Genomic DNA, 68,351 nt, shown 5'->3' with positions numbered 1-68,351 from the left:
AGCATCAGTCTCCACAACAAATTGCTTCCCCGGTGTTGGTAATGCTAGGACAGGTGCACTAGTCAAAGCTTGTTTAAGAAAGTCAAATGCCTTAGTGGCCTGTTCACTCCACACAAACCCATCTTTTTTTAGTAAATCTGTCAGGGGCTTACTCTTAACCCCATATTGTCTAATAAACCTTCTATAATACCCTGCTAACCCCAAGAAACCCCTTAACTGTCTCAGATTAGCTGGAATTGGCCAATTAGCCACTGCCTCAATCTTCTTAGGGTCAGTACATACTCCTCCCTTGTGAATAATATGCCCCAAATATTCCACAGTTGAGCTACCAAAAGAACACTTACTCTTCTTAGCCAATAGTTGGTGTTCTTGCAATTTGTCAAACACAGCTCTCAAGTGAGAGAGGTGGGTAGTCATATCAGGGCTATACACTAATATATCATCAAAAAACACTAGTACAAATTTCCTTAGATAGGGCTTAAAAACTTCATTCATTAAACTCTGAAATGTGGAGGGGGCATTTGTCAATCCAAACGGCATAACAATAAACTCATAGTGGCCCTCATGAGTTCTAAAAGCTGTTTTATGTATGTCTGCGGGATGCATCCTAATTTGGTAATACCCCGTGGTTAAATCTATTTTGGTGAAGACAGATGCACTATGTAACTCATCAAATAACTCTTCAATTACAGGGATAGGAAATCTGTCCTTAATGGTTTTTCTGTTGAGCTCCCTATAATCTATACACATTCTCCAAGTGTTATCCTTCTTCTTGACTAACACTACGGGTGAAGAGTAAGGGCTCACACTGTTTTGTATTGTTCCATTATCCAACAGTTCCTGCACCATCTTTTCTATGGCATCTTTTTGTAGGGTTGAATGTTTATATGGTCGAATGTTTACGGGTTCTACCTCATCAATCAAAGGAATTATGTGGTCATGAGTTCTTTGTGGAGGTAAGGTAGTGATTTTGTTGAAAAGAAAATTGTATTCCTCGATCAAGGGTAGCAATTGCGCTGGTATGACATCAGAAACAGGGCTAGGTAGGCTAAGAGATTGTATTTGAGCTAAGAAAGCAGTGTGACCATGACTGAGCATTCTGAGAATGTTTTGTTCAGAGACAAATTTAACTGAGGTTTGTGTTATGCCCTGCAATTTATGGTTTTCCCCACCCAAGGTAAAGGACATGGATAAGGCATTAAAGTTCCACACTATATCTCCTAATGTATTTAACCATTGAATGCCTAACACCACTTCACAACCTCCTAAAGACATCACCAAAAAATCAGCAACATAATGCTGCCCCTGCATTTCCCAAACAAACTTCTCACACATATAGCCACATTTCACAATTTGTCCATTTGCTACTGTTATATAGTGGGTATACGAGATAAGGCACATCCCATTCCTTTTGCAACAGTGAGGTCTATAACATTGAAGGAACTACCTGTATCCACCAATATGTGAAGGACCTGCTTCTTGTGAACTCCTGTCAGCCTCATGGTGTGTGGTGCCAGCTCCAAAATGCTTCCCATGGCACATAAGGAAATTATAGGCATTTCAGCTTGGCCTTCCTCTGCTTCTGGCCAACTTCCTTCACCCTCCTCTTCAGGGCATTCCTGCACCATGATCATGTGCATATACCTCTTCTTGCATTGGTGCCCTGGTGAAAACTTCTCATCACACCAGAAACACAAATTTTTGGCTCGTTTATCAGCCAATTCAGCTTCAGACAAACGTCGAGTTTTTGGTTGTGGGTGTGGAATAGTTTTGTAATGTTGAGCTGGGGTAGGCACATTGCTAGGGAGTAATTTGGGAATATTTGGAGTGGGTAATAGTGGGGGTCGAACTGGGGTCGAGTTGGTAGTGGAGTAATTACTGGTATGAGTTATGGCTGGGTAGGAAGGTTTGTTGGTAATAGACCTTCCTGGTTTAATGGCTGTAAGATAATAATCTTGTATTCGAGCTAGTGCATATGCTTGCTGGAGTGTTTTGGGGCCTTGCATCAACAGAGGATACCCGATTTCATCCTTCAATCCGCTAATAAAGCAACTGAGAGTATGTTCATCCGCCAATGAGACCTTGTGGGAACATATGTCAAAAGCTTCAATATACTCCATGAGAGTACCTGTTTGGGTTAATCGTTTCAGATCCGCCATCGGATCTTCGTAGACCCGCTCTCCGAATCTGTTCTTAATCACCACGATGTACTCCTCCCATGGTGGTTCTCCCATTCTTCCTCGACTCTTCAAGTAAGTCTGATGCCATTCCAAAGCTCAACCGGAAAGATGCAAGGAAGCAAGTTTAACTTTGGTATTTTCAGGGGTAAGGTCGATTTGAAAAAATCGTTCACAACGGAACAGCCACCCATCTAAATCGATGCCTTCAAATCGAGGAAAATCAACCTTGGCAAAACGAGTGGATAACTGGTAAGGTTGATCGGAGGTGTTTCCAGAGGAGAGGTTGATGGTTGGGTGGGTAATGAGAGTAGATGGTTGTTTGGGAGGAATCAACTGCCTCAGTTCTTCAATGAAGGTGCTCTGAGTTTTTGAAATTAGATCTTCCAGAACTTGTTCCTGTTTTTTGCTGTGCTCTGCCAACATGGATTTCACCATATTCTTCAAGTTTTCCTCAATTTTTTTGAGATCCTGAGATCGTATTGCCTCAGCCATGGCGATTTGGATGTGGTGGGAGTTTCAGGGGAGAATCGATGCTCTGATACCAAATGATGCCTGGTAAATTAAGCTAAGAAAAAGGGAGAAAGAAACAGAGAGAAATCTAAGGAGGAAGAACATGAACTTTCTATTAATCAGCATAACTAACCCTGACAACTTAAACGCTACAGACAAAATTACCAAAACGCAGAGTTCAAAGAGTAAAACGCAAACATCAATTTAAAGATAACTAGGTGAAATTAACACATAACACATTTGGAAATAGATTTTTATTTTGTTCGTGGAAAAGTCTGATCCAAACAGTTGGCTTGTTTAGTATATTTCCACTGCCGATCAAACAATCAATATTTTCACCAAATGTTGTACCATAGTTTATTCAAGTAATAATACTGAGAAAATTATTATTTGCTATACTAAATAATTCAATGTATGGGAATTTGATTTGACTCTTAGTTTTCCAGTTGCTAAATCTCATTGTAGAAATGGTAGAATTTAAAAACTATGTAACCGTTTATGAGATCCAATTTTAAATATTGTGTAGTTAGAGAAAATTGATAGCAATGATAATTAAAAAAATATCCAAGACATTCATAAATCTCGTTAAAAGATACTCCCTCCATTCTCAAATAAATGTTGTTTTAGAGTTTGTCACACAAATTAAGAAACACAATTAATATGCACTTAAATTAATGAATTTATATGGATTAACTAAATAAAAATTCTCTCTCCTATAATGGTTGGAGAAAAAACTTTGAAAGCTTAAAAAACACATAAATCAAGACAAAATTTAAATGCTTAGACCAAAAAACTATACTAAATTTTATTTAAAAACGAAAACGACACTTAAAAAAGAACAAAAACAATTATCTAAAACGACACTTATTTGAGAACGGATGGAGTAATTTTTAAAACCTTTTAATTCTTTCTTTACGTGTTTTTTATTTGTTAATGATTATTGATAATAACAGGTGGGGTTGTAATCGAGCCGAGCCGAGTTTTGGCCTGTTCAAGCTCGGCTCGCTATAAAATTAACGAGCTCGAGCTCGAGCCGAGCTTTGGCTTGCTCAACGAGCTTGAGCCGAGCTTCGAGCTTGTTTCGAGCCCAAAATCCTCTTTTGGACTTGGTTCATTAAGAAAATTATCTAACTATGAATTCTTTGTGAGTAAATTGCTAATTATATTTGTGAATTTTGCTCGCAAATGACTCTTTAATTGTGTACATAAACAAGCTTACAAGCAAAATTCGTGAATAAATAAACAAGATGCTTACAAATAGTTCGTCTATTAACCATTTATTATGTTTGTGAATGAATTCATCTAATAACAAATGAAATAATATTAAATTTAAATATTTATGAACTAACACAAAACTATATAGTTTTGTACAAGACTAAAATTTAATTTGTACTTCTACTCATTTTTTTTAGGAATTAGCTAAATTTTAGATATTAAAATTGATTATATTTGTAGTAATTTACGAATATTGTAAATTTTAAAATTGAGTTTATATCTAAAATTTGATTTGTATTAAATTGATCATTCCGGCCAACATTAGGGACCATTTTAACGCTTTTAGTCCAAATAAAAGTGTCAAATTAATCCTTTGCTTGAGAAATAATGGAAAGTGGAAGAAAAGGGGAAGATAGTTTTAGGAGAAAGCATGGGCTTGAAATGGTATTCGCAGGTGAGGCACGAGATCCATGAAAGTAATTAGGAGAAAACCATTCTTGTTCTTCCATTAAACCATCCCATCGGTACAATCACATAATCAAGGCAGGTAAAACCCTAACTCCAATTCTACTCTTCTTTTTCTCGTCTTTTTCCTTTTATTTTGGGGGAAATATGAAAAATGCCCTCATCTTCACAAATCTAGTTATTCTGTTCTATTTTGGACGAATTACTTGTCTTCTTTTTCTTAATTAAAGCTTTCATTCTTGATAAATGATGCCTGCTTGTGTAATTTTGTGATGATTGAAGCCAGAGGCAGTAGAACTGTAATTGAATTGAATTAGAATGCTTAAATGTAATCCATGTTTCTCTTTGAATTTCATGCCTCTATTTCCATTAGAATCATCATCCACAAACATGCGCACAAGTTCTCATAATACTAATGGCATTCAAGTCTATGTTTTATTCTCTTTTTAGTTTTCCTGATGATGTTGGTGTTTGTTCTGTCCATTTGCAGAAATTATGGATATGAACTTGCCGGTGGCTAAAGATGGGAGGTATTTTGAATGTGTTGATATTATAGATAGGATCAGCAAGTTGCCTGATGAAGTTCTCGGTAAAATACTTTCCTATCTCCCAACAAAGCAAGCTGTGTCCACCACTATTTTGTCCAAAAGATGGGAACATCTTTGGACATTAACATCTGATCTTGATTTTTCCGATACTTGGCTACTTTTTTATAGATATAAAAATGCAAATGAAAATGATTGCACAATTAAGATGAGGTCCTTCCAGGACTACGTGGATAGGGTCCTTTTTTACCATGGTGGATCAAATATACGAACATGTGATATGTCATTTCGCAGCAAATATGTTGCCTCTAGTCTCTATACTTGGATTTTCGCTGTGTTAACTTGCAACGTCCAACAATTAACTCTTCACTGCGGCTTTCTGAGCTGCTGGTATTATCAACTACCTTGGAGGTTGTTTTCCAACAATACTTTAGTGGATCTGTCACTTTCTGGAAATTTTGTCATTGACCTACCTACATATGTTTGTTTTCCATGCCTTAAACTCCTTCGAATTGAAATGACCATGTTTGTGGATGATGATTCCTTCGAAAGACTCCTTTCTAGTTGCCCGGTCCTTGAAGATTTATTTAGTCAAAATTTGGATGGTTGTTTGCAAATTTTGAATATTTCTGTGCCTTCATTAAAAAGATTGTGCACTTACACTAACATTTTCCAGACTAAGATTAATACTCCATGCCTGGAGTACCTTGAGATAGGTAATGATGATGCACCAAGTTATTTGGTCAACTTCACATCCTCTTTAGTTCATGCAAATGTTGGAGCTGTTGATATTTACCTACTCAATGCAATCTCTCAAGTTGAATGTTTAATTCTGACAGCAAATGATATGGTATATTTTGGAAATAAGTTTCATTGCATCAAGTGATTCATTTTTTCCTATGCAATGTCATAATAGATAATCTTGGAATTTATGTTTCTCAACTTATAGAGTCTCCAAGATATTATTGATGATCCAGCGATACCTATATTCAAAAATCTCAAGACATTAAAGCTTCTTGTTCACTGGTCATCACCACCCGATTGGAAAGTGTCGCCTAACTTACTCGACTCATCGCCAAATCTACAAGTTCTTATCTTTTCTGAAGTAAGTTGTGATATAGATTATTTTTGTTTTCTTTCACATTTATAGTCTCTTTGACTTTGTAATAAATGAAATTTTGATCATTGTGCTGCTTAGGGACTTGTAACGCTTACCTTTGATGATGATGATTTCCACCACTTCAATTGGCAACGGCCAGAATCTGTGCCTGGAAGTTTGAGCATCCATCTTAAGACAATTGAAATTTTTGAATTTGTGGGTTTCCCAGAGGAACTAGATGTTGTGGAGTATTTTCTAGAGTGTGGGGAAGTATTGGAGAAAATGATAATCCACAGATTTGTTCTTAGTAAGCATCCAGCAATGAATACAGCAATGGAGGCGAAAGTGAAACGGGATAAGGTTATATCTGAAGTGTTGAGCATGAGAAGAAATTGTAGCACTGGTGAAGTTATGAGCTTTAAAAGAAGTTCTAGCTCATGTGAAGTTATTTTCACCGATTGAAGTTGTGTGCAAAGAAAGGCCTAATTTTGATAAATCTGCTGCCTTAAGAAGAAGTGATCTGCCTTAATAAGAAGTGATCTTTAGCAGCTCTGTTTTAGATATTGTGTGATATTACTGTCTGTTGTTTTATTTTGTGTGCCTATAATATGTTTATCATCTCTATCAGTTTTACTGATTACATTATTATGATTCTGTAATTACTAATTCTGGTTCCACAATGGATCAGCCCCATCTAAATGAAATGTCAACCAAGGAAGCTTGGAACTTCATAGAAATCCATGTCCATCGAAATAGTCTTTAAATGCATCCATCACGCTCCGATAAGCAGCTTGAGTGAGATGAGTTAAGAATGTCTCCGAATCTATAATGCGCGTGCCACTTCCATCTGCAGTAGCAGGAATTGCAATCAATTTCCTGCAAGACTTATATCTAGTAAGGAGATAATAGTTCATACTGCATGTACATGTAAATGGAGTACACAGCTTGTACGGATTTCATTGCCGGGCTCGTTTAATGTTTATTCCTCTATTGTTATACATTGTTTTTGCAGAAATGATCCGTGCATGTAATCTTTGTATATTTATGTGGGCAAGGTTCGCACTGTACACATAAATAGGGATTTGAATCTTTGGATACACGAAAATTTTAAAGCCAAGTTGTGATTGAAACTTGAGAAGCTAAGTAATTATCCCTAATTTTTTTTAGAACTCTACAAGTCTATTTATAAAATGAAATGGCGTTATAAACCCTAACTGCTAAATCATCATCTTTGAAGATTAAAATAAGTATAAGTTGCTTCATATCTAGATTTGCTAATTGTTCTTTGTAAGTTGTAAACCTCCTCATTTTGTTGATAATTCCAAATTTAAACATGGTTTTATATGTATTCCATCTCATAAAATTTCTTATTCTAGAGGTATTCGTAATTAATTTTCTTTTCATTAAGATTGTATTCAGTACGATGTAGTACAATGTAATGTAAATTAAGTTGTAATGTAATGGAATAGAATAGTGATTCTATTACAATGTTTGGTTGGTAAATTTTTAAAAATATGGAATGTGACGATATGTGGAATGTGACTGTAACCTAAATCAAAGAGTAAAGCAGTGACGATAAAAGAGTGACGGCTTTAATTTGTAGTTTTATCCCAATAGTAAATAAAGATATATATTATTCGATACGTTCCTATGCTACTTCTTTTATTAATTATTCGATTCATGTATTTATTAGATGTAGTCTAAATAAAAGTCTAATTTTCCTTTAAAAAAATAAAAGTAAAATAAAGGTATAACATATTATATGTTTTTTTATTTTATTGTATGGACCAAATTGAATTGCAGGGTGAGTGAGAAGAAGCAATAGAGTACAGTAATAGTGTATGAAGTGACTGGATTTTCATTTTTGATATCTTCTCCACATTCCATCGATTCTTCTTGCTCTTTCCTCAATCTCAATCCGCGACGCCTCTGTATTACTCCCTCCGTTAAGGGTGGTTCAACAACGTTATTCAATCTCAATCCCTTTACCATTGTCGCTACTTATAGGTTGGTAAAACCCTAACCCTATTCTGATTTCATTCTCCCAAACATTTAACCTCCTAATCCTCGCTCACTCCTTCACCCGACCTTTCAATTTTCCTCTTCTCGTGTTGATCACCGATAACTTTAGCTATTCTATTCCATTTCAGAGAAATTACTTATGATTCTTTCCCCTAATTAATGCTTTAGATCTTGATAAATGATATCTACTTGTGTAATTTAGCGCGATGATCGAAATTAGAGTAGTAACCAAAGATTAATTGACAGGACTCTATTTCTCTTTCAATTTCATGCCTCCATTTCAATTGCTTTTTTAACTGGTTGTTTCTGACTGATGCCATTAAAGTGCCTGTTTTCTTCTTTTTTAATTTAGCACACTTTTTAATCTAACCTTAGATACATCTATCTCTCAATTAATCTGACCCTTTAGATAGATCATCTCTCAATTCAAACTTATGTACACTAGAACTCAAACTCAAAATTTAGCTTAAATGACTTAAACCCTTAAAGCACCCAAGCCAACCTTAATCAGTAATTTAGCACATTTTTATTTTGCTATAACACAAGTCTAATTTATTTAACATATAATATTTCATTTTTCACCAATAAATGCAGGAATTTAGTAAATCAATTATCAAGGACAAGTTTAACTATTTTACCATAGAAGAGGAAGATAAGATAATTAGACTTGCATAAGCATAAAAACCTTTTATTGTAAATTGATTCTGACAAATATATTGATAGAGAAGAGCTTAAAACGACCAAGTTTTGGACATTAATCCAATGTTTTATTGAAACATTTTCTACTTAAACTGATTAAATAGTAACATGCGTGTATATAATAATAAAAAGCGATTTCCACACTTATCATTTATTTAATTTTATTATCTACAACGAGACATTGTTGCTGGCTGATCCAACCAAAAACCAGCACTTGTGGATTTACCTTGTTAAACACGAAAACTACGGAACCCTAAGCCGAAATTGAACCCGAACCAGAACGATCCTTCATTCATTCCTCTACCATCATTTTATGTTACATCATTTCATGATGAAAATCTTCATTTTTCATTCCATTACTGTTTTGCCTGCAATTCCCAAAGCAACATTATTAATTATAAAATATACAATTAAACCATGTTTATTACCTAATCTTTTTTTTTTTTTTAATACTATTAAGTATTTATTTATATAAAGCATATTCCAAACATGTAGTCAACAGGAGGAATAAACTTTGAGAATCTATTGAGATCCTCTGGAAGTTAGGTAGTAGGCATAAAATAATAAAATAATGCCATTCGTAGACAATTATGCCTGATTTTCGGTCAAGAATAAGATTTGATGAAAAATTGAAGCAGAAAAGTTCAGATGTGTCAAAATTGAAACTACGGGGACCAAAATGATAAATCATGCAGAGTACATAGGCAAAATTTTAACTTTTCCTCTTCCGCAGCTCAAACTATCAACAGCAAATCATTCATGATAAGGAGGTGTTTGTTTAGGTAAAAAGACACCATGGAATGGGAATGAAAAAGAAATACTCCAATTGGTTATGTTTGGTTACTCATAATTAGTTATGGAATGGGAATAAAATTCCCATTAACCCATTCCCCTCTCCAACCCTGTTAATGAAGTTTGATTCCAATGAAAAAAATTAAAATTTATTTACCTCACATTATTTTACTAAAAAACAAAAATTCCCACGTTTTTCAAGTCAAGCAGCAGTTACTATATAAAATGAAAATGGTAGTTACCTCACCATGATTCTTATTTATTATTATAATGCAAATAATTTAATTTTTTATTTTATTTTTAGTAATCTAAAATCAATTGTATTCCGATTCCGGATTAAACCAAACAAAATAAATAAATATTCATTCCGATTCTGATTCCGTAGCATTCCGATTCCGATTCCAATTCCGATTCCGAAGTTTGAACCAAACGCCCCCTAAGACTGATCTATGGTTCTACTCAACCTACATCAAAAATCAGCCTTCTCCAATTTTCACCATTCAAAGTAAAACTAGAATTTGCCAAAACCGTTCCGGGAATAATATTTTCCTAAGCTACAGGTTTATTGATATATTCAATATAAATTATCTCATGTACTAAAGCTACAGGTTTATTGATATATTCAATATAAATTATCTCATGTACGTATACTACGTTTTTGGATCATAGTAATTAATAATAACATATTACCTGGGAATACAAGAAGGTTCCAAGGATAGCAATGGCAGCTCCGAGAGCATTGACTGGCCGGACAGGTGTGTGGAAAATAATAATGGAGGACACAATGACGGAGATACGTTTCATGGTGTTACCGATGCTAAATGTTAAGGGAGAGATCTCATCCAACGACATGTATGACACCTGGTTGTACAGATGATAGAACACACTTTGAGCCACCACCCACCTGTAAAACACAATAATAACCACCCGTAATAATTAGTTAAACATCATTACGAAACCAAAGAAGAATTGGAACATGCAATGCGGATACAATTCTAACACCGCATTGATTCAAAGGAAATCAGAGACTTGTGGGTTATTGCTCAATATCTAGGAAGCACCGGCACAGGTACACGTAAGAGTGCGGGTGCAGATGCGGCAAACAACAGTTTTAAAAAATATGAGGCGTGGGTATGGCAGGGACACTTATGTTAGAGTGTCAGGTGCTGTCTCTGGAGTGTCCAACACTAGTACGTTAACCTCCTAGAAGTGTGGTGCTTCTTAGCTAAATATTGAAAAAGATTATGAATTTAAGACTGCATTTTGTGACACGGACTTCAGATGTGTAAACTACAATTATGGACTTCTGAGAATAGGCCTTAACTTTAATTCATAAAGGGTAAAGAGAAAAGCATCTGAGTCTTCTTAATTTTGATCAATCAGACAAACTCTGGTAAATATAATCAAGATGCTGAATTCACTCCTCTACCATGTAAAAACCCATGCATAGAGAAAAAAATTGGGAACCGTAAATTACGACAAAGAACCAAGTTACAATTAAAACATAATTACCATATGAAATTGGGTCCAATCTGCGAGACGGCAGTTTTCCATCCTACTGCCCACATCTGTGGTCCCTCCACAGCAATAGCAAAAGGTGTAAGAATCAATAGAGACAACATAGAGAGGCAAGCGTAGTAGTTCATTCCGCTAACAGATTTCCCCTTCATCCCCTTCTTTGAAAATATGTTACGGAAAACAAATGCCAGGTTTGAGATCATCGCCCCCATAAAACCTGATACAAACAACTCACCGAGTTCATTACTCTGAACAAAATCCATTATGACATTTCAAAACCAACAACTTTCTCTTGCAACATAATAAATGCAGATATGCCAAACCAATGTCACATGACTTGCTAGAAACAAACAAATTGCTCAACGGACAAAGATATATAGAAGCAAACAAACTATTTGCAAAATTAAGTACAGTCTTTAAGCTTAATTACTGAAATAACAAAGGCTATGAAAGCTAATTGCCTGCATCACTTAATATAATCTTACCAATCATGTTGAAGTTGAGTTCGGTAACAGCAGCAAGCGCACAACCACCAATAATGGGAAGAAGGGATAGGTAAACCCCGGCAGGAAAGCTCTCACCCAAGAGGAACCTCGAAACCAAGACACTGAAAGCGGGTTCACCACTCTTAATGATGTGGGTAAATGACACAGCAACCTTTGACATGCTTACTGTTGCAGCCACATGTCCAATTGTATGTGCCACAGCAACCTTCAGAGAAAAACACTCATTTAAGAAATGACAAGAATAGCCCACAAATTGAAACACATCACGTTAAATTACCAAAAAACCAAGGCCTAATTTTTTGTTCAGATGACTAGGAAGAGTTTGGTTTGGGGAAAATCAGTTTATCCCTAACATTCCATGGACAAGTCTAATAGTAATTATCAACAGATTTCAATTTATTTGTAATTTTCATCTGTATTTACATCAAAAGGGCAAAGTTGAGCTAGGCAAAAACGGCAAGTGAGACATTGGAAAAGAAAAAGGTCATGGGTAAATCGAATTAAGGGTCAAAATGACCCTTAAACTTGACGGCCAGGATCAATTTAGCTCAAATTGAAGTTTAGGTATCAATTCAAACCCTCAAGTTGGCCAATTTCAACAAATTGACCCAATTTTTATAAATTTTTGGTGTTAAAACTAATTGTATTCAGGTCAATTTGTAAAAAATTGCTAACTTCAAGGCTGAGTTGATACCCAAACTTCAATTTGGCCTAAATTGATCCTGACTGCCAACTTTACGGACAATTTTGACCCTTAATTTGGGGTAAATTTGTGCTCAATTCTTTAAGAAAATAAAGATTCCAGACCAACTTCATGATTTGAAACAATAAATCTAAAACCAACAGATTAAGTTAAACAATTCACTATAATTCACTCAATTCACCATGAATTTTAGTTGCAGGGCAATTCATTAAATACCTATGGTGGCAGTATAATTAGAACAAACTAATTACCCTCCTTTTCTAACGCTTTTTCACAAACAACTAGTGTGCAATTTCAGAAATTAGCATAAGATATAAACTAAAAGATTATGAAATATCCCCCTCCACTCATTTTTTCTAGTTCTTATCAGCAACCAAACAAAAGGGCAATTTTCTGAAAATAATAGTAAGAAATATAAAACAATCAATTATGCAAACCCATACAAAAACATCACTATCCCATTATTTCCCTCACGGTTTATATCACAACAGAACAAAACCCCCAAATCAACTTACAGGAAACAGTGTCTTCCAAAATTCAAAATCAGTATTCGGTGTCTCTGCAATCCTCGTAGCCCACGAAACAAGCATGATAAGAGATCCACAAGCGAGAGAGAGCGTAGAAGTCAGCCATGGATACGGAAACGCATTCAACACCTTCTTGTTGTAAATATTGAAAACCACATTCAAAGCCCACCATGTAGCGAAGTAAATCCCAATTTTGACCTTCCTGGCAGCCTCTACTTTGGCCTCGGGACCATCGATCGGCTGCGATCGGTCTGCCTCGTATGCTTTGCATAGAATCAACGACTCCTTTTGCGGTTTCGAGAGAGTCAGAGACTCAATTGAGGAAACATGCAAGGGTTTTGAAAGTGAGAGAAGTGATTTTGAGCTCTTCTGGACTGGAAGAGACGGTAAAAACAAGGATCTCGCATTTGAAATTGGGGTTTTTCTGCGGAAAGTTATATCAGATCCATTGATCGTCGGAGTTAAAAGAGATTGCTTAATAGTGCAAATCATGATGCAAAAATTTGAACTAAATTCCAAAATCGAAATAAACAACCAATTATCAATTGAGATCAAAAGGAAAGAGAGCTCCAGAAGAAATATAAACAACAAAAAGCTAGTCTTTTTACGACTTTTCTATCTCCGAAAAGGTGAAAAAACCAAGATCTCAAGGAATTTTAAATAAAAACTAACAACCACAAAACTAAAAAAACACGAAGATCACCACCACGACTTCCTTCGGTTGATCCGAAGGACTCAAGTACTAAATATTAATATTTTCTCAAATTATTGTTAGGTGGCAAGAAAGAGAGGAGAGAGAAAGAGAGAGAGATGGCTTCGAAATCAAAGAGCTTTTCTTTTTATTTAAGTTCTCCTGCTCTGAAATCTCAGTCCAAAATATAAATCGATGCCACCAAAATCGTCATGTGAATTTATTTTCTTTTTTTTTTTATTATACTTTCCGAAGTAGACAGAAAGTAAAGTTTCTATAAGAAAGCTGGTTTTACGTGAGTTTATTGTTGCATCTTCTACGGCCGCGCCCACCGAAAGTTATTAGACCAGCCATTCAAGTCATGTAAAACTGATTACCATTTTATGCTTGTGGTCAAAGTCTTAAATTTTTTAGGATTAAGATGCAAAAATACCCCTAACGTTTTGAGTCAGGAGCAATTTTACCCCTAACATCTAAAATGGTACAATTTTGTCCCTAACGTTTGTAGCCAAGAGCAATTTTACCCCTAACGTTGGTAATTTGGGTCAATTTCAGACACAATTATAAAACACAGATATTTTTGTTCATTATTTTGCACCAATTGCATATCAATTCATTCTAAAAAAATGATTTCATGTTTTTTTGTAATTTAATAATAGAATTAGAGATTAATATTTATAAATTCGGTGAATTTTTTGAATTTTTTGAATTTTTTTTGTCTAATTCGTACAAAAGACAATATATTTTTTATTTAGTTTTTAGTTTTTTTCACATCCCAACATATGTTTATGATTTGTTACTGATAAAATGACGCACATGTGAAGTGTAGATGATAAGATTCATAACCGAGAAGACAGTTTTATGAATTATTTCTAAAATTGACCTAATTTATCAACGTTAGAGGTAAAATTGCTCTTGGCTACAAACGTTGGGGGTAAAATTGCACCATTTTACATGTTAGGGGTAAAATTGCTCCTGACCCAAAACGTTAGGGGTATTTTTGCACCTTAACCCTTTTATTGGTTTAATACCTCCTAACGCCCTCAACTTGTCCTTTTTTGGGTAAATTACACCCATGGCCACTAAACTTTATCCATTTTCACATTATGGTCACTCAACTTCATTTCTTTCTGGTATGGCCGCTGAACTTTATACTTTTTAACATCGGTGGCCACTCAATTTTAACCAACTTCTCAAAATGACATTTAACGACTGTTAACGACCTCAAAATGAAAATATTCAAGAATTAAAGTTGTTCAGAACGATACTTACCTTGAAACCACATTTTTTATTTTCGAAAATCACATTTTTTGGAGCTTTCTCTCTCTAAAAATTCACTTTCTCTTTCCTAACCAAACAACACCTAAATGACCTCAAAACGAAAATTTTCAAGAATTAAAGTTCCTTAAAATATTATTAACGCTTTGGATTTTTTATTTTTAGCCATCAATGGTCGTTTTGAGGCGTTAAGTGGCCACCGGTGTTAAAAAGTGTAAAGTTTAGTGGCCATACTGGGAAGAAATGAAGTTCAGTGGCTATAATGTGAAAATGGGTAAAGTTTAGTGGCCATGGGTGTAATTTACCCTCCTTTTTTACCACTTTGTGATTAATCTTTTAACCTCATAAACTCAACAATTATAATACATTTACCTCAAATTTTTTTTTACATAGCACTATTAGTGCGTTCTAAAATTACTTTGTTTTTGACAAAATAAAACTTAATTTGTCTTTTTTACTATGGATGATGGTAGACTTTAACAAAGTAAGTTCATCCAATGATAGTAAAAACAAAGTAAGACTTACTTTGTAAAAACAAAGTAAATATAATCTAACCCCACATATGTTAGTATTGCCAATATTATAAGGCATATATGTATCATATCATTGTAATGTAAATAAAAAGAGCTAAATATATTACTAGGGCCGATCTTAGATTTTGTTGGCCTAAGGCCGAGGTCCGTATTAATAATATAAATAAATAAATGAAATAAAAAAATCAATTATATAAAAAAATTATTTAAAATGATATATTTTTTATTACATTTAATAAGTGATTTAATAAAAACATACTATTTCATATAAAAAAAATTTATTTTATTTCGTTTGAACACCTTATTTTTCATACAAAACATTATTTACGAATATTTTTAGATGTAGAATCATTAAAAATAATGTGTACATCAATATATTCTAATATATTTCTCTCAATATATAAAATTGTTAAATTATTTAATCTTTCTTTTGATGTTGATTACCTCGAATAATTTGAGCTTAAAAAAATATATTTTAGTAGATAATATTTAAATAACAATATACTATTTTAATAAACTCAAAGTCATTTGTACCAATTTTATTTCTGGAAAAATAATCACATACATTAACATGCAAAAAATTAAAAATTATGTTTTGCGAGAGCTTATGAATTGTAATTATTGTTGGTGTAATTTTTGTGATTTTAGTTTATTTTAAATTTTTTTTATTTCTATCGTCTTTATCTTGTACCCAGTGTGATGTAATCTTTTTAGATGTAGAATTATTATTTATGTAATAGTTGCATTTTTAAAAATTTAGTTTCTTTATTTTTTCTAAATAAGTTACTCACCTTTTGGAACCATTGGATTATGGATTTCCACGAGAAAGCTACCATCATTTTCTCACATATTTATAGAGAAACAAACAAGTGTGTGGACTGGCTAGCAAAATCTGTCATACACAAAGATTGAGGGTTATATGTCTGACCGAACCCTCAGAAGATATTTGTCGCCTCCTATACACAGATTATATGTGTACTGTTGACTCGAGAATGATCTCTGAGATTCCTGATTAGTGTTCTTTTCTTTTTGCTGTGTGTTTTTTATAGTCATCTTTTGAATAATAATAAAAAACAATATCGTATATTATAATTATTAAATTGAGGAAATTGAAAAGTTGACCACTAAATATATAGGCTAAATGAAAAAAAAAAAATCAGAAAAATGAAAATGTAGTAATTTTTTTTTATTTAATTTGTTTTAGTATTTTGTAGTGAAGTGCAAAACAAACTCTTCAATTTGGTCAATAGTGAAGTTGTGGGGGCCCACGGCCATGGGGTTAGGTCATGTTAGGTTTAACCTAAAATTTCACTCTTGTTTTTCTTGTTTTCAGATAAATTTTTTGCGCATTTTATTGTAATAAAAAAATTACTTTAAAAAACATTGTAATCAACCCACCCCGAATCCTCTATAGGCGTCTTTTTTACTAATAATTTTAATTAAATTATAATATTAACCCCTTCATTATATCATTTATAAAAGGCTTAATATATTATTTGGCCCTCTAAACTTTCAAAGTGTCTCAATAGCTTCCTGAAATTGCATAAAATAGTCAGGGATGTAAGTAAGAAAATCTTTTTTCACATGTTTTAATCTATTTTGTGAAGTGTATAATAACATTTTAAGACACGGGCAACCTATCTTCCGCAATTGACTTACTTTTTTACAACCGAATGATTAATTGATTATATATTACTCAAGTTCAAGGGGCTAATTGAACATTTTATGTAAGTTCAGAAGGTCAATCAACCATTTTGGACAAGTTCAGAGGCAGATGATGTATTAAGCCTTTATAAAATTATTTTTAAAAGGTGTTGCTATATACCACCCCTATTTGCCTACTTACCGCCCTATTTTTACCATTTTGCCCCCACCCCTTTTTTCAAAATAAAACGAAAAAAAATTTTAACTTATTTTTTTGTCTTGGCGGGTCAGAGGCCCACCATTCCATAGGGAGTGGCGGGTCCGTGACCCGCCATTGTTGAAGAAGAAGCGGGCCGAAAGGCCCGCCCTTTATGTTTTAGCGGCGGGCCACGGACCCGCCACGACCAAAATACCATGGATTTCAAAATCCATGGTATTTTGGTCGTGGCGGGTCGAAAGGCCCGCCCCTTATAGTGGGGATGGTGGGTGCCAGACCCGCCATCCCGAGATCAGGGGTGGGCGTTTCGGCCCGCCAAGGGGATATCAGAGACTGGCGGGTCACGGACCCGCCTGTGTATAAGACATGGCGGGTCCGTCACCCGCTAGTCTCTATATAATGGCGGGTCCAAGACCTGCCGATACGATGTTGATGGCAGGATCCGGACCCGCCATCAATAAAAAAATTCAAAAATTTTTTATTTAACATAGGGGTGGAGGCAAAAATGATAAAAATGGGACGGTAAGTAGGAAAACAGGGTGGTATATTGCAACCCACTTTTTAAATGAGGTACTTTTCGAGCCTTGTTGCTATTTTAAATTAAAAAGTTTTAAATCATCATTTTCATATTGCTTGACTACTGCACCTATTTGAGTGTTTTTAAAAGCATCATTAAAACTCTGATGTTTTATTTTTTGGTTTATTAATTTATTAATTTTGTATTTGGATATATTAAGTCTCTCATCATTTATCTTTTATCTTATTAAACCTTTGATGACTAATAAAAGTAATTTTGAATATAAAATTCAGTTAACAGACTGTTATTCATTATACATACATTTGAAATTTGTATTTTTTTTCACTGTTTTAAAGCAGTTTTCGGATGTGTGATGTGGCTATAGGAAAACTGTACAAATTTTAATTCAAACTGTAATTTTTTTTAATAATTTCAAATACAGATAAAGTTAACAACGTATTTTTAACAGAATTAGATGTTCATAACTTACTAATTTGGTCATCAAGGGTTTAATGAGACCAAAAATAAAAGATCAGGGGCTTAATATATCTAAATAAAATATCAAGTAATTAATAAACCAAAAAATGAAAGATTTAGAGTCTAATGATGCTTTTTGCCTTTTTATTTTTGTAAAATTTATTATCTTATTTTTTTATAATTTATTCTATTATTTAATTCGAGCTCGTAATGTATTTTTAAATGAATCATTTTTCAATTAATTTTTTTTTACATATGCATATGTTTAGTTTAATTGTTAGTTGATAGTTATTATTAAATTATTATAGTTTGTTGTTAGCCGATTAATTATTGGTATTTGATAAAATTGTGATAAATTATTTTTTATTTGTATATAAAATGTTGAATATATACCTATTTTAAATTAATCAATAAAAAATTATAAAAAAATGTAATATATAAAATAATTAGAAAAAAGTTAAAAGTTAAAAATTAAAAATTTATTGAATAGAATAATTTTTTATTCTTTGACACTAATATTATAAAGATAAAAATGACCAGAATAAAGAGGTTCAACTCGTTGGGTGGTGTAGGCCGAAGGATGGAGTGGTTAAGTTGAACACGGATGGCTCCTGTCTCAACAATGGAAAGATCGCGACTGGAGACGTGCTCAGGGACGCGGGAGGTGTCTGGTTATCTGGATTCACCCATAACCTGGGTTTGGGCTCATCCTTTTCAGCGGAACTTTGGGGTATTCTTTCTGGAGTCAAGCTTGCCAGAAATCTGGGTATTAAAAGGCTTGCTGTGGAGTCTGATAATATGGAGGCTATTAGTATGATCTCTAATAATCATGCTTTTTGTCTTAGTAGCCAGAACCTTATCAAAGCAATAAGAAGTCTTGGCTCCTCCTTTGAGTCCTTAGAGTACAGCCACATCTACAGAGAACAAAATCGAATTGCGGATCGCTTGGCGGCGGCTGGACACGAGGGGATGTTAGATGTTTCCACCCTTTCTGATCCTTCTATCTATCTTTCTTCTCTCCTTTTAGAGCACAGAGTTGGGGTTAGCTTTCCTAGGCTGATCCCATGTTAGCTTTTGTCTCGGTGTTGGTTTGTTTTCTTTCCTGTTTCTACCAAAAAAAAAAAGATAAAAATGACGTTATAAAAAATTTGATTTGTGAAAATAAAAATGATATTTTTATCAAAATTAAATAAATACACCAGCATAGCTGGGATGTCCGCCGCATACCCTTCCTCGCTAACCAATCTTTAATAAAAATAAATAAATAAATACAAACAGTTTTTAATGAAAAGTTCTAGAATGAATTTTCGTAAAAGCTTCAAAGCACGGTTTTTACTTTAAAAAATTAATATTTTATAAATCTAATAAATACTATATTTTTTTTTTTATGGTTAGTAGTGAACATCAAAAAATGCTCCAAGAAGCTAAAATAAATATCCTTCAAATTCAAATTCCAAATCTCTAATTTAAACGGCAATAACCAATTAAATAACCTTAATTAGTTTTCTTGAAAGTATTTTTTTAACGTAAACTAATGTATAAATATCAACATCCATTAACTTATTCCTTAAAATTATTGTCACTGCAGCAAGTTGTAAGTTGTGAGAATGTACTGGAGATATTCGTTTATTCCATCCTAGTCCAAAAGCAGAGTTGGTGAATTCGAGAAATTCATTTTCTGTTTTTAATGGATCCACAATTTTCATTGGGAAAATATACATTTGGGTCACTGAATGTAACACAATTTAATAGTTAGGCTCATATCTTTTAATTTTAACTCATTTAACTTTTGTACTTTGTTGTTTATGTAAAAATATTTGAGAACTGTCAATTAACGGTAGAATTTCAGTACGGGGATTAAATATATATTAAAACTGAAGTAAGAATAAGATGGCTTACATAATAAATTATACCAAATATTCCAAATGAAGGTACATAGGTTAATTTCGCAAATTTAATAAACTGTAAGGACCATATATTAATTTTTCTATAATAATAAGGGTTAAGGTGTAAAAATACTCCTAAGGTTTTGGGTGAGGAGCAATTTTACCCCTAACGTCTAAAATGGTACAATTTTACCCCTAACGTTGATAAATTGGGTCAATTTCAGGAATAATTCATCAAACTGTCTCCTCGGTCATTAATTTTATCATCTAAACTTCACACATATGTCATTTTATCAGTAACAAATCACAAACATATGTTGGGATGTGAAAATAAAATAAAATATACCGTCTTTTTGCACGAATTAGACAAAAAAAATTTCAAAAAAATCACCGAATTTATAAATATTAATCTCCAATTCTATTATTAAATTATAAAAACATGAAATCCTTTTTTTAGAATGAATTGTTATGCAATTAGTGCAGAATAAAGAACAAAAATGTCGGTGTTTTATAATAGTGTCTGAAATTGACCCAATTTATCAACGTTAGGGGTAAAATTGCTCTTGGCTTCCATCGTTAGGGGTAAAATTGTACCATTTTAGACGTTAGGGGTAAAATTGCTCCTGACCCAAAACGTTAGGGGTATTTTTGCACCTTAACCCTAATAATAATAATAATAGAAAAATATGTACACAATAATGCAGATAATCTGACTAAATAGTAATAGAATAATTGTAATACTTATAATAAACATGTTTTAGACATGAATAAGGAAGAGCTTTTCATGCAATCTCTCACCAGTTTGAATGAGGGATATTAGCATATGATTAACCAGATAGATCCTCTCCCTACCGTAAACAAAGCTTTTTCCATGATTCTTAAAATTGAGAAGCAAAAAGAGATAGGTGAACGTGCGGCTAGATATCGAAGCCTAAATTCTCTTAAACGAACCCATTTGGTCCGTGATTTGCGGGATCAGACGTGATTACTGAAACGGGTGGATCATTAACCGTGTATTTTGAGACTTCATGAGCCAAGAACTTCAATATGGAGTCGTATTGACTAGTTTGGCTATAGTGGCGCCACATATTCTCTATTACCTGATGATGGTTCAAGTTTCGTAATTGCTACGTGATGAATTTATAAATCATGTGATAACTTAATTGTTTTGATATTCTGTACCGGACATGGTTTTTGCAAACAAACAAAAAGTAACCAATTCCATTTTGTATAAAATATAACACAAGTCCTGGAATGTATGGAAGATGTAGCTACCTAATTCCACATATGGACTGCTCAATTGATGATGAAGTTTGGTCATCAACATTTGAAATGCAGTTACCCTCTAAATATACCTATAATAATTAATTGGAATAATGTTATAAAAATTACAATACTTGCAGTTCCACAAAACCATGTGCCAGATCATAGCATTATCAAACTCCAGCTTAACTGGAAAATACTCAAAATAAAAAAACAAAAAAGGGAGGTGATTCCAAGTTCAAACTTTATGCAGTGAAAACAACTTCACAGTTGGTAGAAGCTCTTTCATAATTCAACATCTCTAACATAATCTTGTCGTCTTCCACCATCTTCTTTATTCTTGGTGTTTTACTAAAATCAAATCTCCGGATTATCAATTTGTCCATCACTTTCCCACACTCCAACAGATACTTCATAAAATATAACTCCTCTTCAAATCCAACAAAATTGCAAACTTCAACTGTCTTAACATTCATACTCAAACATTCTGGAACCAACTCCGGCCAATGCCAATCGAAGCGAAAGAAATCTAGTCCATCTGTTCTAAGCCCCAAAAGTCCCTAACAAGATATACATCTAAAACTTTAAGCATTCAAAACAGCTAATAAGATTTAGATATAAAATAAACCATATTATAACTTACAATAGGAAAGACAAGAACTTGCAGATTTGGAGTCCACTTAAGGAACTTCAGTACCGATTTCCAATCAAAGTCCCAACCAACATGAAGCTTCATTTCTTTAAGATTATTGAATGTAGGTATGGTACTATCCAGATCAATGATGCTCAGTTGCTATAAATTGATAAAACAAAATTCCAGGATTATACATAAAATCAGATCAGAATATAATTAAAACTGATCGATATTTATAATATAAACCATAAATACCTTCATAAAATGTTTGTTCAACTCTAAACTCCAAACATGGGAGATGGCATTAAAAAGGTTAATACTGAACCTACCATCTAATTCTGCCCAGATTAAGGAGGATAACAAATTCGCGGAGGAATTACCGAACACAACTGTATGTCGGAGGAACTCAAGACATGGAGTATTAATCTCAATCCTACAATCCTGTAGTTCAGAATAAATGCCCAATGTTTTCAATGAAGGGAAAGAAATATTCAAAACTCGAACAAAATCAACTTTTCCTAAAACAATAAGTAATTCTTCCAGGACTGGACAGCTAGACAAGAGCTTGTGCATTGAGGCATCATCCACAAGCAAAACGTGAACAAGATTGAGGACCCTAAGGGATGGAAAACAAACATAAGCGGGCAAGTTAAGGACAAAAGATCCATGAATTTTCAAGACCACTAATGATTTGCAAGTAAAAAGTCTCCATGGCAGTTGTTGAGCTGTTAAGGAATAATCAAATAGTTGCAGTTCTTTGATATTGCAAGTTATCAAAGCACAAATCCATGTATAGATGTTAGCAGAAAAATATTTTGTGTGGAAAATCATTGTACATTTTTGTAATATTGACCTTCCATGATAAAACATAGCTCTATCCACATAACTCTTGAAAATCAACGACTTTTGCTTGCGAAAGGCTAAATTGTCATAAGCAGTTAGGAACTCATCAGAAAAGTCAAGGTTTGAGGTTGATGTCCAAAGGTATTCCCATCTTTTTGAGAGAATGCTGGTTGCAATTGCTTCTTTTGTAGGCAGATGTGAAAGAATTCGAACTAGAATTTCATCAGGCAACTTGCTTATCCCATCTACACAGATATGATCACAATGCCGTTGATTTCTGGTCACTGGCAATGACAAAATTACATCCATTTAATCTGCGAAGAACAGAGCAGAGCAATTTCAAAAAGGAGAACACAGAAATTTGCAAACAAGGGGAAAAGGAGTTCATATATATAATTTTTGGGACTTAATAAGGAAATGAAAAGTAATTTGTTAATATTCCAGGATAAAGAGCTAATAAAGGGAGAAAAACAAAGATAATTTGCATGAAAAGCTTTGAAATTTAAAGAAAAAAACGCAAAGATGATGAACCTGGTAAAATGCACATCTTTGAGCAGAGTAGAATTAGGGTTTGCTAACGAATTGAAGTGGATTGATAACCATTGACAAGGAATTCAGGACCTTCACTTAACCAGCTCAAATCAAATGATGATAAGTTGGTCGTTTCAGACGGATCATGCTGTAATCGTTGGATATTCACTTAATTTACATGTCCGAAGCCCAAAAAAAAAAAAAAAAAAAAGAAGTCTAAACGAACTCTCCTCTTTCTTCCGAGGACTCTATGTACGTACAAAAAGAAGACCCTTAGGGACGTTTGGTCTGCCGGTTTTAGGAAAAGGCAAGAAAAATAAGAGGTTTCATTCTCTCTTTAGGGTTTGTTTTGCTAATTTACTTTTGGCAAAATTATAAAATTAGGTTAAATTGACATATTTAATCTATTTACTCAATCTATTACATATTTAGACTGTTTTTATGTAACTTTTTCAAAATACCCTCAATATGTTTGTAATTTTACGGCGCAGCTGTCTCCCTCCCGTCTGACTTCGTAGATTCTAGCATATGCGAAGCCTGCGAAACTAATATGCGAAGTCTGCGAAACTAATATTTGGTTTAGTTGATGATTTTAATTAGCATATGCGAAGCCTGCGAATCGAATGTTTGGTTTAGTTGATAATTTTAATTAGCATATGCGAAGTCTGGATTTGTTTTTAACAAAATTCGCTAAGTGGTATATAACAAAAAATGGCAAACAACAACAAATTCTAAGATTAAAATCATAATATTATCACAACATTATCAAAATATGCTAATTAGCAGACTTCGCATATTGCACAATATGCGAAGTGAGATGTAACGTTCAAATCATAACAATCGATCGTAAACGCCTTAATCCGCGGTGTTGCACGCTAGCTTTCATTTTCTATATCGCTCAACCTATTTCCCCTGATTCTTCTTCCGTATATAAATATCACTCAAAGCCAAAATTAACATTAATCAGAAATTGATACTCTCTATTTAAAAACATGGATTCATGGTATTGCTCTGCCGATCTCCGTCGGTGGCACTGCATTCCTAACCGAGTTATAGGGTCTTTATTTCGGGAAGTGGTTTAAAAAAGTGGTCATAGAAGTGGACTCCATTTCGGTGCTGAGTTTTATGACAGGACAGATTGCTTCTCATCATCCGCAGGCTTGGTTGATTGGAAGGTGTCAAGAGATGAGGATGTGGAATTGGGAGCTTCGTTTTGTTCATATTTACCGTGAAGGAAAAAAAGCAGCTGACTGGATAGCGAATTTCACAGGATCGTTCTCTTTGGGTCGTCACGAGTGTGATGTGCCTCCTGTAGGCCTCCAGGATATCCTCGAAGCTGATCGATTGGGTCGATCAACTCGCACAATGGATTCTCTTTAATTTTTGCTTTTGCTTTGTTGTTTTCTCTGGGCTAGGCCCTCCTTTCTTACCAAAAAAAAAAAAAAGTAAAAAGGGATTCAATGAATTACAACCACCAAATTAAGTCTATTAGCAACTATTAATGACCTTAATAGCTTAGGATGAAGACGAATGATAAATTAAGCTAGCAAGTAAGGAAATGAACACCATTGATAGCCGAGAAGGCCATGAAGCGGCAACGGGATTAGTCGGTCCGATAATGGAATTAAGGAAAAGTTAATATTTATTGATTTGCTCTTTAGTTTATGGAAATATAGAAATCAATTTGGATCCCATAGTTTCGTTTAGAAATGCAAATTACAGGAGAAAATGGCTGAAAATCATAAGAAAGAAGACAATGGAAGAAGAGGAGAGATGGAAGAAAATGACTGAATCGTGAAAAAGAAGACAATGGAATATGATGTAATAATTTAGGGTATTTTAGCCATTATATATATGAAAGGTTAATTTTTGACTTTTTGACCGGTCAAACTGATGAGGTGGCGTATTGACCGGTCATTTTTACCTACTATATACTATATTGGGAGGTCACATATAAGGTCGTACATTTTAGTGTGGCAAAATGAAGGTTGTACACCAAAGTATGGAATGAGACAAATGTTGTACATCATCGATAAAATTTATCCGAAGTTTGGGTGTTGAACAAAATTTGGCATGGCGAAAAATGTTCAGATGAACTGTCTTTCTATTTAATTAATTTATTTAATGGAAAATTAATCTTACTAAATTAAAATATGTTAATTACATTTAAAATCACTGTAATCACTTAAACGTTTTATAAAATTAATAATGAAAACTAATTTTATTTAATTATTAGTGAGATTTACTTCTCTAGTAACCACTATGAGATTTGTGAAGATTAAATCATATGCAAGCTGACATGTCAACTTTTCTATATAGTTGTTCTTCAAGAACCATTACCTTCACACGTCAGAAGATACTGCTAACGCGCCAAAGCATAATTAGAGGTTTTCAGAGTTCAGCTATTATATATATACTAGTCATGGATCCATGCGTTACACGAGATATGAAATTTTCTTATATTTTAAATAAAATAACCAATAATTATAAAATTAAATAAATTAAATTAATAATAATTTGATTTCTTTTAAAAAATTAATAAAATGAATTATCACTATTTAATATTTTTTTATATTGTTTATGATATGTTCTCAAATTGTTTATTTGGATATTTTTTTAAATAATAATATTTTAAAGAGTTTAATTAACAATAATTAAAATACAATGAAAGGTAAAAAAAAAAACTTATCTTTTATAATCAATTGTTTTTGGAAGAGATAGTTAAATTTATTTAATGGCTAGATTAATTTGAAAATATTAAAAAAAAAATACTTGAAAATAAATAGAGTTTTTTATTATTATTTTGAGTCAACTTCAAAATTGATAAAAAAAAAAGTATAATAATAGATGAATTAATTTTAAAAAAATTAAATCTACACTATAAAAATAGTGAAATCTAAAATTAGTTAATTTCTAACTTCAAAATATATTATGGATACCATGATACAATTTGTGTTTGGTCAAGATACAAACATTTTAAATTGACTTGTATTGTTTTATGATAATAATGAAAGATAGAATAAGCAAACGAATAAAATTTTAAAAAAACATGAATATTATATTTTTTAATAATAAGTTGGTTGTATTTCCTTTATATGATTTAAAATTTATTATATTAGTTTTATATAAATTTAAATATTTTTATAAGTTAAAATAAGTGGATGTTATTCTAATATTTTTATATTACATTGACCAAATTTCTTGAGAGATTAATAAAAAAAATTATCTTAACAATATTGTTTCAAGTTATATACTTTTATATTTCTTTAATGTTGGCATTACAAACGAATGTTTGATAAAATTAAAACCATCTAAATAGATAATGAAATATATACTTGTACTATTCCTCAATTCTATTTACATATTTTAAACTTGATTTTAGACGCATAACAACATAAAATGTATCTTTTATTTCAAAATAAAATAGGTAGCATCAGCAATAGTTATATAACGCACAAAATCCAACTTTCAATTAGATCTAGAAAAAACAAACATGTAGAAACGCCAAAAGGACAACAAAGTGACATTCTACCTATTTTTTTTTTTTTTACTACTTTGTTTGTTTTCCATCACAAAGTCTAACATGATGACCTATTAAACACCGATTTTATCTTATTGTCCTCTTCAAGTCAAATCATACCCAAAAGTGATAGATACTCAACAGTGGCGGAACTGGACCCGGGACTCAAAATTCACTCAGCCATATTGATTTATTATATTCATCTTTTTTTAACCTTATTAGCATTTATTATTATCTACTCATTTTCAATTTCTTTTCTCCTGAAAATGTTATCAAGACAGTAAGACAAAAAAAATTGTATGAAAAAAATCCATTTTAGGATTCACATGGATGAACAATCCAATTGATAAATCGAAAATCACTTTTCTTACCTATGTAGCAATTTTAACATATGATAACATCCATATATTATTCCAAGACCAATCCATAAAACTCCATAGAATTAAAGGACCGGGAAGGATATTTAGCCGTCGGCGCTGCCCAGAAGAAGCGTCTGATGGATGGCGTATGTGTCAAGTTATATGCCAAGTAGGATCCTAGGATTCAACGATATGACTTGAGAAGATCAGACATTAAGGATGGCAACAGGTAGGATACCTGCGGGTAGTGCCAATCCCAAACCCTTGACCGTTTATTTTTTAATTGCCCGTACTCTTCCCATTACCCTAACGGGAACCCTTACCCGTTAAGAATCAATAAATAAAAGAAAAAATATTACAAATTTAACAAAGTATAAATTTAATAAATCATCCATCTAAAAATTGAACAAATTGAACCTTAATCAATCAAAATAAAGTAGTTTAGTGGTATCACTTAATGCTTGAAGAATAAAATGTTGGTGTTCAAATTTCACATCTTACATCTATAACACAATAATATTTTTTAAGGTTAAATACAAATAATGGTTTGGCCGATTTGCGATGTAGTACCTGTTGCATTTTTTTTTTTTGCAAACACAACCTTGTGGTTGTCACCGTTAGCAAAATCAAGGCAAATGTATGGAAACTGTTAAGATGATGACGTGGCAAAGGGGTAATTTGGAAAAAACGAATTTTATTTTATGTTTTATTATTTTTCTTTCTCCCTCTCCTCTCTCCTTCTTCTTCCATCTTCTTCTTCTTCTTCTTCCATTGTTCTTCATCATCATCTTCTTCTTCCTCCTCATCCTCCTCCTCTTTTCTTCTTCTTCTTCTTCTTCTTCTTCTTCTTCTTCCTCCTCCATCTCTTCTTTTTCCTTTTTTTTCTTTTTTCTTTTTCTTTTTTTTAATTCTGGAAATTTTCAGACATTCACGTCTGGAATTTCCAGACATGATGATGAATCACGTTTGGGAATTTTAGAATTTTTAAAAAAAAAAAAGAAGAACAAGAAGAAAGGAGAAGAGAGGAGGAGGAAGAACAACAATGGAAGAAGAATGGAAAAAGGAGAGAGGAGGAGAGAGAGAAGGAAGAAGAAGAAGGTCAACTAAAAAAGTAAAAAAAACAAGTCAATTTTTTCCCCCGAAAATGCCCCTTTGATTTAACAGAATTTTGCCGTTGCCTTGATTTTGCTAACGGTGACAACCACATGGTTGTGTTTGCAAAAAAAAATACCACAGGTACCACATCGCAAATCGGCCAAACCATATGGTAGTTATTTATAATTAACCCTATTTTTTAATATATAAAAAAGTTATGACGGGTCACGGATACCCTAGAGTATCTTTCCATACCCGTCTCATTACCCTAACGGGTAATGGTTTTGATATCATACCCATCCAAACCCTTTTATACAGGGTACGGGTAGTCCCATTAGGGTTGGATAGTGCCAGATACCCGCGAGTAGAGTACCCGTTGCCATCCCCATTAGACATCTTAAATAGGCTCAAACTCGCCATATCTTGGGAGACCTGCCATCTAGCATCGATATGCCCAAAAGATGTCGGCGTCGTCTTCATGTATGAAAACCGAAGCCATTAATAACAAGTAATATCTCTATAAATGTGCTAACGATCATACTTGAATGAACATAGTAACCATCATTTATGTGACATTAACGGAGACTCTCTAGTTACCAAATTGATAGTTCCAACTATCCTAGTATAAATACCTTAGCCTGCCAAGCTATTGAGGTACACTTTCCAATACTATTCTTCGTGCTTTCAATTTATCATTTTTCTACACTTCACTGACTTTGGCATCAGAGTCCCCACGGCCGAACCCAACGTCATCCCCCCCACAGGTGGTGCTCCGATGTAAATTCAACCGAATGATATCAACATACAAAACCAAGAAATAATATGCAATACTCAATTTAGATTCCGTAGACTTCATGGGTTCCTGATCTCAACATTAAGATCTCTACATCCAATTCAATCAAACGAAAAGAAAAAATTTATTAAAACCTTAATTAAAATAAAGCATCATCAACCAGAGCTAATTAATTAAGAAATTAGAATCCTTATAGTACATTATATATATATATATATATATATGAAAAATAGATGAGGGAGAAATTTCCAAACTAATTAATAAGCAATTAAACTCAGAAGTTGATGCCCTTCTCACTGAGTTGCTGAAGACAAACAAGACTTGACATTGGTCCGAAGAATGCCAAAAAGCTTTCAAACAGCTCAAGCAAGCTATTTTGGAAGAACCGGTCATGGCGTTGGCCGACTATTCCAAACCGTTCGAAGTTCACACCGATGCCTCAGACTTTGCCATCGGAGGTGTCCTTATGCAGAATCATCAGTCGATTGCTTACGAAAGCCGTAAGCTAAACGACACCGAACGGAGATACACGGTGCAAGAAAAGTAGACCTGTCCACGGGCCCGGGTACCCGCCCGGCCCGTGTCCTTTGGGCCGGGTTTGGACAATGAAATTTACTCTTAGGCCCAGCCCGGCCCAGGCTCGCTAAAGCCCACCTATTTTTTGGGCGGGCTTGGGACATATGAAAATATCACGGACCGGCCCAGCCCGGCCCGCCTTATTAATATTAATTAAAAAAATTATATATTTATAATTAAATATTTATTTTAAGTATAAATTTGATTTTTTATAATTAAAAATTATGTATATTTTTTAGGTGGGCTTATATGGGTTGGGCTTGAGATTTGATTTTTAAGCCCGAGCCCAGCCCGGTCCGAGCCCGTCTAAATTAATACTGGGCTGGGTTGGGCTTGGGACGAGCACTTTTACACAAAAGCCCGTCTAGCCCGGCCTGAACCCAGCCCAGCCGGCCTATGGACAGGTCTAAAGAAAAGGAGATGACAACTATAATCCATTCTTTCGGGCCTTGGTATTACTATCTCATAGGAGTAGATTTGTGGTAATGACCAACAATATTGCCACCAACTATTTTCAAACTCAGAAGAAGCTTAGTCCAAAACAAGCACGTTGGCAAGACTTTTTGGCCGAGTTTGACTATAGGCTGAAGTACAAGCTAGGGAAAGCAAATGTAGTTCCTGATGCCTCAAGCCGAAAAGCTGAACTTGCATCAATTTCAGCAAGCCAACTGTAGAGTAACTTCCTTAGAAAAAACAAGGAATGGATGAAGTAGGACTTTGTCACAAGCAACCTGTTAAAGCTAACTAACTAAGGAAAGAAGTGGAGATTTTAGGGGGTCGATGGCATTCGTCAGCAACCAAATCTACGTGCCTAAATGACAAACCTTGAGGCAAGAGATTCTCAAGGAATGCCACGACTCGATGTGGGTACCCAGGTATGGCCAGAACTCTTACACTCGTCCAAAATTCATACTATCGGACGAAAATGCAAGATGATGTAAGGCATTTATGAGAATGTGCCTCATATGCCAACAAGACAAGGTCGAATAGTAGCATCCATGTGGACTGTTTTAGCTGTTGCCCATTGTCGAACGTCCATGGGAAAACATGTTGAAACACCTTTCCACATAATTTTGATTTGACAAAATTGTTTAAGTATAATATTCTAAACACACTAAGTTTAAATGCTTTGATTTATTTTACTAATGTGTTTGTTCAATGTTGAGTTAAAATTGTTTATAAGTCACAAGAATTAAAATGCACAAGTCCAATACGGAAGTCAAGGCCCAAGTCAAACAATTCAAGACAACTCGGCCCGCGTTTGTCAAAACGATGTCGCTGTGTACTAAACGCAACTCAGCAAGAGAAGGATCTAGAAGACCTTCGGGGAACAACTTCGGGACGAAGCTGCTGAGTAGATTCGACCAAGCGTACAAGACAGCAGCTGTCTAGGAAAAACTTCCAGACAAAGTTTTTCCACTTTGGGTAAAGTTCAGACGACACAGTATGCTGTCCAGTTGACTTTACCATAAAAGGAGAGACATTCTGCCGAGCTGACTAAAAGCTGACCGAGGACAGAAGATACTTAAATCTGATTGGCCGAGAGCTCTGAGCAAGACTGGATGACAACGACAGGAAGCCGTTTCCCTCCAACGGTTATTTCGAAATTCGAAATGACCGATGCCCAGACGTCTCTATAAATAGAGTGCCATCAGAAGCTTCAATACTTACAGAACTTGATCAAGCCATTACGCTGACCAAATCTCTACGCAAAGTTCTGCAAGAAAAAGCAAAGCAACCTTACACTAATTCATATCTTTTGTGTAAAAGTCTAGAGTGATTATTCAATCATCTAAGGTGTCTTAGCAAATCATTGTTTAGGACAAACATTTATCATTTCTAGAGAATAGAAAGGAGAGGCTGAGTACTCGGTTATAGTACTCAGCGTGAGATTAGGATTGAGTAGAGGTATAGAGGAAGGTACTCTTGTTATACTCAGTTGCTAAGATTGTAAAGGGTTTGAGGCTCTACCTTTAAAGAGCTCAGTAGAGAATTCGAAAGCTCGGAACGTGTTCCGAGGACAGGACGTAGGCTTAGAAGCCGAACCTGGATAAATCTGCTGAGTAACGTATTTCTTACCTTTAACTCCTTATATTTATTGCTTGCTTAAATAACCAAAAACTGACCAAGTAAAGAGGTCAAGCTGAGTTGTGCGCATTAAACATCTGAGCTCAGGAATAGACTCTAAGTGTTATCTCCTGACTCAAGCTAACACTACAAGAAAAATGAGATTTAATGACAGGAAATACTATCATTAAAAGTCTAATTCCACTCATTAAAAGTTTTTAATGAGCGGAATATTCCCCTTGATGAAGCCCTTCTTACTAAAAGTATTAATGAGCGGAATAATTCCGCTCATTATTAACTTACAATGAGTGGACATTTACCCTTAATAAAAGCTATGTATAATGATAAAAAAATACACTCATTAGAAGTATTTACAATGATTAAAAATCCACTCATTAAAAATATTTATAATGATTAAAAAGGCTCTTATTAGAATTATTTATAATAATTAAAAACCTCATTTAAAATATTTATAATGATTTGGATTGAAGAGAGCTAATCTAATTAGATATATTCAACTATAAAATATCTTAAATAATTCCAGAACTGGGTTAAAATGAAGCACTAAGTTATAAGATAGACAAATATATGACAAGCCAACGATGCAATATTACATGATGATATTAAATAAACATTGATAAAATTGAATCATGACAGGTCATGAGTGGATATTTATATCGGATAAACTTCCAAACCAATTTTTTAATAGAGTTAATACTCCATGATCCATGAATTATTGTTAAGAGTTAATACTTCAACAAGAATCTAAGTATTAGTACCATTCAAAACACAAAGGCCAGATATGTTTAACACAAACAACCAGCTTACTTCGGAGAGGACCTCACCTCAGCAAGAAGAAGAAACTTCTTAAGTTTATTGATGACAGGTTACCCGCTCCTATTAAGTTTTGCATCCTCTTCAGCAGTAACTTCAAGCTCAGCCGTGACATTGTCAACTAATAATGCCATTTCTGCCGGACTTTTCTCATTCTTCTTCCTTCTCTTACCCATCTTAAAGAGCTCCTTATAGACAAATAGCCATGAGTGATCTGTTATTTCAAGATTTGAGACCCTGTAAATACCTTCTTATAGCAGAGACATCGAATTAACTATTATAGAAATCGATGCCAGTGTACACAAATCATGCATTCCACCAAAAAAGAAAGCTTACACATAGATAGTTAATACTTAATTATAACTGGAATTAACTATAAACTATCATTACAAGTAAAAAAACTGTACTTTAAAATCTATAACTTAAAAAAGGTTCAACAATCTTAACTCGGAACCGGAACAAATTTGCAGAAGGCCAATAGGAACTAACCATTTACTAAATTAAGAATTATGTTCTTTAACAGAATACTAGTAATTGTTGAAAATGGGAAGCTTTTTCAAATCTTCAACCTTATTGCCATTTGGAGAACTGTATTCGGGTTTCTCGATTGAATAAGAAAATTTAGCTAAGTCAGTAGCCTAAGATTGCAGGACATGCCTTAATTTTCAATCTTTCTCGTTCGAGAAAAGAAAACATAATGTTAGGTAAGAAGCATGACTCAAAAACTAGATTAGAGATCCCTTAAAATGTATGAAGACACAACTTGAGTAACGGTCAAGCTAAATTAACCAAATTTATAATACACTGAATAGTTAAATTCAATCGAAAAACACTTATCAAACTTCATATCTCATATATGACCATCAACACCGCATACCAGAATATCAAAAGAAAGGGAAATAGAAGGAGAATTTAAAAAGAAAAACGTACCATTAGAAGGAGAATCCAAAACTAACGAGATGTTAGTGAGTAAAGCTCGTGAACAAATAGACGAGTTGCTCGTGAGTAGCTCACAAGCACGATATTGAGCTCGAACTCGTCCATTTTTACCGAATCGAGCATGAGCATGCCAAAACTCGGCTAAATAGACACCATTTACCTGGTACACAAACAAAAATTGCCCTTTTTCCTAGTATGATATGATTAGATTGGTGGAGTAAATTACCAAAAATGATATGGTTACATTTTCAAACACCTCAGTGATCCCAATACCAACTCCTCCAGCTTTCTCCATTATATGATAATCTTTAAGAACAACATTTCCCTGAGTAAAATATGTCAAATTGCAACATCAAAAGTTGACATAAAATGCTTTTGGAACAAAATTTGAATTTCGTTACAAAAGGATGTATTGATCTAGATTTTACATGTTTAGGGTAACATCAAGTCGCTTCTAACTTTAGGAGATTTCTACTTCTTTCTCATACCAGAACTATTCCCTAAGAAGATCCATGGACAGTAATTTGTCTCTTCAACTTGGCTTATGGACTCAATTTTCCCAAAACATGGTATTTTTTGACAAAAAAGTCCAAAACCACAGATGCACATGTCAATTTTGTACTAATTTAACAAAAAATGACAAGTTATGGACTAAATAATAGGCAGAGTTTATTTTGGAGCAAATGAATCAAGTTACATAGAAAAATTGAGCTTTATCCAAGAACTCAATATGGAAGTGCAATTCTTATTGAAAAAAATGATGCAACTTACTTGAATTGAGACATCAAATATACGTCTTCCAAGGCTAGTAAAAGACTGATTACTAGTATACATAATCTCAGCAAAGTGAAGTTGCACTTTATAGCTAGCAGCCGGCCGCATACAGAGGGCGTAGTACTTGAGTGAAAGAGGAGCAAGGCGGGCTGTTTGATAAATATCTCCACCACTTATATTCAGATTAAAATTGTTTCAGGCTACAAAAGGTACATCATCTTTGAATACAACAAGTGACGCCGGACCAAGTCGGCCGATCACCATCACCACAAGGACTGTTTCCAATCCAGCGTAAATCACTCTCCATTCAAAGCCTTGATTGCAATATCACTATATTATCTTCATAACCCAAACTTCAGTGTGCAATCATAATTTTGAAGATATGATGCATTTCATAGCAAGGAAAAAAAAAGGCAATTCAATATAGTTTATCAGAGTAGGCCCCAATTCTAATACCTGATCATCAATTCTAGCAGCTTTCACATTAAAGAAATAGGAGAAACATTGGCTTGCTGAATGTCCCTTTCCATGGTTTTTTTGTCCATGAGTAGGGAGTCCTTGGGCTGTCGTGCTTTCACACCCTGTAACACAACCTGAACAGGAAGACAAAGATCCACTAAAATCATGCCAAAGTAAAGATATACATGAAGAGAATAATGCATCTCTATGTAAGCCAACTCCAACCATGAAAAGGAGCAAAGAAACTGTCTTGATTAAGTACAGTGAAAAGCATAAAATATGTACCTTGTAAATATAGAGATCAAAACGCCCTCCCATCCCTGATCTTTTGTTCTTTTCCTTGTCCAACAACCTACAGTAGAATTTAGGAACCTTGAATTTTAGAGCCAACAAAATGGAACGTGTCAGGCATAGGAAAAAAACACTCACAATCTGAGAGATTTGCTAGTGTCTGGACTGTCATCGAGCTATTGACTATTTCTCACTTCAGAGGAACTACTGCAATATAGCAATTTTAAATCTTCAACCTGATGCCTGTAAACTGAACCTGAGTTACATCAGGTGTACAACTTACTCATACTAACCTTCTCCCGGTGCTCCAATCAGTACATACATTTGCATTCCTCTAGTCACAGAGTGACTTTACATGCCTGATGTTGCTGTGGTATTGCTTGATAAGGACGAAGCCTCTATTGATTCTGATCTCAGGGTCTTTATTGTAGGCAGAGCAAGAATTGCTTTCCTGTCATGGGAGGTGCTCCAGCACACCTTTGAGCGCCTCCAATAGAGTGAAACAATGCATGTTAACTCAAGACTTCCACTTGTACAGCTCAATTCTACCTGCCCCAAACCATGACTGGAATTTACCCTGTTTTTTTAGCAATAGGAGTTAAATTGCTTCCCAAAAAGGCACTTACCTCAAGAAAACTGAAATTCTAACCAGTTAAACAATGTTAGCTTCATTTTAAAATGTTCCAAGCCTTTAATTAACATTCTGAAAGGCCCTAAGATAATTCACGTTGTTATATGAAGTATAATTCACTTATGAGAGCAAATACTGAATCCACAATGTGGGTTGCAATAAACAAAATCCATCACTCCCCAAGCACTAAGCCCGTGATGCTAGTAAGTCTGAAAGGCTGCTCAGACATCTTTGCATTGCAGCCAAACCTAGAAAAAGTTTGTACTAATTCTCATAAGTATATAAACGAGCATAGATCTTTCACATTCAAATTGTAAGAAAAACAAACTCAAGCAAGCTTCTAAGGATGAGTCAATCGGTAATATTTTACTAAATGTGGTTATTACAATATCTAGTATTTCTTCTGGATCTATACCCAAATTCCAATTGAAAATTATAAAGCCATTTAACATAAAACAACTATAAAAACAAGAATTATTAACTACTGGGGAGACATGATAATGATAAGCATAAACATTTAGTAAAATCCACAATTTCATATCCAAAAACAGAACAAAAATATTGAAAACCCAATAAAGAAAATTGAAACCTAAAATCACTTATGCAAAGGATATATGTAAGTGTTGATTATTTAAAGATACCTGAAAATTATTCTTCTTGATATGGGACTAGATGAGCTTCAGAGCTTAGGTGTGAGGGATTTCAGAAGCACCAACAAGTTCGGCCATTTCAGGGGAGACACGATGGGGCTTTATGATGCCAGGTGGCCGGCGATGTTGCTGCTCCTAAGACCAAATGGTGGCGCAACTGATGGTGCGCACTCGCATGCCAGTGGAAGAGGAAGCAACAACCACGGCGGAGGAGTAACGAGGAGTGAGATACGAACACCATCTGAGGAAATAAAAGCTGGGAGAGAAAATCCCAGAAGAAAAATCGCCATTGAAGCTAAGTTCTCGCGCACTCGATCACTGAGCAAGAAGGGAAGAGAGGGAGGATTTTGTTAGGAAGATATGACCTAGTAACTTGGGGATTTGTGAGATTTCAAAATCACTGTGTTATTTTTAGTCAATTTGTCAATTTTGTTTTGGGGGAAGAGTACCGCCCAAAATTTTAGAATTAATGAGTGGAATTTTATTAAAATTTATTAAACTTTTATTTTGATAATTTATATTGTAGTTTTGCTGAGCAAAATATATATCCTATCATTATAACTATTAAAAATAGGTTTTTAATGATGGGTTATCTTAACACTCATTAAATTTTGGTCATTATTTATTGTTTTTCTTGTAGTGTAAGAAACTGACCTAGTCACCAGTTGACTAAGCCAGTATCTTGCTGTTTACTCAGCGCCGCTGTTAAAACCTTTTTCCTAAGAAAAAGAAGTCTGCCCTAATTGCGAAAAAGTTTAAATAGTTCCTAACCCCCCATTGGAACTATACTTGTAACGTTATAAGGGACCAACAAAACATTTCAATAGATTTCATCATTGTGCTGCCAAAGTCAGATGGTTGCGGCATTATTATGGTGGTAGTTTACCGATTCAGCAAATGTGCTACGTTCATCTCAATAACGACAGATTGCAAGGTGGATCAAGCAGCCCAGTTATTCTTCAAGCATGTAGTGAAGTTATGGGGACTACCGAGAAACATCATCGACAATCGAGATCCCTATTTCACCGGAAAATTATGGTGGGAACTGTTCAAAATCTTGGGAATTGATTTGAATTTCTCAACAAGTTTTCATCCTCAAAGCGATGGACAAAATGGAGCACATCAACACACTCCTAGAGCAGTACTTACGACATCACGTAAGTGTTCATCAACGAGATTGGGTGAAGTTACTCAATGTGGCCCAATTCTTGTATAATTTGCAGCGAAGTGAGTCAACAACAAGAGTCCTTTTGAAATCGTCACAGGAAAACAACTACTTTTTCCTCATGCCTTAGCAATTCCTTACGATGGAAATAATCTTGCTGCCTATAAATTTTCCAAGCATTGGCACGAAGAGGCTGACATTACGAGAGCATATCTTGACAAGGCCTCTCACAAAATGAAGAAATGGACCGATAAGAAAAGAATGTAAATAATCTAGAATTAGCCTATAGATTATTCTAGAGGATAAATGTAAACCACAAGTTAAAGGAGGTGCCTGATCTATAAATAGGTAACATTTCCTCATTTGTTGCCATCAATCTGTTGCAAAGCAATACAAGCTATATTTGCAAACTCTGCGGTGCTCTCTACATTCTCCCAAACTCTAAAACGTCCCTCTAGATTAATTCACTCTTACATATTTAATTCAGGCTTACTTAGAGCCTTTAATAGCAAATTGTCCAAGTGGCGCACGGGTTGGAAAAATAGTCTCGTGACAATAAGCTCCAGAGCAAACTTTCATAAACTTAAAGCAAACAAAACCTAACCAAATAGCATTGCATCAAATAAATAAAGATCTGACTAGCAGAATCACATTAGAATTCTAATGATACGATTAAGCAAATAAATAACAGGAAACCACTGAATACCGCACCAAGATGATCCATGCTAGGTGTGCACAATCCACTATACATAGTTTAAGGGAAAAAAAAAATCCAAATAAATACAAACCTCACCGTAGATCGCCAAGAAAAAAAGAACCACTTGAGGAAGTCTTGGTGTTACTTGCCTAACCTTTTTCAGCAAAGAACGAAGTGCATCATAGATGCATAAAACAATGCAATGGTTCAGATGGTCATTAGATTGTTCAAATATACATTGACTTATCAAAGTTGGATATATACCTTTTTTTGTGATCTTATCGAAGTTGGACATATAGTTGCAAAATCAAAATCAAATGTTAATTCATAAAAGCAATTGTTTTCCCACACCATAAAAAACTTGTGTGAAGTGCTTTTCTCTTCATTACGTAGGAAGCTTTTGTATTTATCTTAAACATGCTTTTCTCATTCATAGTCATCAACTAAAAGGGGTGCTTAAACGTTGAAACGCACACAGAGATTTAGAAAAATTTCATGCAGTGAAAACAACTTCACAGGTTGTAGAAGCTCTTTCATAATTCAACATCTCTAACATAATCTTGTCGTCTTCCACCGTCTTCTTTATTCTTGGTGTTGTACTAAAATCAAATCTCCTGATTATCAATTTGTCCATCACTTTCCCACACTCCAACAGATACTTCATAAAATATAACTCCTCTTCAAATCCAACAAAATTGCAAACTTCAACTGTCTTAACATTCATACTCAAACATTCTGGGACGAACTCTGGCCAATGCCAATGCCAATTGAAGCGATTGAAATCTAGTCCATCTGTTCTAAGCCCCACAAGTCCCTAACAAGATATACATCTAAAACTTTAAGCATTCAAAACAGCTAATAAGATTTAGATATAAAATAAACCATATTGTAACTTACGATAGGAAAGACAAGAACTTGCAGATTTGGAGTCCACTTAAGGAATTTCAGTACCGATTTCCAATCAAAGTTCCCACCAACATGAATCTTCATTTTTTTAAGATTATTGAATGTAGGTAGGGTACTATCCAGATCATTGATGCTCAGTTGCTATAAATTGATAAAACAAAATTCCAGGATTATACATAAAATCAGATCAGAATGTAATTGAACTTATCAAGGGTAAACTACACCAATGGTACCTGAACTTTACATAGTTTACACTTTAGTACCTAGATTACATTTTGTCCCAAAAATATACCTGAAGTAACGATGACCGGACAATTTAGTATATTTTTACCGGTTATGACCGGTCAACGCAAGTTTCATGAGTTAATTACATTAATGGTACCCGAACTTTACCATAATTCACACTTTGGTACCTGGATTTTATTTTATCCTAAAAACATAACACAAGTAAAGGTGACTGAAAGGTTTAGTTCATTTGATCGGTTAGTGACCGGGTAACATGAACTAAACATTGGGACTCACCATACACTCAATTAACATAAAATTATAATATTGTCATTTATGAGCTAAATAACAGCATTATAATTTTATGTTAATTGAGTGTATGATTGGTCTTAATTTTTAATTTAAAATGGTCAAACTCGGGTTGATCAATCACTGATCGGTCAAATATACTAAAATATTGAGTCATCTTTACTTGAAGTGTATTTTTTGGACAAAATGAAATCTAGGTACCAAAATGTGAATTCAGGTAAAGTTCAGGTACCATCAGTGTAATTTACTCGTCAAAATCGAATTGACCGGCCATTAACCGGTAAAATATACTTAATTGTCCAGTCATCATTACTTCGGGTATATTTTTGAGACAAAATGTAATCTAGGTACCAAAGTGTAATTTACTCGACTTATCAATATGCTTAATATCAACCATAAATACTTACGTAAAATATTTCCTCAATACTAAACTCCGAACTTGGGAGATGGCATTAAGAAGGTCAATATTGACATTACCAAATAATTCTTGCCTGATTAAGGAGGATAACAAGTTGATGGAAGCATTGCCAAATACAACTCTAAGTAGGAGGTACTCAAGACATGGAGTATTAATCTCAATCCTAGAATACTGAACTTCAGAAAAAATAATCAATCTTCTTAACGAAGGAATAGAAATATTCAAAACTCGAACAAAATCATTTTTTCCTATAACAATAAGTAATTTTTCCAGGACTGGACAGCTAGACAAGAGCCTGTTCCTTGAGGCATCATCCACAAGCATAACATAAACAAGATTGAGGACCCTAAGGGATGGAAAACAAACATAAGTGGGCAAGTCAAGGACAAAAGATCCATAAATTTTCAAGACCACTAAGGATTTGCAAGTAAAAAGTCTCCATGGCAGTTGTTGAGCTGTTAAGGTATAGATGTTATCAGAAAAATGTTTAGTGTGGAAAGTCATTTCGCATCTCTGTAATATTGAAGTGCCATGATAAAAGATGGCTGTATCCACATAACGCTTGAAAATCAATGAGTTTTGCTTGAGATCTATTTCATTTTGATAAGCAGTTAGAAAGTGGTCAGAAAAGTCAAGGTTTGAGGTTGATGTCCAAAGATATTCCCATCTTTTTGAGAGAATGCTGGTTGCAATAGCTTCTTTTGTAGGCAGATGTGAAAGAATTTGAACTAGAATTTCATCAGGCAACTTGCTTATCCTATCACCCACACTGATATCTTCACAATGCCGTTTTTTTCTGGTCAGTGGCAATGACAAATTTACATCCATTTAGTCTGCGAAGAACAGAACAATCCTGCAAAAGAGAACATAGATATAGTGCAGATGAATTTTAAGATAATTAAAAAATAAATCAACATTTTTAACAGGAAAGGCGACTTGAGAATTGGAGACCTGTATCTTGATCTTCCAATCAGCATAAAGTGTTAATAAAGGGATAAAAGCTGCATAAAATACTTTGAATTTAAAGAAATAAAGTAAACATCATGAACCTGGTAAAATGCAGGTCTTTTGAGCAGAGTATAGTTAGGGTTTAGGGTTTGCTATGGAAGTGAAGTGGATTGATCACTTATCACGCGAATGACGGTTGACATGGAATTGGGAGAAACCTTCGCCAGCTTACAAATGGAATTGCGAAGAAGAAAAAATCCTCTGAAATCAAATGCTGATAATTTCAGATGGATCATGTTGTAATACATAGTGTCCAATTTATAAGAGCACGTAAAATGATGTTTCAAGAGACTTTTGGTATTCCATAGGCATAGATGGAAATAAAGGTTGTGTGTAGCAACTAGATATATAATTGGGATAAGGAAAAGAATAATTCATTTTACTATATTACTTCTAACTAAATGCAGGGCCGTTTCTGACCTTTTAGAGGCCCGAGGCGAGATGATAATTTGGGCCCCCATATATTCATTCTACTTTTTTTTTTTAAATTGTAGGCTAGATGATTTTTTTTATTATAACAAAGGGTACAAATTTAATCATATGGTTATTAGGAGAGAGCAATCAACGTTTATGCATAAAATAGTGCAATTTTAAACCTAACATTTATCAATTGGTACAGTTTCGAGCTTAATCGATAAAAATGAGGTTTTTTATTTGTAATTTCTTGTTCTATCCTCGCTCCAACCTCCACTGTTCTGGTCACTCAATATGGTTTGAAGTTGCACATTTCATGTTAGTGAAAAGAACTGATTTTTAATCAACTAGGTTTGAAATTGCACCAACTCGTAAAGGTTATTTAAAATTGCAATATTTTCTACATAAAAGCTAAATTGGTAGTGCAGTAGTAGCGAGTATACTAACTAGAATTATTTATGTACTAAAAAAACAAGCATTTAGGTCATGTAAAATTGAAAAAGTAAATAAATATAGGCAAATGATATAATTAAACTCCGAACTTTGGCTGTTCTAAGGATTAAACTCCTGATCGATTATTTTTTTCACATTGAGCCCTTTATCATTGATTTTGTTATGGATTTGGCCCTTATTTAACTTTTTCGTCGAGTTTAGGAGATGAGAATATCGATTTGACGATTCTAAAGTTAAATAAGAGTCTAATCCATAATAAAATCAATGATCAAGGATTCAATGTGAAAAAATAAATGTTCATGGGCTTAATCCTTAAAACAGCCAAAGTTCAGAGTTTAATTATGCTATTTGCTATAAATATATTATTTTTCAGGTAGAGGCTATGCTTAATTTGTTTTTTACAAAGTAATATGTATATTGATAATTAAATTTAAGAAAAAAAATTGAAATGAGATAATAATTTTTTTTAGAAAAGATTAAATGGTTATTTATCTTATTGAATACATAAATAAATTGATAATTTTGATTTAACAAAACTAAAAAATATTAGTGATAAAATGGGGTGGGAAGGGAAAAATAGGGATAATTACTAATTTGACACAATCAAGGACCCCAATTTACATATCTAACCCACTTTGCCTCAAAGTTACCAAATTAGACACTTTCACCCATTTTGGACAAAACTAACCTTAGTTCTATTCGATGAATCGATCGATCTTCTTCTTCTTCTTCTTCCTCCTCCTCCGCTTCATCTGCTTCTTCTTATTCTTCTTCTTGTTGTTCTTCTTCTTGTTCGTCTTCTTCTTCTCCGTTTCAACTTCTTCTTCGGTTCATCTTCTTCAATTTCTGATACCAATCGTTAGCGATTTTTGAGATTTTTGACATATTATGTTCAATTTCCCGTACAAATGGTATATTTTTTGCTTATACGCTTGCTTTTCTCATTGGTTTTGCCTCTTTCATCATCTGTAATGGTATCGTTTCAATTTCCTCTATTTTCCATAATTTTTTTCCATTTTCCTCCATTATTGTCGCATTTGTGACGAAATTGTCGCATTTCGTCACAAATGTGACAAGAACTGTCGCATTTCGTCGCAAATGCGACAAGAGTTGTCGCATTGACAAATGCGACAGTTCTTGTCGCATTTACGATGAAATGCGACAGTTCTTGTCGCATTTGTGATGAAATGCGACAATTCTTGCCGCAAATGCGACAACAATGGATGAAAATGGAAAAAATTATGGAAAATAGAGGAAATTGAAACGATACCATTAAAGATGAAGAAAGAGGCAAAACCAACAAGAAAAGCAAGCGTATAAGCAAAAAATATACCATTTGTACGGGAAATTGAACATAATATGTCAAAAATCTCAAAAATCGCTAACGATTGATATCAGAAATTCAAGAAGATGAACCGAAGAAGAAGTTGAAACGGAGAAGAAGAAGAAGAACAACAAGAAGAAGAAGAAGCGGATGAAGCGGAGGAGGAGGAGGAGGAAGAAGAAGAAGAAGAAGAAGATCGATCGATTCATCGAATAGAACTAAGGTTAGTTTTGTCCAAAAAGGGTGAAAGTGTCTAATTTGGTAACTTTGAGGTAAGGTGGGTTAGATATGTAAATTGGGGTCCTTGATTGGGTCAGATTAGTAATTATCCCGGAAAAATATTTGACAATAATAAAAATGAGAAAGAAGGGGTTTGAACCTCCAAACACAAGCTTAATTAGAATCATAAGCTCCTTACTTATACCAACTAAACCAATTCATCTTTATGTTACTTATACATCTCGGTTTTATATATGTACAATCTAAAATATTTTTTTGGGCCCCTTAATGTTATGGGCCCTGGGCGGGCGCCCCGCATTTCATAGCCCAAGGCCGGCCCTGACCAAATGTAAATAAATTTTTTTTTTAAGAATTTAAATTTAAATAGATCCATATATTATTATCATAGTATCAATGTAAGGTGTCCGCTATGGTTACTTTGTTTTTTACAAAGTACCGTTACTTGGTGCTCATATAAAATATATAAATGAAATTCTAATAAAATATATAAATGAAATTAATTAAATTTAATTTATGGATAAATATAAGTTTTTATAAGTGTTAAATAGCCCATATAATATTTGATAACACTGGAGAAAACTTCTCGATCGGATCCCGTCCCTGTGAGGCGCCGCTGGGATCGGCCGGGGACACTCCGATGCCAAAGTCAGTAGAATATATGGAGAGTAAATCGTATTGACAAAGCTTAGAGAATGTAAAAGTAAGTGTACCTTGATAGCCTAGAAAGGTAGGCTATATATAGTTGAGGAATTTGTAACCCCTAGGTAACTAGAAAGCCTCCATTAATGCTCATTTAATGGCGGTTACAAGTTACTCTTAATTTGGCGGTTTGAGACTATTAATGATTCATTTAATAATCATTTATGGTCGAGACGGCGGCCAGCCGTTATCTAGGTAAATGGAGAGATTCGCCTAAGAGATCCGCCAACGGATCTCTTAGAGCTGATCTAGGATGATCCGCCAGACGGCTTCCTTTGCTACGTGGCATATCTCAAGGTAATTATCTCTTTTGGTCCTCATGATAATATCCTAATGTTATCAGAAGCCCCCCCAAAATGCCTTTAAAGTCCTTTAGGGCTTTTGGACTTCTGCGCGCCGTCTTATGCTTCCGCATTTAATGTGCAATCTGTTCAACGTCCTTTGATGGCCGACACGTGTAATAGCACACTGCCCTAGAAACGTTTCAAAAACCATCTTCATCTTTCGGAGTTTCTCTTTCTTCTTATTTTCTATCTTCTCCCGTTTTCGAAGCCTTTCTTCAGAAACTTCAAAAGATCCTACTCAGGCTTCTGCATTTCCATGTAAGTGCTTTTTATTTTACTCTGAATGTTTAGAAGTTCATCTTCATCCTCCGGGTCAACTTCCGAACTCTTTAATTCGACGTCTTCCCCTAAGATTGAAGTAGATTTTAGTTGGACCACATCCTCGTCGGAAAACTCCCAATCTTCTGTCGGCGAGATTAATTCTGGTCCAACTGAGTTCAATAACTCGATGCGTAACCCTTACCAGACTCGTTCCACCGGAAACCCTTCTTTCTTTTCCGGTTTTACTCCGGCCGGTGCCCGTAACCGGTTTCTGGGTTTAATGGCTTCTTCTTCTGTTCCTGTTAGAAAAAATAATCCTCGAGCGGAGTCTACTTCGTCTCGTATGAGTGCTGCGGATTTGGCGAGTCTATCGGATCGCTTTCCGTGGATCAAAAATTATGAAACCCAACTCCCAGCTTCTCATCAACGCCCCTCCAATCCGCCGAAGGGCTTTTTTACTGTATTTTGTAGTCATATTGAGAGAGGGTTTTGCCTTCCTCTTCCCCAGATGTTGGCGGATATCCTCTCGTACTTTGACATCGCCGTCAGCCAGCTACACCCCAACGGCTGGCTTGACATGGCGTTAGATTGTTATCTTGCGTCAAATTTAGGCGTAGTGTATAATGGCCGAATCTTTAGAGCCTTTCACAAACCCTCCAGGAGGAAGTCGGAGTCTTATCTTACATTCGCCAAATTTGGTGTCTATTCGCCCTTTTACGATAAAATGTCCAACGTTCATAGCTGGGATGAGAGTTTCTTCTACGTGAAGATAAAGGAGGATGAACCGTTAGGTTTTCCTTCCGTCTGGAACTCTCGTCCGCTACATATGGCGGGTGACATGCGAATCTTAACACACAGTGATGAAGAGGTGGCGGATCTCATGAAGCAGATTAAGGCGGATGCATGGACGTATGCGGATGCCTTAGCCTTCATGATGAGTGACATTCCTCTGATCCGCCGAGTGGAGGATCAATTTATTTATTCAAAAATTACTCAGTTTGATCAAGGTACCTTGCATATTTCAGGAGCTTTAATTATTCTGATATCTTCTTTGGCAGGGGTGTGTCTAAGGCAAATCGTGCTCTTGCAGAGACGCGCAGGATGTTTCAAGAAGAGGAAGCCCGCAAGAAGAGTCAGGCGGCTAACCCTCAACCTGATACGGGCAAACGCCCTATGGAGATGGCTGTCGATCCGCCGCTGAAGAAGAGGCGGCCCAATACTATTGGGAGTACCAAGATAATGTCGGACGCGATTAAATCCGCCAAACCTACTGAGAAAGTGGTTCAGGTAATTCGTCTATTGATTTTGTTTCCTGCTCATATTCTTTTAAAGCGGCGTATGGTTTTTTCCTGTTTGCACAGATGGCGAAGCCTGATATCGGTGGATATTGGTCCGCCAAGTTTGGGGTTCAAGGAACTTTTGAGAATGAATCTCTCTTTAATGACCTGGACGAAGCTTTAGGACAGGTGGGAGAAGTACAAAAGGATTACGACCAAATCCCCGGATCGATCCACGTCCATAAGGGAAAGTCTGAGCTTCTTTCGGTGAGTATTAAAAGAATATGATGATTTGTTTCGTTCTTGGACTAAATCCTTTTGTTTTCCTCAGCTGTATGCCCGCTTGCGCACTTTGGAGAATGGAGTCCTTCAGAATGTGGCGGATAGGGCGACTATTGAAAAGTTAGAGAAAGAGATAGTGAATGCCAATTCCACTATTGCCACCGCCAACGCGAACCTAGCTTCCACCACAGCTGCTTTAGTTCTCCGAGACGGGGAGATACAAAATCTGAAGGCAAAAATAGCTTCTGATGCTAAAAGCCATGAAGATGCTCTCGGGGAAGCGGAATACATGGCGGGCGAACATGCATTCTTTTATGGAGAGATGCTTATGGCGTACTTCTCTTTAGCCCATCATGAAATTGATTTCACAGATCCCGAGTTCGCTGTCCCCGAATCGGAAGATGTGGCAAGGTTCAAGAAGATGCCCAATGCCAAGGAGTACCTTCGCAACTATGTGCGAAAATGGATGAAGGGAACCTTGCCGGATGCCAAACCTTCTACCACAGTTGTGATGGATGACCTCCAGGAGATGCCGTCCAAAGCTGATTCTGAACAAAAAGGGGATAAGGAAGTATCTCTTGAAGGCGGATCCCTGACTGTGGAGAAGAAGGACCCTCAAGCGAGCGTTGGGGGCGAAGGAAGCACAAAAGAAGATGCTCCTATTATCATTTAGTTAGCAATTTTTGTAAAAACTTTTCAAGTATAATTCCAAACATTGCTATGTATAAACATTATTTTACTTTTACCCTTGCGCAGGACAGTGTTTTCAATGTGAGTATGTTTAGGATTTTTGTTTGAAGTAGGTGGCCAGCCATACTTCATTGTATGAACCTTTGTGAAGGTTTGAAGCTGTTCTATTCCTTCTTTAGAGGAAGTAAAGCTGCCCAGGGGTTCAATTTGCTACCTATCTTTGAGGTGAAATGACCCACCCGTAGGACTTGTGAATTCCTTTTTGAAAAGGATAAGAGAGTGTAAAGACCTTGCGTCCAATTATCGTTTTAACTCTTATTGGAGATTGGGATCCGCCCGGAGACGGATCCTCCCATAAGATTGATCCTCTTATGTGCTTTAGGATAGCGATATATTGCGAATGTGGAGAGCGTTGGGTGCCTCCCCTTCTTTTTAAGACTGGAATATTGATATTGCAGCAGTAAACTATAAAAAGAACATGAATAATAAAACCAACGATATTTATTAATGGGATGAACACCTTATTACAGCGGACAGGTCTTTATAGATGAGCCTCATCAAAACCTTTAACAAGAAAAACCCCATGGGAAAAAGCTTGTTAAAGGAAAAAGAGTACTCAAGACCGTACTTTATTTTCTAACAAAGTATTTGCGGAGATTTTGGAGATTCCACGTGCGTGGCAGCGTGTTGCCCTCCGTATCTTGTATTTTGAATGTGGCTGGTCCCACCTTCTCCACTATCTGGTATGGACCTATCCAATTGATCCCCAACTTGCCTTTGCCTTCTCGAGATTGGACTTTATCAGCCTTGCGAAGCACAAGATCTCCCATCTTTAGATCCACAATCTTGGCATTTTTATCATGATAGGATGCAATCCGCTGTTTATATGCTGCCATGCGTACATAGGATTGATCCCTGCGATCCTCGACCTGATCCAGACGTTTCCTCAGTCGTTTATCGTTGTCTTTTTCACAATAAAAGGCCACTCGATCACTGGGGACTCGTATTTCCACGGGGATTACGGCCTCCACTCCATGAGAAATGGCGAACGGCGTTTCTCCCGTAGCGGTTCTTGGGGTTGTGCGATAAGCCCATAAAACACTTGTAAGTTGATCCGCCCATTTTTTGTCATGTTCTCCCAACCTCTTTTTTATCCCCTTTACAATCGTCCGATTGGTCACTTCGGTCATTCCATTGGACTGAGGATAATAAACGGAGGCGAATCTGTTCATGATGCCCAATCCCTCACAAAAAGCCTTGAATTTGCCACAGTTAAACTGTGTCCCGTTGTCAGTGATGATGGTGTGTGGAATGCCATATCTTCCCACGATGTTGTCTTTGACAAACTCCACTATCTGCTCTGCTGTAATGGAGGAAACAGCCTCGGCTTCTACCCATTTGGTGAAATGGTCCACCGCTACTATTACGTACTTCTTTTGCCGGCGAGTTGGAGGAAATGGTCCAACGATGTCTATTCCCCAAAGGGCGAACGAACGGCCTTCAATGATTGGCCTTTGAATGTGCTTGGTAGTGTGTGACTCATTTGCGTGAATCTGGCAACTATGACAAGATTCTACCAAACTCTGGGCGTCTAACTCGGCTGTGGGCCAGTAGAACCCTGCTATCCTTGATTTCTTCAAGATCGCGGCGGATGCCTTATGTGACCCGCAAGACCCCTCATGTAGCTCTTTGAGGATCTGTTGCCCTTCTTCTGGTAGAATGCATTTCATCCAAGGATGACTAAAAGACCTTCTATAAAGACCATTATTGATCAAGGAGAAGTAAGCCGATCTCCTGACAGTCTTCCTCGCCTCTTCCTTGTCTTCAGGTAATGTTCCATTCAGTAGGTATTGGCGAATGACTGTCCTCCAATCATCCTCCATTGTTGTAAGTACGGACACTTCTTCAGTAGCAAATGCTGGAGCCATTTTTACTTCGAAGGGACAATCTGGATCCGCCCAGTTTACTTCACTAGAAGCCATTTTGGCCAATTGATCAGCCTCTGTATTGGATTCCCTTGGTATGTGAACCAATTCCCACCTAGTTTCTTTAGCTTCAAGGTTATCCAGAATCTTTTTGACTTCTGCTACATACTTGGCCAGAACCTCGTCCTTCACCTCGTAATTCTTGATTACTTGGTTCACCATTAGTTTAGAATCGCTGTAGATCACGATATGCTCCGGGGTGATTTCTTGAAGTAGATGTAAGCCCAATATCAGAGCTTCGTACTCAGCAGCATTATTAGTAGCATGGAAATTTAACTTTGCTGCGTATCGCAGTCTTATGTAGTGGGGACCTTTGATCACAACTCCTACACCAGCTCCATCTGCGGAGGAAGCTCCATCTGTATACATTGACCATTCTTCTAACGGAGGCTTGGGATGAGATATCCCCTCGTCAGTGAATTCATTCACGAAGTCCGCCAGGACCTGACTTTTTAAAGATGACCTGCTCTCGTATCTTACATCAAATTCACCCAAGCGAATCGCCCATTCCATCAACCTTCCCGAAGTGTCCGGCTTCTGCAATACCTTTCTCATCGGTATATGGGTTCGAACTATCACGGTATGCGCCTGAAAGTATGGCCTAAGGCGGATTGCCGTGGTCACGACAGCCAGTGCCATTTTGTCCAACTTCGAATATCTGGTTTTAGCATCTTTCAAAACTTTGCTCACGTAATAAATGGGGAATTGTTGGCCATTTTCTTCTCGCACCATGACTGTGCATACGGCTTTATCCGTAACTGACACATACATGTATAGATCCTCCCCCTTCATAGGTCGACTCATCATGGGTGGCTCTGTAAGGAACCGCTTGATTCCTTCGAATGCATTTTGGCAATCTTCATTCCACTCAAACGCCTTTTGTCCCTTGATAACTTCGAAAAAAGGCTGACATCTACGAGCTGAGCAAGAGATAAACCTGCCCAAGGCTATGATACGCCCATTGAGGCGTTGTACTTCTCTGATATTCCGAGGAGGTTGCATTTCTAGGACTGCTTTGACTTTGTCAGGATTTGGGCTAATTCCTCTTTCACTAATCATGAATCCTAGAAATTTGCCATATGTTGCCCCGAAAGTACATTTCTCTGGATTTAGCTTGATGTTGTGATGGCGAAGTATTTCCAGTACCTCCTTTACATCCTCTGCATGCTTTTCCGCAGTTGCGCTTTTAATGATCATATCATCTACATAGACAGAATAATTATCATTCTTATTGTTCGAGAATATCTTGTTCATCATCCTCTGATAGGTAGCACCTGCGTTCTTGAGCCCGAAGGGCATAACTTTAAAACAATAAGTAGCTTGATGTGTCACGAACGAGGTCTTGATTCTATCTGAGGGCTCCATAGGGATTTGATGATAACTTGATTTCACGTCAGTAAAGGAATACATTGCATGACCGGCAGTTCCATCTACAAGCATGTCTATGCATGGCAAAGGATAGTTATCATTGGGGCAAGCTTTATTAAGATCTGTGAAGTCAATGCACATGCGGTAGGATCCGCCAGCTTTCTTGACTAGCACGACGTTCGCCAACCACTGAGTGTAAAGTACTTCCTTAATGGCATCCGCCTTCTAGAGCTTGGCAATTTCCTCCTCTATCACTTTTTGTCTTTCTGGACCATGATTCCTCCGCTTCTGGGCCACAGGAACCGCATCTTTATCAATGTTGAGCTTGTGGGTGATTATGTCCGGACTGATTCCAGGCAGAATTTCATCCTTCCATGCGAAGACATCTTCGGCCTCACAGAGTACCTTGGAGATTGCATCTCTGATATTGCCCTGTAGTCCTTTAGCTATCCGTACCTGCTTTTCTTCTGCCATCAGGTACATTTCGGTTTCGCCTAAGGCCATTGTGACACGTTCTTCTTCATCTTCCTCTTTAGATTGAGGGCGAATCATTAAGGAAGCCGAATATGTCTCTTGGGCTACTTTTTGACAACCTCTAACCATCACGCCCCCCTTGACCGTGGGGATGTAAAGCGTTAAATGGCGAATAGAGATAAGAGCTGCCGCTTCGGAGATGAAAGGTCGCCCGAGGATAATATTGTAGGCTAATTGTCCATCCAAGACCGAAAACTCCAAATCTCCTCGCCAAACTTGATCATCATCAGTAAGCTTGCAATTCAGAGTAACTTGGCCTTTCGTCTGGATGGTATGACCTGTCACTCCAAAAATGTCCACCACAGTTGATTCTACCTAGACAGGATCAATCTTGAGTTTGGCGAATGCTCCTCGGGTAATGACATTACATGAACTTCCTGTATCAATCATTACCCTCTTCATCTCCCAACCCTCAACCATCATAGTGATGACCAATGCGTCCGCATGGGGTGAAATTTCAGGACCTGCGTCTGAGAAAGGGCGATTTAGTGATGTCCTGTCAAGGGTGGTCGTCTTCGCCTTTTTCAATGTTGGCTGATAGCCAGGCCCACCTGCTATGACGTTGATGGTACCCTTTCCTTTCTTCTTTGGGTCCTCTTTGGATTTGTCATCTTCCTTTCCTTCCGTTTGGATGAACTGATCCAATTTTCCTCTCTCAATGAGTCGCTCAATTTCTCGAGCCAACTCCCAGTAAGCATCCGTATCATGACCATTCTTCCTGTGATACTTGCAATAATTTTTAGGATTCTTTCCTTTGTTGGTGTACTCCCCCCCTTTTGGCTCGGGGTATGAAATGCTCCGTTTGTGCTGGCTGTTCTCGATCCACATAAGAACTTCACTTTTAGAAGCATTGAGAGGTGTGAAGGAGGTGACAAACGTTGATTTGTTCCTAGAATCCCTTCGTTTGTTTCTAGAAGAAGAATCTTGACGTTTGTCTCTGTCCCGGTCCCGAGGGCGGGACTCGCCTCTATCCTTCTTTGGCGAAGATGGTGTACCTCGGCGGATATCATCAACCTCTATAAAGTCTTTACAGCGCTCCATCAACTCTGCCATGCTGGTGGGCTTTTTACGAATGAGGTCTTCTTGCAAAATTTTACAAGTAGTGTTTCTTACAAAGCACTCCACAGCTACGGAGATATCTACATCAACGATTTGTATACACAACTGGTTGAAAGTGTCCACATAATCTCGAAGTGGTTCATTCGCCTTCTGTTTTAACTCAAAAAGTTTCCCAGATTTCACCACTGCAGGGATGCAGCCAGCAAATTTTGCACAAAATTCCCTGCTTAATTGATCGAAGCTATTTATAGAGCCTGGAGGTAGAGATTGGAACCATAAATAGGCTGGACCTCCCAAAGTGGTGACAAACATCTTGCAAAGTACAGGTTCGGTGGCTCGATTGAGTCTGGCCAAGATTCTATATTTTCGAACATGAGCCTCCGGATTGTCTTTGCCTGTGTAAATTGCAAGATTAGGGATTTTAAACGCCCTTTCAGTTTCCTCTGCTTCGATCCAGGCCGCAAAAGGTGAATCTCTATTGGCGAATGGATTATGCCTAGCATTTTCCTCATTCATTTGGAGCACTAGGGCCCTTACTCGATCATCAAAATTCTCCGGATCCGCCCTGGGATGATCTCTTCGTGGCGATCTGCTTGGAGAGGAAGAAGAACTTGATTCTGACGATGAATCCGATGGCGAATGTCTGCCTCGTCCGCCTCCCCTTCTTCCTCCGTCGCCTCCCCCTCCACTTCCTCTATTTGGTGGAATTGGACCGTTTCCTCCTTGCTGGCCTTCTGGCAGAGTGTGTCCAACAGTTCCTGAAGATGGATGGGGTGGTGGTCCACCTATATGAGACGTTTTTTCCGGTCTTTTGCTCCTTTTACGACCAGTAGATGGAGCCGATCTGCCACGGCGTGGAGATTTTGTTCGCCTTGGCGAAGGAGATCTTGCCTGCTTATCTTTGTTCTTTTTACGCTTTTTACGAATGGGCTCTTTAAATCCGCCATGGGACGAATTCGTCCGCGGGCGCCTGGGTACATTCGGCCCATCACGATTAAACCTTGGAACTTCTGATCCGCCAGGAGGGACCGTATTGTTCTCGTGGCTTCCTTCACCAGGAAACAGCTCCCTGATAACCGGTCGCGCTCCACCCGGTGCCGTGGTAGTTACCGTAGATTCAATGTTGTGAGCTTGAAGGAATGAAGAGTTACGAGCCCCAGGTCCCAGACCGAAGTTTAACGGAGGTAGAGATAAGACAACTGATGTAGGTACCGTACTCCTATGAGGAGGAATAGTCATGAATGCCCGAAGGCGGTTTCCAATTTCAAGCCCATATCGCGCCTCGATATCCTGAGCACACATATCAAGGAAGGATGCCATGGGCATATTTCCATCAATATTCATCGTAGGGGCGATTGTGCTTGTGCATCCAACGCTAGATGTTGTAATTATTGGCGATTCGATCCCTGAGGAGGGATTTTGTATTTCATCATTCATGATGTTTCAACGTGAACGAAAAATCCTTTATTTGGTCAAGGACTCCACGCTCACCGCACCAATTGATAACACTGGAGAAAACTTCTCGATCGGATCTCGTCCCTGTGAGGCGCCGCTGGGATCGGCCGGGGACACTCCGATGCCAAAGTCAGTAGAATATATGGAGAGTAAATCGTATTGACAAAGATTAGAGAATGTAAAAGTAAGTGTACCTTGATAGCCTAGAAAGGTAGGCTATATATAGTTGAGGAATTTGTAACCCCTAGGTAACTAGAAAGCCTCCATTAATGCTCATTTAATGGCGGTTACAAGTTACTCCTAATTTGGCGGTTTGAGACTATTAATGATTCATTTAATAATCATTTATGGTCGAGACGGCGGCCAGCCGTTATCTAGGTAAATGGAGAGATTCGCCTAAGAGATCCGCCAGCGGATCTCTTAGAGCTGATCTAGGGTGATCCGCCAGACGGCTTCCTTTGCTATGTGGCATATCTCAAGGTAATTATCTTTTTTGGTCCTCATGATAATATCCTAATGTTATCAATATTACAGATTAAATTTAATTAATTTCAATCCAAATTGATACTACAATAATATATGGATAAACAAAAGTTTATAAACATTTGAATTTTTTATTTGAAAAATATTTGGAACAAACTACTAAATTTTCAAAACACAATAATTAATGGCTTAATGCTTCTCCAGCTCCCTTAACTTGTCCAAATTGACCATTTTACCCCTCCAACTCATCGAATGTCCTATTTGCCCCCTTAACTCCATAAAAATAGTATTTTTCACCCCCTTAACTGGTCCAAATTTGTCATTTTACCCATTCTCAACTCATCGAATATCCTATTTACCCCCTTAACTCCATAAAAGTGGTATTTCTCACCACTTATGATCCTATTTACCCTCTTAACTCCATAAAATTGGTATTTCTTATCCATTTATAGTAGTCAAAAAAGTTGAAAAGAGAAAGAACGAATAAAAAATACAAATAAACAAGAACATTAATATAAACAAGTTAATGTACCAAAATAGGCCTATGATTTTTGGGGAAGTATCAATTTAGGTTCCATTTACAAAATAGCATAAATATAGGTTTAACGTTTAAAAAAAGTTATCAATTTAGGCTTCGATAACAAATTATAAGGGGTGAAAAATACCACTTTTATGGAGTTAAGGGGGTAAATAGAACATTCTATGAGTTGGAGGGATAAATGGACAAGTTGAGGGGGTGAGAAATACCACTTTTATGGAGTTAATGGGGTAAATAGGACATTCGATGAGTTAAGGGGGTAAAGTGACCAATTTGGACAAGTTAAAGGGGTTGGAGAAGCATTATGCCTAAATAAAATAGATAATAAATTTAGGGTCAAATACATGAATATCATAATTAGGTACAAAATTATAACTAAGTCATATCACCAAACTTAATTCTTAATATTTCATTATTCTCTATATATTATGATTTTACACCATAATTTAAAAATTCTAGCATCCATTTCATAAATCATAAACCCTAGAAAATATATTCTAGACTTCTAATTTATAAATTCTAATCCATAAAATATATTAAAAGTACTAATTTTACTAATTTAACGTAATCTAAAATTATGATTTGACATAGTTGTAAATAGTTTTTAAAAGATGAATTTCTGTGTAATTTTCCCATAAATTTAAAGGATAAATAGACTTATCCATCCATTGTCTCACATTCCTATTTCACAAACAAATATGAGATAAATTATCTTTTTTTTTTATTTCTATCTCACCTCTATATCCTCTCTAACAAACAACCTAAGGTTTAAAGAGCCATGTGCTGCAAAAATACTTTGTTTGCATTTAGGAACCATTTTAACCCTAACGTATGATTTTATCTCTAATATTAACATGTATAATGTTGATAATTTCAAATAGATCATGTTGTAATATATAGTGGCCAATTTACAAGAGCATGTATAATGATGTGTTAAGGATTTAAAGAGACAAGTGCTGCAGAAGAAGGTATGAAATGCAATGTCTCTCTCGACTCCTGTAGAGAAAGGCAATGCTCCAACAATTCTGGATGACGAACTGCGATGTACAAAGCCAGTGAAAAACAGAGATGATACTTGTGGAGAGCATAAGGCGTCTTCCTCTTTCAAACAAACTCAAAGGAGAAGCGAAGTCGTGAGAAGGAGGATGACTTCGAGGTTAATGAAGAAGATGTGGCTCTGGAAACCAAAGACGACCTCCCCTCAATTGTTTTCTCCGACAGAGTACACAACCTGATGGCGCGGGCTATGCAAAGGACGGTTGTTGTCCAACTTCTAGGCAAAGGAATTGGCTACAAAGTACTGTACAATAGACTTATGATCCTATGGAAACCAGCCAACAATATAAAGGTAGTGGACCTTGATGATGGATATTATCTGTTAAAGCTTGCGACGGTAGTTGACTACTCGATGGCGCTTCTGAATGGACCTTGGATAATAATATGCGATTACTTAACTGTGCAACCATGGAGTCCATCCTTTAATACAAATGAAGGCAATATCTCTGCTGTAGCTGCATGGCTCCGATTTCCGGGGTTACCAATCCAATACTATCAGAAGGGAGTGTTAAGGGAGATAGCTAGAACCTTGGGCAAGTTCACCAAGGTTGATTATAACACAGCTTCGTCAGAGCGAGGGAAGTTTGCACGTATGGCAGTGGAGCTGGACCTCACGAAACCCTGGTGTCCCAAATCTCCATTGATGGGAGAATACAACTGATAGAGTATGAAGATTTGCCATTCATTTGCTACAATTGCGGTCGTTACGGTCACATTAGTGATACATGCAAGGAAGCGGTGAGTGAGGCAATGGAGATCCCTAAGCAATCAGATATACAGAAACAAACTGACAGCGAACCGCAAGCACGTAGCAATGGGACTCCGGCAATCTCGAATGGGTCCAATGAGAATACCACACCGTCGGTGTTGGGGAACAAACTTGGTCCTTGGATTCATGCAACCAAAAAACACAGACACGTCAAACCAAAGGGCTCCACCCCTTTGAAACCTGCAAAAGATGATAAATATATTAATGAAGGGATGGACTCAAGATTTAAAATATCATCTAATACAGAGAAGGATGCTGGTGAACAAAACAATTCTAATCCCAAAAGCCAGGTGGGACCAAGCTTACATGAGACAAATACAAATAATGCAAAGAAGATAATTTACAAGAGACAAAATCCACAGGCTAAAGACAAGGAACCCATCAAATCCACTAACAACACTACTCTCAACACACCTGTGCAAACCATGAGCCTTTCAAACATGGATATTTCCATTGAAAATATTAATCCAAATTGTTTAATGGATGCTTCTTCCATTGAGTCTTAAATTGTTCTAACTAGTCCAATTACTTTGTCCAGCAGCACCCAAAAAAATAATACCATCCTTGATCCTTCTTTTCATTCGGTGGCGACAGTACTCTCCGATAAATTTCAAGGAGTGATTGAGGATTTTCAGATTGCTCCATTAACCAGTTCTTCCCTTCGACGATTTTCTAATGGAGGTGGAAAATCTCCAGAGCAAACGAAAGCAGTTAAAATGCGTACAAAATTCAAAGCAAAGGCATCTCTGGCAAAAAAACTCAACGAGGGGCAAGGGCATTCGTCGCCTTATAGAAGAGGGAGAATATTTCGAGTTTGACGATCACATTGAAGATACGCGTGGCGGGAGTCAAATAGCTGAGGATCAGTGTGGTTGCTAGGCTACTGTCCTGGATTATTTCTCATTGATTACGGGTTTCTCCATGCTGATCATAATCTTCTTGGTTATCATATTCTGTCTACTTGTCCTTAAAATGTTAAAGATACAATTGTCTATGACTTGTTTGATGTTTTTTATAAGACCATGTAATATGTACTGGTCTTTAGGCTGTATTAGCCTCCCTTTAATATAAAAAAAGAGACAAGTGCTGCAAAAGATACTTTGTTTAGATTCGGAAGCAATTTTAACCTTCACTTTTATCTCTAATATTAGCATGTATAATGATGATAATGTCAGATAGATCATGTTGTAATATAGTGGCCAATTTATAAGATGTTGGGGTTTGGTGTCCTATAGACAATTGTTCCAGGATACAAACTTAATGTAAAAGAATTGTTCTTTATGTCATTTGTTTTAATGAGATATATGTTTTATAACTATATAAAGGCAATCCCTTTTACGAACTAAATAAAGTCTAATAAAAGGAAATCCGTAAGTTTGTTTAAAGTGATTATAAAGTGTTCATACAAGCATGAAGTGAGACTAAACTTTATGATAAACTAATAAACTTAAAACTACCCCAAGTCAAGTAATATGTTTAGGATTGACATATCACTGTTGAGACTTGCATGTAACAATGTCTTCTGTCCGACAGAAAGCTGATCTCACAAGCTTCATATATACAGATATCTGGACAGTTACGTGAATCCAATGAAAGGAGTTCATTAGGATTGGGGATCCGATTTGAGATAACAGGATGGGTAGATTCATCATTGTCACCTGTTCATCTCATTGGTATTAATAGGTATAAGTAATCCTCAGACTCAAAGGAATGTTAATTGGTCATCCTGAATTACTGAATGTGAGACTTTGATCCTGTTGTCCCACGATCCTTAACAGAGATGACTCTGGGGTGTGAACAGCAAAGGTTGGGTGTCACAGGAGGTAATGTCAGGGTAGTTATACATTGGATTGAGCATTTATCACTCCCGATAAATGGGAGATACGTCCAAGGATCGCTTGTGGAAGACTCGACACTAAATCCTTGCAAGGTGATAGCTTAAGACTTGAAATACAGATTTCACTTAACCTATCTATTTGAGTTGACTCGGCCTGAACAAGTAAAACGAACGTCTCGCTATATGTGACTTGACATCATCCATAGTCATAAGATTCAGTTCAAGGATGTAGTTGATAAAGGATCGAATTATACTGTAACTAATACGGAAATGTTAACGGCAGAATCAACCTGTCTTCTTAACGGACTCTGGGGGAATGATTACAGACTTGCTAAAAACATACCCAGTACATCATTCCGTTATGCAAAGATTAAATATAATTCTTGGAGAATTAATTTAATAGTTGCATACGGCCAGAAGTAGTAAGAACCTAATGGATCACACATAAGACTTGGAACCAAAAGAGAGATGGATGTTATTAATTGATGGAAGCCCAATTGAGCCCAGTAAGGCCCATTTAATTAGAGGGGGGCCGAAATTTATATATAATAAATAAGGAATTATTTTAATTCCATTAATCCTAATTTGATTAGGTTTGTGAATTAAATTAATTAAAGGATAAATAAGTTAGGAGTTATAATTAGATTATAAATACTCCTATTATTATTATCCAATTAGGTTATTTATTATTATCCTAGATATATTAGATATATAGTGAGATAATAATTAGGAATTCTATTCTGAATTGAATTCCTATTAAGTAACCTAATTCTATCTAACTAGGGTTTAGATACAAGTGATTATATATACCCCCTTTATACATGAATTTCGACTAAGCTCCCTAATCCCACCTAGTGATTTTCGAAATCCCTAGCTTAGAGAGAGAAAGAGAATTCGACTCCCCCAGTTCGTGGACAAGAATTCCTACGGCTTCCATCGATCGATTAATTTCATCTATCTTTCTTTTCTTTGATCTTGTGTTGATTAATTAGATGCAATCTATTTTGGTTGCTACTCATACGGTTGATTCTAACTTAATCTTACTGTGTTTTACTTTGTGCTTGTGAACTCGGAAAGAGTTGTGGGCACTTCATTAACAACGGTAGGTTGTTCATCGAAAGGTATTTCTTCTTATCCCTCTTTATATGAAATAACGATTAACAGATCCTATGGTTAAAAGGAAGTAGGCTAAATTTTTTATATTTCCGCTGCTATACCTTAGCCTAATTTCCAACATAAGAGCATGTGTAATTAGGGATGGCAACGGGTAGGGTACCCGCGGTTAGTATGAATCTCAAACTCTTACCCGTCTCTGGTTCAATCGAACATTCGGAAAGTCAATCGAGGTTGGAATGCGGCGGAGATTTGCTTTTGGAAACCCGATCCTAACAGAATCTTCTCTGCCCGTCGTCTGTATAATCACCTTAGGGGGGACGGAACTGAAGCTCAGTGGCGACAATTCATTTGGGGCAGGCATATCCCGCCGACTCGGTCAGTCACATCTTGGAAACTGCTGCATAATCGGCTCGCCACTCAGGAAATTCTGCAAAACCGTGGTTTTAGCTTTGCCTCTCGCTGCATTCTCTGCTGCGGTTCAATTGAATTGACAGAACACCTCTTTATATCTTGCAACTTCGCTAAAGCGTTGTGGAGGTTCCTTGGTCACAATTTTGGCGTGGTGATTAATCTATCTGGTAGCATTACGACTTTTTTTTCTCAATTGATGAGCTTCCGTTTTGGCAAACAGGTCCAAGCTTTATGGCAGACGGCTTCAGTCACTTGCATTTGGCTGATTTGGAATCAGAGGAATAAAAGCGTGTTTGACGAAGAGATCCCTTCAACCCAAAATTCTATTAAGCGTCTTCGGGTTTTCACTCAGGAGCCGAGCGGGCTTGCCAAGGGGTTCTGTAACAGCCCTCTCGAAAGAAGGATCCTCCGCTTGCTGTCAGTCGAACCACGCCCGCCTCCGGCCCCGAATATTATCGGGATTTGTTGGATCTGCCCTCCCCGGGATTGGCTAAAGGTCAATACGGACGACTCCGCTCTCGGGTCTCCTGGACCGGCCGGGGCTGGGGGCGTTTTCAGAAATGTCAGGGGCTTTGCAAGAGGGTGCTTCTCTTTTCCAATTCCTAACGGCTATGCGTACACGGCTGAGCTAATGGCGGTAAGCTTCGCTGTTGACATCGCTTGGGAAAAAGGTTGGAACAAGCTATGGATAGAATCTGATTCTACGTATGTGGTAAACTTATTGAAAAACAGATCCTCAGTGGTTCCGTGGCAGGTCAAACAAACCTGGTTGAAATGTCTTCACCAATGCTCCAACATGAACATTATCGTCACTCATATCGACCGAGAAGGGAACAAGGTTGCGAATCTGCTAGCTAGACACAGGGTTACGGCCTCTAGTATTCAATGGTGGAATTGCGCTCCGTCATTCTGCTATGATTTTATTCTACAGGATATCTGTAATGTTGTTAGTTTCAGAATTTCGTAGGCTTTTAAATTCATTCATTCTTTATTTTTTCATTCCTCTCCTCTGTAAACGTTTTTATTTTATTTATTTAGTTCGGGCTTGGGAGGTTTCTTTTCGGGGGTGCCAGCCTAGCTGGGATGTCCGTCATTAACTTCGCTTTCCCAACTTTTACTAAAAAAAAAAAATCCCATTACCCTAACGGGTATAATTTTCCATATCATATCTAACCATTTAATTCGTGGGTACCCACGGGTACCCTTACCTATTGAGAATTAATAAATAAAATAAAAAATATTACAAATTTAACAAAGTATAAATTTAATAAATTATTCATCAAAAAATTGAATAAATTGAACCTTAATCAATAAGAATAAGTAGGTTAGTGGTATCACTCAATTGTTGAAAAACAAAAGGTTAGAGTTTAAAATCTCACATCTTACATCTAAAAAACAATAATTTTTTTAATATATAAAAGAATCATTACAGGTAACGAGTACCCTGGAGTATTGTCGTTGTTACTCTTTTCTTATCTTGTTACTCTTTGGTATAATTCTTAGTTATGTTCTAGTTATTTCATTAAAAATCTGAAGTATTGTTGTTGTTTTAGTTCATATTTTTATAATTCATCTTTTAAGAACTCAAGAAAAATTGTTCGTAAACTTGCTTGAAAAGTTTGAGGTAAAATTTTCATCTTTTAAGATCTCAAGAGATACAAGTAAATTGACCTTATCCAAATTAATTAATTCTTTGCATGCTCAAGAAAAGAGAAGGGCAATGAGAAATTAAAAGAAAAATGAATAAGATATTGAGTGAGCTTTCTTTGTCTAAACTTCAAAAGGAAAAAAGAAAATTCTTCAATGTAGTTACTGTGAGAAGCATGGCCACGGAGAAAATGATTGTTGGCAAAAGAGGAAACCTAAGTGTTTCAAATGAAAGAAGTTTGAGCACGTTCAAATACATTGCAGAAATGATAAAACATAACCAATTTGACATATGTTGCTGATGAAGAAGAAATATCATTTTAATGTTGGAGAGAAGTGCTCTAATAATTGAAAGTGGATGAGAAGTACACCGAGAAGCCATTTGCGGAAATGAGTGCTCCGGTTACAAGGTAATTATGGGAAGTACATCATTAACTTTGAATCAAGAGGGAATGTGACGCTTGATTCAAAATAAGATACATTTCAAATCTGAGTGGACAATGGCTAAACTTCCCTCCGGATCAAATCTTCTTTTTCAGTAGAGAATAAAGTGCATCATTTCATCTACAATAGATTGATGAAAACAATGCAATGGTTCAGAGGGTTATTAGATCGTACGAATATACATTGACTTATTTAATAGAACAAGGAAACCAAAAAGTTGGATATATAACTTTTTTGTGTCTTGTTCTTATCTATCAGTTCTACAAAATTTGGACAGATTTGAAGTAAATAATTCCTAAAAAATAGGTGCTTTTAAGCATTGAAACTCGCACATATATTTAGAAAATTTCATTCTTGGTATCAATTTTTCCATCACTTTCCCACACTCCAATAGATACTTCATAAAATATAACTCCTCTTCAAATCCAACAAAATTGCAAACTTCAATTGTCTTAATGTTCATACTCAAACATTCTGGGATAAACTCTGGCCAATGCCAATTGAAGCCATCGAAATCTAATCCATCTGTTCTAAGGTCCACAAGTCCCTAAAAAGATACAAATCTAAAACCTTTTTAAGCATTCAAAACAGCAAATAACATTTAGATATAAAATAAACCATATTGTAACTTACAATAGGAAAGACAAGAACTTGCAGATTTGGAGTGCACTTCATGAATTTCAGTAACAATTTCCAATCAAAGTTCCCACCAACATGAAGCTTCATTTTTTTAAGATTAATGAATGTAGGTAGGGTACTATCCAGTTCAATGATGCTCAATTGCTATTAATTGATAAAATGAAATTCCAGGATTATACATAAAATCAGATCAGAATGTAATTAATTAGACTTGTCACTATGCATAATATCAACCATAAATACCTGCATAAAACATTTCTTCAATACTAAACTCTGAACTTGGGAGATGGAAATAAGAAGGTTAATATTGATATTACCATCTAATTCTGCCCAGATTAAGGAGGATAACAAGTTCACAGAGTAATTAATCTCAATCCTAGAATCCTGTACTTGAGAATAAACACCCAGTTTTTTCATTGAAGGAATAGAAATATTCAAAACTCGAAAAAAATCAAATTTTCTTGTAGAAATAAGTAACTCTTCCAGGATTGGACAGCTAGACAAGAGATTTTGCGTTGAGGCATCATCCACAAGCGCTACTTGAATAAGATTGAGGATGGAAAACAAATATAAGTGGGCAAGTCAAGGACAAAAGATCCATAAATTTTCAAGACCACTAATGATTTGCAAGTAAAAAGTCTCCATGGCAATTCTTGAGCGGTTAAGGAACGATCCTGAAGTCGCAGTTCTTTGATATTGCAAGTTATGAGAGCACAAATCCATGTATATATGTTATCAGAAAAATATTTTGTGCGGAAAGTCATGCTGCATCTTTGTAATATTGAACTGCCAATGCCATGATAAAAGATGGCCCTATCCACATAACGCTTGAAGATCAATGACTTTTGCTTGAGATCGATCTCATTTTGATAAGCAGTTAGAAAGTGGTCAGAAAAGTTAAGGTCTGAGGTTGATGTCCAAAGGTATTCCCATCTTTTTGAGAGAATGCTGGTTGCAATAGCTTCTTTTGTGGGGGAGATGGGAAAGAATTTGAGATAAAATTTCATCAGGCAACTTGCTTATCCTATCTACACAGATATCTTCACAATGCCGTTGATTTCTGGTCAGTGGCAATGGCAAAATTACATCCATTTAATCTGCGAAGAACAGAGCAATTTCAAAAAAAGAGAACACGGACATTTGCAAACAATAAAAAAATAAATGAACTTTTTTTAATGTTTGGGACTTAATAAGGAAATGAAAAGTAATTTGTTAATCTTCCAGCATAAACAGCTAATAAAGGGAGAAAAAGAAAGATAATTTGCATAAAAAACTTTGAAATTTAAAGAAAAAGAAGAAGCAAAGATGATGAACCTGGTAAAATGCACATCTTTTGGGCAGAGTAGAATTAGGGTTTAGGGTTTGCTAACGAATTGAAGTGGATTTATCACCATTGACGTGGAATTCAGGACCTTCACTTAACCAGCTCAAATCAAATGATGATAACTTGTTCGTTTCAGACGGATCATTGTGTAATCGTTTGATCTTCACTTAATTTACATGTCCGAAGCCCCCCCAAAAAAAAAAAAAGAGGTCTAACCGAACTCTCCTCTTTCTTCAAAGGACTCTATGCTGGTTTGTGGGTTTTAGGAAAACTCAGGAGAAAGATGAGGTTTCCTCTTCGTGTATATTTTGCTAATTTAATTATTCTTTTTACCTTTCAGTTTTGGGTTGGGTTAAGATGCAAAAATACCCTCTAACGTTTTGAGTCAGGATCAATTTTACCTTTAACGTCTAAAACAGTGCAATTTACCTCTAACGTTAGAAGCCAAGAGCAATTTTATCCCTAACGTTGATCAAATGGGTCAATTTGAGAAATAATTCATCAAATTGTCTTATCGGTCATAAATCTTGTCATCTACACTTCACACGTATGTCATTTTACCAGTAACAAATCACAATCATATGTTGAGATATGAAAAAAAAAATATAATGCCTTTTGTATGAATTAGATAAAAAAATTTAAAAAATTCACCAAATTTATAAATATTAATCTCCAATTCTATTATTAAATTACAAAAAAAAACATGAAATAGTTTTTTAGAACGAATTGATATGCAATTGGTGCAAAATAAAGAACAAAAACATATGTGTTTTATAATAGTGTTTAGAATTGACCCAAATTATCAACGTTAAGGGGTAAAATTGCTTTTGGTTATAAAAGTTAGGGGTAAAATTGCACCATTTTAGACGTTAGGGGTACAATTGCTCCTGATCCAAAACGTTAGAGGTATTTTTGCACCTTAACCCTTTTGGGTTTAGTCCTAACTCCTCTGATTTCATTACCTATCTCTCCTTAAATTTTTCTATTCTTTCTCTCATCTCTTACTAACTTGAACTTCTGCGCTCTTTATAAAATTCTATTTCACTCTCTATTTTATTTTTATTTTGGTCTATATATTTTTTTTTATTTTTACATTTTTTACATTTCGATTAATTTCACTTTTGTTCTTTATACCTATATATTTTTAATTTTTTTCCTCAAAAAATATTTTTGACTAAATTTTACTTTATTTTTGACATTTGTTTTTCTCCCTTATAGACAAGGCCTTTGGGAACCATTTGAAGACACACTAAATTTGGGATTCTCTTACTCTTTGTTATAATTCTTAGGCATTGTTTGATAAACAACTTAATCACTTATTTAATTTAAGTGCGTTTAGTAACATTATTTTTTAACCATTTAAATTAGTTAATTAAGTTAAAAGTCACTTATTTTGATAAGTGAAAATATTTAACTTAACATTTTAAGTTAAACATTATCAAATAATATTTTTTTAAGAGTTATATCAATCAATACTTTCACCACTTATAATATTTAGCACTTAAAATTCAGTATTTATTCTTTCACCACTTAATTTTCAGTTTTATCAAATAACACCTTAGTTATGTTCTGGTTATTTCAGTAAGAATCTAAAGTATTGTTGTTCTTTTAGTTCGCATTTTTATTATTCAAGTTTCTTCGAGAGTTCAAGTAATAAATGTATGTTTTCATTCAATGTAAAAGAAGTTTTGATCGTCAACTTCACTACAGTTTCCTCTAATCCTTACTTTTATTTTGTTATTATGAATTCTATTGCCTATAATTTTAAGATGTATTTTAATCCAATTACGGGTTAAAATCATCTTAGCTAGGGCTAATGTGTCTTACTTTAACAAGTATGATGGGATTGTAAAAGTAATATATCCGGATATTATTTGTAAATAAGAGATTTAGTAAAACAAACTTATGATTTATTGAGATTAGTAAAAAATGTAAGTTTGTTTTACTATGCCCTAGTTTCTTACATCATTGTTGAAAAGAAAATATAAGTAACTTGGTAAATTTTATTTGATTGTTCTTTAATCTTGTTTAAACCAAATTCAATTTAAGTATTTCCTAAATAATCAAGAATTCCATTTGAATTTGTAATCGAACATAATCCTCATGAGATCGACTTGTACTTTCACTTTATTACTTGATAGTGACATGATGCACTTGGGATGTGAATACATTCAATCTGACTATATCTCTCACAAAGAGTTTTGCTATAGACTTGGGTGTAAATGGATGTTTCAAAACGAAAAAATGACTATATATTTGGCCAGGCGGTCCACAACGACCATATATAATGGACTCGTAACCCTATGATTTTGGCATTCTGGTGATGACACCCATCCAAATATCAGACTAGACTTCCTGAGGCATAGGCAGCGACTGAAGTAATACCCCTACGGAGCGTTTGGTATTCTATTGGGATAGAGATAAAGATAAATGTTGAGATATGGATAAGGATAAAAATATGACACTCGAGAATTATTATTCAATGTTTGGTATGTGGGATAGAGATAAAATAATACATTTTACTATTTTAACCTTATTTAAACTACATAACATTAATTTGAGGGATAAGATGGACTTTTCCATCCTATTAAAATCGCAGGAGCTTATCCCACCTCCTTGTACCACCCCCTCTTGGGTATAGGATTTGAGGGATAAGAAGCTTATCCCTTATCTGTCTCACTCTTCTATCTTCCAAACAAACACGAGATAACTTATCTCGTATTTTTTTTTATCTCACCTTCTATATCCCTTCTAACAAACGCCCCGCTAGAGACAGAGTATAAGCCTTTAATTTTTGACAAACAACGCATTGTTGCACATAGGCTTTGATGCTTTGAATCATCCCCTTCAAATAGAAAATTCCTATAATCCTCCACTATGTACGATAATATCTGGAATTCCTTTTTTGGTATTATAAAATTCTACTAGAATCTCGGGGATCCATTTAGACCGAGCAGAGATAACTAAACTGCCTTGGTGATACAAAGTTCCGTTTCTAATTTAATAAGAAGCCTGTGAAGATGGGCAGGGGGGAATCCAGTATGGGGGCACTGGGGCAGTTGCCCCCACTAACATTTGTATTTTTTTAAAAACGCAGGTATTAATTTTGAAGTTTTAGAGCTTTGCTCCCTTCATCAATGGAGGTTTATGGTTTACTCGTTCTATAATTGAGGATGAAGAATGATTTTAAATTTAATATTTTCTTTTTATTTTTTTAATTCCGTTTTAAAGCAAAACGACGTCGTTTTATTTAATTAGAACTACGTCATTTTGTTTACAACAAACATAAAAGAAATAAAAAGTAAATATTTAAATGTAAAACTAAATAGGTCCTAAAACAAACCACTGGTCTCTCTTACTCTCTTTAATCTCTTTAGTTCTTCTTCCTCAATTCCTCCCTCTTCTTAAGACGAAATTGAAATCTCTAATCCTAACTAAGATTAAATTAAAATCGGCTGCCAATCCTTCCGTAGTTAGATCATTGGTCCGGCCCTCCATCTCTGATCTTTGCCTTTCTGCTTTGGTATTTTTTTTTTTTTTGCTATTGTTTACTTCTATAGAGGAGAAATCCTAGATTCGCCTCTGAAGATGGGTCATGTTGGTCCATGATGGTGATGCATTTTTAGAGTAGATGACACATAATATCATGTTAGCTACAATTGAATCTCTTCCTTGTGGATGTGGGGATAGCGATAGGAACTCACACTCACAGCCCCTTATCCGGGAATGAGATTAATTGCTTGGTCATGTAATCTTCTTGGAGGAAGACCAGTAAGAGGATAAAAAACCCCTGAATTTTGGAGAAGCAACTGTTGTAATTCCACAAGCATTTCTATCAAAGAGGGAGTCCTCCTAACCGGACTTGCAAAGTAGTTATGTCACTTTGGGTTCCCCTAACTCCCTGTAATTCAACGATGTTACCCCATTGCTCAAATTTCATCCATCTCTAATCCCAATTATGCACCACACATCTCCCAACCATATCTAATTGTCCTAACTCAAAAGGCAACATGTTTAATGAAAACTCAGCCAACACAAAGTGTAAAAGCACTGAACAATGCTCCTATACAGTCACCGTGAAACCATCGTCGAATAAGCAACAATGGAATGGGTTCAGTTGATAAATCGAACTGCTTATCTAAATGAAATCGGTCGCAAACTAAAGTCGTTGATCTTCAAGCATTCTATGGATAGAACGATCTTTTATCGCAGTAGTTCAATATTACAAAGATGCAGAATGACTTTCCACAAAAAAAATATTTTTCTGATAACTATATACATGGATTTGTGCTCTCGTAACTTACAATATCAGAAAACTGCAAATTGTAGATCGTTCCTTAGCAGCTCAAAAACCTCCTTGGAAGATTTTAACTCTTATAATATTGTGTGCAAGTTCTCAATATTTTGATTCTTTCATTGAAAATACTGAGTATTTCTTACAAAGTTCAGGATTCTAGGATTGAGATCGTATACTCCATATCTTGAGGTCATACTACATTAGAGTTTTATCTTCTAATTCCTTTGCAAACTTGTTATCCTCATTAATCTGGGACGAGTTAGATAGTAGGTTCAGTATTAACCTTTTTAATGCCATCTACCATGTTCAGAGTTTAGTGTTGAAGAAAGTATTTAGGGTTATATTATACATATGCATCAGTGTTAGTTACATTCTAATCTGATTTTATGCATGA

The 68,351-nt window shown here is 35.8% G+C and overlaps 3 protein-coding genes and 1 long non-coding RNA gene across 11 annotated transcripts; 1 reads left to right on the top strand and 3 right to left on the bottom strand.

The window, feature by feature from the left end:
• Positions 1 to 4,283: 4,283 nt before the first annotated feature.
• On the top strand, positions 4,284 to 6,694 carry LOC136219034 (F-box protein At4g09920-like). 3 transcript variants are annotated; one of them, XM_066006241.1, is made up of 4 exons: positions 4,284 to 4,448; positions 4,861 to 5,765; positions 5,865 to 6,020; positions 6,114 to 6,694. In XM_066006241.1, exons 2-4 carry the CDS (start codon positions 4,866 to 4,868, stop codon positions 6,474 to 6,476), a joined length of 1,419 nt encoding a protein of 472 aa, XP_065862313.1. In that variant the 5' UTR covers positions 4,284 to 4,448; positions 4,861 to 4,865; the 3' UTR covers positions 6,477 to 6,694. The 3 variants fall into 3 exon arrangements, with proteins under 3 accessions (XP_065862313.1, XP_065862312.1, XP_065862314.1); XM_066006240.1 differs by having other exon boundaries at positions 4,284 to 4,452; XM_066006242.1 differs by lacking the exon at positions 4,284 to 4,448 and having other exon boundaries at positions 4,861 to 4,959; positions 5,592 to 5,765.
• A 2,003-nt stretch (positions 6,695 to 8,697) lies between these two features.
• Positions 8,698 to 13,678, bottom strand: LOC136219032 (glucose-6-phosphate/phosphate translocator 1, chloroplastic-like). Its single transcript, XM_066006238.1, has 5 exons — positions 12,770 to 13,678; positions 11,531 to 11,756; positions 11,040 to 11,262; positions 10,218 to 10,431; positions 8,698 to 9,103 (listed from the first exon to the last, which is right to left on the bottom strand). Exons 1-5 carry the CDS (start codon positions 13,271 to 13,273, stop codon positions 9,092 to 9,094), a joined length of 1,179 nt encoding a protein of 392 aa, XP_065862310.1. The 5' UTR covers positions 13,274 to 13,678; the 3' UTR covers positions 8,698 to 9,091.
• A 7,661-nt stretch (positions 13,679 to 21,339) lies between these two features.
• Positions 21,340 to 23,613, bottom strand: LOC136220734 (FBD-associated F-box protein At4g10400-like). Its single transcript, XM_066008521.1, has 4 exons — positions 23,296 to 23,613; positions 22,177 to 23,078; positions 21,931 to 22,080; positions 21,340 to 21,847 (listed from the first exon to the last, which is right to left on the bottom strand). The coding sequence occupies exons 2-4, from the start codon at positions 23,071 to 23,073 to the stop codon at positions 21,533 to 21,535; spliced, it is 1,362 nt and encodes a 453-aa protein (XP_065864593.1). The 5' UTR covers positions 23,074 to 23,078; positions 23,296 to 23,613; the 3' UTR covers positions 21,340 to 21,532.
• Positions 23,614 to 32,510: 8,897 nt separating this feature from the next.
• LOC136220732 (uncharacterized) lies at positions 32,511 to 36,665 on the bottom strand. 6 transcript variants are annotated; one of them, XR_010684700.1, is made up of 6 exons: positions 36,275 to 36,665; positions 35,296 to 35,579; positions 35,141 to 35,209; positions 34,997 to 35,063; positions 33,470 to 34,845; positions 32,511 to 32,753 (listed from the first exon to the last, which is right to left on the bottom strand). It is a non-coding gene; the product is annotated as an uncharacterized lncRNA (long non-coding RNA). The 6 variants fall into 6 exon arrangements; XR_010684697.1 differs by having other exon boundaries at positions 32,511 to 33,803; positions 34,250 to 34,845; XR_010684698.1 differs by having other exon boundaries at positions 32,511 to 34,582; positions 34,709 to 34,845.
• Between the last annotated feature and the right edge of the window lie 31,686 nt (positions 36,666 to 68,351).

Source organism: Euphorbia lathyris, chromosome 2, assembly GCF_963576675.1.
Source record: "Euphorbia lathyris chromosome 2, ddEupLath1.1, whole genome shotgun sequence".
NCBI lineage: Eukaryota > Viridiplantae > Streptophyta > Magnoliopsida > Malpighiales > Euphorbiaceae > Euphorbia > Euphorbia lathyris.
This window is presented reverse-complemented; position numbering and strand designations above follow the sequence as displayed.

What these genes read in the sequence shown, in the direction of transcription:
- LOC136219034 (XM_066006241.1), top strand. Translation starts at nt 4,866, where the DNA reads ATGGATATGAACTTGCCGGTGGCTAAAGATGGGAGGTATTTTGAATGT. An exon ending in TTCTGACAGCAAATGATATG is followed by an intron (nt 5,766 to 5,864) that starts GTATATTTTGGA and finishes CTCAACTTATAG; the next exon opens with AGTCTCCAAGATATTATTGA. An exon ending in AAGTTCTTATCTTTTCTGAA is followed by an intron (nt 6,021 to 6,113) that starts GTAAGTTGTGAT and finishes TGTGCTGCTTAG; the next exon opens with GGACTTGTAACGCTTACCTT.
- LOC136219032 (XM_066006238.1), bottom strand. Translation starts at nt 13,273, where the DNA reads ATGATTTGCACTATTAAGCAATCTCTTTTAACTCCGACGATCAATGGA. An exon ending in TTTGGAAGACACTGTTTCCT is followed by an intron (nt 11,757 to 12,769) that starts GTAAGTTGATTT and finishes TTTTCTCTGAAG; the next exon opens with GTTGCTGTGGCACATACAAT. An exon ending in ATTGGACCCAATTTCATATG is followed by an intron (nt 10,432 to 11,039) that starts GTAATTATGTTT and finishes TGTGTTTTACAG; the next exon opens with GTGGGTGGTGGCTCAAAGTG.
- LOC136220734 (XM_066008521.1), bottom strand. Translation starts at nt 23,073, where the DNA reads ATGGATGTAATTTTGTCATTGCCAGTGACCAGAAATCAACGGCATTGT. An exon ending in TGAACAAACATTTTATGAAG is followed by an intron (nt 22,081 to 22,176) that starts GTATTTATGGTT and finishes ATCAATTTATAG; the next exon opens with CAACTGAGCATCATTGATCT. An exon ending in AAGTTCTTGTCTTTCCTATT is followed by an intron (nt 21,848 to 21,930) that starts GTAAGTTATAAT and finishes ATATCTTGTTAG; the next exon opens with GGACTTTTGGGGCTTAGAAC.